Source organism: Limanda limanda, chromosome 19 (genome assembly GCF_963576545.1).
Source record: "Limanda limanda chromosome 19, fLimLim1.1, whole genome shotgun sequence".
Taxonomy (NCBI): Eukaryota; Metazoa; Chordata; class Actinopteri; order Pleuronectiformes; family Pleuronectidae; genus Limanda; species Limanda limanda.
The window spans coordinates 18689704-18761792 of record NC_083654.1 but is presented as its reverse complement, the minus strand read 5'-3'; the positions used below and the strand labels follow the sequence as shown (position 1 = coordinate 18761792).

At 43.4% G+C, this 72089-nt stretch overlaps 3 protein-coding genes across 3 annotated transcripts; 1 reads left to right on the top strand and 2 right to left on the bottom strand.

Annotated features, from left to right (window-relative positions):
* The first annotated feature begins 18663 nt into the window (after positions 1-18663).
* Positions 18664-48716, top strand: nedd9 (neural precursor cell expressed, developmentally down-regulated 9). The gene is made up of 7 exons (XM_061092952.1): positions 18664-18875; positions 32597-33004; positions 42446-42544; positions 42822-42959; positions 45679-46851; positions 47315-47404; positions 47696-48716. Exons 1-7 carry the CDS (start codon positions 18864-18866, stop codon positions 48254-48256), a joined length of 2481 nt encoding a protein of 826 aa, XP_060948935.1. The 5' UTR covers positions 18664-18863; the 3' UTR covers positions 48257-48716.
* Positions 48717-55099: 6383 nt separating this feature from the next.
* Positions 55100-58439, bottom strand: smim13 (small integral membrane protein 13). The gene is made up of 2 exons (XM_061093018.1): positions 57970-58439; positions 55100-56361 (listed from the first exon to the last, which is right to left on the bottom strand). The coding sequence occupies exons 1-2, from the start codon at positions 58043-58045 to the stop codon at positions 56171-56173; spliced, it is 267 nt and encodes an 88-aa protein (XP_060949001.1). The 5' UTR covers positions 58046-58439; the 3' UTR covers positions 55100-56170.
* Positions 58440-62992: 4553 nt separating this feature from the next.
* Positions 62993-69718, bottom strand: zc3h12ab (zinc finger CCCH-type containing 12Ab). Its single transcript, XM_061092960.1, has 5 exons — positions 69207-69718; positions 65516-65655; positions 64322-64556; positions 64095-64195; positions 62993-63972 (listed from the first exon to the last, which is right to left on the bottom strand). The coding sequence occupies exons 1-5, from the start codon at positions 69716-69718 to the stop codon at positions 62993-62995; spliced, it is 1968 nt and encodes a 655-aa protein (XP_060948943.1).
* Positions 69719-72089: the final 2371 nt, after the last annotated feature.

The following is a 72089-nucleotide window of genomic DNA, read 5'->3' as shown; positions in this document are numbered from 1 at the left end:
AGTCTGACTCTGCCGTCCACTTCTCAGCCTGCGATCGAGTGACAGGCTGGTGTTGGATTTAACTTCCTGTTCTGTCTAGTCTTGCGTGTTGGATGCCAAATATTTTTGTGAGAGTCGAGGCATGTCTGAATGAATCCGTGAGGAACTTTAAAAGTTAAAACGACACAAACTTTAACAGCTGCTGGAAAGCAAAGCCAGAGAGAAAGACATTCATCAACAGCAGATAATGTCAAACTAATGAGCCATTGGTTCACTTTTCAATATCCTACTCAGTCCTACCAAAGAAATAAAATCCCCCAAAAACTTCAAATAGTTCCAGCAAAAATTCCCATCATGAGATTTTAATCCAGTGCCTCATGCTTGTTTTAATTTGTTCAAATCCATAAAACACACACACCTGTGTGGATCAAACCAAACTCCTGCTGACGTCCGATGACAACATTTAACAAAACTTCATGTAACGACAGAAAACACGTCTCCTACAGTTCGAGTTAACCTCAAACATCCTGCTTTCTTTAGTCTCCCACAGAGGAGAAAATGAGTAGCTTTTTAAATAGAAACACAAACAGCCATGTGAGGTTTTAGACCAACACACACACACACACACACACACAATTACTGAGTGTATGAGAAAACGTTGTGTTTGTGGGCTCTCTGGCTGACAGTGGATTGAAAAGAGCAGAAGTTTTCCCATGTGTCTCAATGCATGTCATCTGTAGGAGGCGTGTTCGCTTCCAAAGAAAGAAACGACTCGAGCACAAGAGAAACCTCATCTGGCAGCTCGCGGATTCCCTGACGGACCGAAATACACACAAAGGAAACAGAGACGTGTTCTGTCGTCTCATCAACTCAGCTTCGGGTTAAAGGGAAAGTCAGAGGTTCGATTAAATGAGAGTTTTAAGTGATTTTCTAATTTGTGATCCCCCCACTTTTATTTCATTCCTTACAATAGAAAATTGGACAAATTCTGTCTAGACAATGGTGTAATTCAAAAAAGTCTTACAATTACACTTCAGCTGAGCAAACACACATTTTAGAAATGTTGTTAAACCCACACTGTTCGAGTAAATGTTTTCTTTCCAAGTGACGCATCCTGTCCTCAGGTCCTGGTTTCACTTTCACTGTGTTTTGCCATTTCCTCAGAATTGATTCCTACTTATGCATCAGATGTGGCCCCCCCCAAACTTTATGACTTATCAGAAATGCATCTGATCGCTGGTTGCCGCCCCCTGTACGACAAACAATAAAGCTGAAGTGTGGTTAGATTATAAAAAGAGTAAAAACAACATTTCTATTCCATTTATGACAACATTGGACATTTTGACCAGATCCAGGATTAAAACCACGACACGTAGACTCGTCCGATCCGAACTCTATAACCAGGGAGGATGTAAAACACATTTTTATCCACCAAACCTGCAAATGAGTCGCTAACTTCAGCTCACGTCCTCCCTCCCTCCCCCCATTTCTTTGGGATCCACTTAAACGTTCAGGCATTGACGTGTCGCAGGGTAATAAAAGAGCTCAAGTTGCCCGTGTGTGTTTTCACCGGAGACGCAGTGTGTTCAACAAACAAGGCGAGCGAAAGGCTAACCCTGTTGTTTAGAGCCAACTACATCCTGTACAGTGTAATCCCTAAACGGAGCTCTTTTGTTGTGCAGGCCCGAGCTAACTGCAGGGTGTGGTGGTGTTACTGTACCATACCTCACCAGAGCTGTCAGCTGGAAACAGAGCTGCCCTCGGCTCACACACACACCCAGAGAAAGAGGAGAAGGGAGGTTCCACACACAAACCAAACCAGAAGCGAGACAGTGAAATGAAAAGGACATTTTTTTATTATTTTTTTTAAGCGCTGTTGTTTTGTTTGAGACAAACACCACATGGATTACGGTTCAGACAAAAGAAGGCCCTGCGGTGGACGAGCTTAAATCATATTCATGGCCTCTGAACAAAATCAGGTCATTTCATTATGTCGTTTCCCGAGCGACGGAGGAATCCAGCCTCGGTTGTGACAGTGAGACACAGTCAACACTCCTGCAGGCGGGGGGGCAGGCGAGAGGACGGGGGGACACGTGAGGGGACGCATCACAGGACCTGTGATTACAACAGGACGCCGCCATTTGTGGCTCCGCTCGCCGCACATACAGCTGCATCATATGTGAATAGGAAATTCTACTGATAAACTCGCCATTGTTCCGCAGTGCCAGCAAAATAAACACAACATGGGTTTGTCCAAACAAACGCGGCCTCGGGGGATGGATGTTGGAAGGTGCTGTGAACGCCAGTATAGTGTGTGTGTGTTTCTTTGCACATTTAAAACGCACAAGAAATATCAGACTTAAGTGATTTCAGTCAAAATGAAAAGGCCCAACAGTCCCCTCATAAAACCACATTCAAATTCACGAGCTTAGAATCAGAATCAGAATCAGAATTATTTTATTTGCTGAGTATGTTTGCACATACAAGAATTTTTTCATTGGTGCACTGAACATAAAACAACAATATAAATACAACAATATAGAACAAAATAGAACACAATATATACAGTAACAGAGTTATGGGCATGTTTTATTTATTCAAGATCCATGAATTATTCTCTAAGAAATCAACTAAAATGTAAAAAATAACGAACTCACAGAGAAACAAATCAAACAAAAGCAGACGGAAATAGATAATAGAGGTAAAAATGAACATTTACACCAATAGTTATACTTAAGATTTGGAGGAAAACGATTTGATGATTGATTGTTACTGATCAGCTGGAAGTCAAACATGTGAAGAGTGATCATCTCTCCTCCCTCTGGTGAAGTGAAACCTTTACAGACGGTCCAGATTCTTCAGGGCTCGTGTCAAACCACGTTTCATCTCCTGTCACTGGCCGGACATGGTCGCCCGAATCAAAGTCAAGTCGCTAATTCTTGCCTACAGAATGACGTGAGTGTCTGCATCGTCTCCTCGGCCGCTGGGTTTCTCCAAATAACATCATCTGGCTTCTCCGCCCTGAACAAGGGGACAACACACTCCTGGCTCTTCTTGTTTGTGGTTCTCTTCTGAGATCACCTTCTCTCCTCAAACCTTCTCTCCTCACACCTCTAGAAACCAACATCCCTGACTCCTACCTCTGAAGAGAAAGGTGTAGTTGTGTATTTGTCTGTTGAGTAAATATATCAACTTCCATTTCTCCAGAATCTCTTTCCTCCAAAGGCATATTGATAAATAAAATGCACTCGTTATGGCTGTGTAGAGGCTGCAGGCTCTCCTCTCATTATCCAGAAAAACACTTTATTATTAGAAAGATATCATTTCGCCCAAAATCCCACAGAAAATGGAGATCCTAGCCTTTTAGATCTAAACATCTGACGACCCTCGAGAGGATTGGTGAGCGTGCCCTCAGGACTCGTTCTCTCTCACAAACAAACTTTTCCCCCTCGTTTAAACCCCACCCGGGCCTCCTCGCAGTATTTGTGTGTATAACGAGATGAAACTAGGTCTCGGTAAGTGGGTGAAGTTCGGTTTAGAAACGGGCGGCTGTGGGAATCCTCCGGGGAGCCCGACGCCTGCAGGTTATATCAGGTCATGATCGAAGCTTGATACCCTGCAGCGGCCGGCGGGATCGGTGTCCCGGCCTGTTTTCATTACAGCCAAGCACTCCGGGACCGGCTCTGGTGGAATTGGTTTGGCCCCGGGAAGCGGTGGATGAGGAATCCATATTTGCTGCAGAAAATGGAAATGTGCACGCCTGTACGGTGCAATAACCTCATGGGCTGCGGCTCAGACACAAACGGTTGTGTGTTTGCATTGTTTTTGTGCATCTATTTACAAGAAATAGCGTTTTTCTGATCAAAACACACGATTGTTATTGATACGTTTTAGTGTTGTTGAGCTAAAAAGAACAAACGGGTCATGATAGGAATTTGTGAACGCTGTATTTCACGCACGCATTCCAACTAAATAGAAAGTCACCATTTCCCTGGATCACAGCACAGCGCTGACTGAAGCTCCAGCAGCTCCAACCACGACTTGGAATACGGAATGATTTACAGCGAGGCACATTTTTCACCCGCATTAAAACTCCGAGCTGCTCCCCACGAGCCAGAGGAATACAAATATAAACATCATTTAAAGCTCCTGCGCCCAGATGAGCTCAATGGCAAAAACAAATGGCTGCTTGAGTCGGGCACTGAGCCCCGTGCACATTCTTCCACTGATGGATTTCTCATCTGTCGTCGAGGTTCCGTCTCCTCTTCAGCATCTGTTGCTTGGAAATTTGAACACGGCATCAATCTGAGGTGGTAAAAAAATCATAATTCTGGAACTGCTTCCGTCGTGTGAAGGTGCAGAAACCTGAGCAGCGTCGGTTCTGTAAATAGGGAGTTTGGAATATCACACAGGGAAAAGCAATGAGGGGAAAATGTGCTTGTGGTTTATGTGACATTTATTTATCATTCTGTTAATGCGTAAAAAAATTCACGTGCACAAAGGGTATGTATAAAAACAAGGCTACTGTTGATCATTTGAAAAGTATTCCTGGAAATATGGTGGTGAACTCATGCATAGTTTCAGCATTAAGTTTGTATTGAAAAAGCAATATTTCTGTCACGGACCGTGGTCAGGGCCTCAACCTCCAAATATGACACAAAATAACATCTTTATAAGAGGAGTCAGAGGGAAGAACGTACAGTTTGTAAAAGTTCAGGGAGTGAACAGCTCGATAATGATATGAACAAACTTTATGTGCTTCTCTGCCGGTCAGAGGATCTTGACCTTTGCTGATTGCTTCACGGCAACTTGTCCCATTTGGTGGGTTCCTCCAAACACAGCCAACAAATGTGTCCTTCCATTCCTGAGTGACATGCGGATCCTTCTACTACCACGGGATTTATTGCACAACATAACAAAGCTAATGAGCGTAGTTAACAATGCAACTGTCAATTGACCAGACTGTCTCTTATTAGTTTCACCCGACCTCTGACCTCTGAAAGATACGTATGGACACAGCTCTAGTTGTCTAGTTGCAGCAGGACTGCGTGACATATAGTAAATGACATATAGAAAAATGTTTACCCTCATCGATGCTGCTAAAAACTTTAATCCTGATGATGTTTTCCTACACTTGACATCTATTGCACTTCTGTCCGTCCTAGGAGACAGATCCTCACATGTGTCTCTCTGAGGTTTCTATGTATTTTTAACTGTTAAAAGGGTTTTTAGTAGTTTTTCCTTACTCTTGCTGAGGGTTAAGGACAGAGGATGTCACACCATGTTAAAGCCCTATGAGACGAATTGTGATTTGTGAATATGGGCTATACGAATAAAATTTGATTGATTGATTGATTGATTGATTGATTGATTGATTGATTGATTGATTGATTGATTGATTGATTGATTGATTGATTGATACTACTGTATGGGAACCTGCCGCCGTGGGACCAGTTGTTAGGTAACTTTTGAAAAACAAGCCACAAACGGTGTCCATGTCATCGGTGCATAAACAAAACCCTCTGGATTCAATGTTTCTCTTAAGGGAAGAGAAAACTTACATTAAACCCAAAACGCTTAGAAACCCCAGTGGAGTTCAGATGCACATTGTTGGCAGACAGTGGCCATGTCAAATAAATATAATGATTACAGTTCACCAGTTAAATTCATGTTGAAGAAAAGAGAATTAACTTCTTTATTGACAAACTGTACGTCTTATATCAACTGCTTTACATAAATAAGAGCGAATAAAGGTAAAAGTTAAAAACATCTCTGTTAAAAAGGTTTTTCTGGATCAGTACCATTGCTCAACTCCACTATAACTATGCATATTAAATCTGAAGGCCTGTATTTGTGTGGCTGCTTCTGCTCAGATTGAGTCTGACTGCATGGGGGGGGGGTTGGGGGGGGGGGACATAGCATTGAGACTCAAACCACTCCGGATGGCGGTGAGCAGAAACTGGATCAAGCTGCTGACCACAGGTTTGCCTGCGTCGGTGCATGTGTGTCACAGAGAGAAAGACAGGAGTTATTTTTAAGTATTTTATGTGATGGAGCTGGAGGTCCTCTGTGTTTCTAAATATAAAAAACTCAGCCATCTTGAAAACACTTGAAATGTGTCGGTGCAGTTGACGACGCTGAGGTTTGATCGGTGGATTGATTATTGTGTGCTAACGATCGCTGCCATGTTGTGAACATCTGGTTTTTTTAATGCTAGCCTAATGTGGCCAGTGGTTGAATGTTTTCATCGCAGCGATAAAGCTTCAACCGAAAAGGAACATTCATTAAAAAAACATCAGTTAAACCCAGTGAGTCCAACAAACACAAATACATGAGTTTGTTTACAGGCTTTAAAAAGGCAAATCAGAGGTAGAGGCAGCAACATGAATGAATATGAATATTTCTTTACTCTTTTTATCGTTTTTTAATGTTCAGCCATTTGTAACCGATCCGTTCAGTTCACCAACAAAAATACGAGCAATGACCGGCGCTCTTTAAACGCATTCATGCCCAACACTGCATCAGTTAACTTTCTCTTTCCATTGTTGTTGTTCAGCAGATTGTCGGTTTGTGCGACCTCCTGCTGGGTGGTGCCCGGTGTGGATTCAAATCCTGCGTGACCCCGTTGATGTAATCGCTTTGTTTCCACTGCATGTTCGATACCAGAAGAAGAAGTCCAGCGTGTCTCTTCACGTCTCCTCCACCCGCTTGCCTTCCCCAAATCCAGATCCAAGCCAACAGCTCGCTTTCCTTCTCGGCCGCAGATCCCGGGCAGAGCTCTGTGTCCTGACAACAGCAACCAGAAGCAATCAGAGCGTTCTCGAGGGCCACAATTAGATTTGTAGAGGGGTTTTTCTTTTCGCTCCAGACTTGGTGTTGAGCAATCAGCCGACCCAGACTACACCCTGCTATGAGTTCATTAAGAAACTACCCACACTGCACCCATTCATCTCAGGCAGCAGGGGTATGCAGGAAACCAGAATCCCAATTCCAATACACCGCCAGTCAAACTACGGGCACTCGCACACAAAGACCTCAACATGGCCGGGACGCTGCTTCCTGCGAGTTCACATGTTTGCTCAATTCCCTTTTCTTTGACTGTGCTTTCTTTGGGAGGAATTTTAAGGATTAGCTTGAGAAAACATTAGCATGCAGGTACGACCGCAGGGGATCAAAGCCTCCGGCGAACACGAGAAGTGCCGGCTAAATAAAGCAGGAGGGAGGAAAGGTTAACTTGTACAGTGCAGGCAGGAGGAGCTGAAAGTAGGTCAGCTGGCAGGGAGCCGTTCGCCTCACAACCGGTGAGTAACGGGACCGTAGGTGGAGGCAGAGGTCAGGAATCCCTCTTTGTTTTTCCTGTGTGCACATCTAAAAGTGTGTGTTTGTGTGTGTGTGTGTGTGTGTGTGTGTGTGTGTGTTGCACTCTGGAGCATCGCCTGTTGAAAGCCAGAGGCACCGGTGGTCCTCCCCAAACCCCAACGTGTTTGGAGTTGGGGGTTGTTGCCTCGTTTTGGATCCTTCACTTCCCAGAATCCATCCCTCCCTCCCTCCTCTGCCCGCAGCGGCACAAAAGGATGGATGGATCCTCTCCATAAATAACCCCGGCAAAGCAAAAGAAGCCAAAACCACGATGTTTTTTCTCTCCATGCTTTGTTTCAAAAGGCCCCGGACAGCTCGCTCTCTCCAGAAAGTGTCTCCTGTCCAAATGTGCTGGATTCATCAGCCTGGGCAGATTAATCTCTGGCACACATTTCAATGAAGGGAAAAAACACACAAGCATTGGAATTTGATAAATACAGAGGGGGAGAGCCGTGATGTGAGATTGAGTTTGATCAGATCAGACTCACTTGTCTGCGCACAAGATTATAAATACAGAATAATGTCACAATGTGTTGATGGAATAGACAGTGAAGTGAAATGAGTGACTGACAGTTTTGACTCTGGATTAACGGTTGTAGGCGATTCATCAAAGCAAGGATGTCAAACACGGACTTGTTTCAGCTTCTCAAACTTTTCCACTGTTTTATATTGTTTGATCTTGCGATTAACTGATTACTTTCGGAGGATTTAAGTGTGCGTCAGTCAGACAAAACAAGAAATCCAATCTGTCACGTTGGGCTTTGGGAAGTGTTCGGTCTTAAATAAGACAAAACTGAGTCCCGGTGAAATGAATAAAAACAGACAAAATAATGAGCTCATTCAGACCATAACAGAAACTGGCTCCGCTCCGTGTGTCCAACAAAGACGAGTTAAAACAGGCGTATAATAATCCTGAGGAAAAATGGTATTGGGAAATTGTTGAGATATTTATGTTTGTTCTTTATCTTGTGACTATATTTTATTATATTTGACCTACATTTATATCCTGTGAATAAATATTAGCTGTTTAGTCTATAGAATCAATAATACTACAACTCTTTCTTTTAAATGGAACAATGTATATCTTTTTGATTCAGATGCAGGGTCAGACACAGAGCAAAACCACAGAAAGTGCAACGAGACAGGAATCCAACATAGAATTAATACAATGAAGTAATTCATGAAATATTGTGAGAAAAAGGTATGAAAACCACCTCTAAGTCTAATCATCTGTGTCTCTCCACTGTGAGAGACTCCCTGTTTGATAAGGGCACAGTGGTGGGACACCTGGTGGATTGGACTCTCTCTCACAAGTGATATGCTTGCAAAAAACTGCACTTTGAGGAGACAGTATTTTAAATAAACACGACTGCAATGAAGGGAACCTGTTCTGCAGCAAACTGTAGTTGCAAGGAATCAGTGGGAAATACGATCTCATTACAATGAGCTTTAATGAGCTTTCTACACGATTATGTTACGGTTTAATTAGATATTTTATATGAGTGTATTACCACAATCCTTTAATGCACAGAAACATCAGTTAAACGATTAGTATTTTACTCTCTCCTCATCGGTTAATCAGATAAATAAACGACCAATTAATTGGACAAGCTCTCGTTAATGACGCCGAGAGACTTTTGACACATATGTGTAAAAAACCATCCTCATCATCTCGAGCTCGACTCTTCTCCTTCCACCCCCCCGACGCCGCTGCAGCTCCACAGCACCCGGGGATTAGTGGCCTGATCAAAGCTTTGTGTGCTACTCACACTTCGCTGCAACACACATCACACATACAGTAAACACACGTGCTCACAGACACACACAGTCACAGACACAACTCTCCAATCAGACAGAGACCATGGGAGTGGGGGGGGGGTCAATACGATCAGTCTGTCACCTTGCCAACCGGAGCTCTTATCACACTTCCCGCCAGGCGGAGAATCTCACAGCAATCACACAGCCCGTCGCCGCCGCTTCAACATCAGGACAGACACACACTACAGGTCTGGTTTCCTTTAGCTGGGTTGTGTTACCCTGCACAGCATGTCCTCCCTTCTCACTCGGACCTGCTCACTTTACACGTCGACACTAATAACACGTCATACACACTAATCAGAGGTTAGTAGGACGTGAAGAGTAATGGAGTTCAACCGCTGCCACACGTGAGACGAGATGTGACGAGTACAGACAGAACATCAGGGTCAAAGGAACTGGAAGGATGTGACTTTGTATAAATATTAGAAAAAGTGAGTAAATAATAAGTAAAAAATGAGTAAATACTAGGGCTGGGCAAGTTAACTCGTTTTAATCGAGTTAACTCAAGTGATGAGTTAACTCGATTAATTATTTTATCTCGCATTAACTCAGGTTTGATTATTTATTGTTTTATTGTGAAAGTCAGGCTTTTATTTTGTGAAAGTCTGTTGCTGACTGCTGCGGAACAAGAAAAAAGAAAATAATTGGCGGATAAACAACCATGGATAAGGGTACGGAGCTTTTACATGGCCATTTTCATTTTAAAGTCCTTCCAGATGGCGGAGTCGACAGAACCAAAGTTATTTGTAGCCACTGCCGAGGTGAATTTTCTTATCACCGGAGTACTTCCAGTCTAAAATATCACCTGAATGCAAAACACACAGTTGATATCAGCAAATCACTCAACGAAACAGCGAGTGGAGTGAAGCTTCGGCAGACTACGTTAGACGCAGGGAGGAGTATATATTTTTCATAACGAAGAGGATAACATTAATGCCCTGGCAGTGGCATTGAGCTTTAATTTTGTATTTGCTTTGATAACATTGTTAAGTTGAGATTTACACTGAATATTTTATTTAACTGCTACTGTATTAAATGCTGATGTTAAAAGTGTTTGCACAACAAATGTTATGGCACTTTCGTTCATATGGCAGAACATTGAAAATAAAATTGCGCTATACACTACTTTTTAATTCATTATTGGATTTTGCGTATACAAATGCGATTAATCGTGATTAATCAGGGAAATCATGCGATTAATCGCGATTAAAACTTTTAATCGTTGCCCAGCCCTAGTAAATATATATTGTTTTTATTGTTTTTCTTATGTGTGGTGTATTTATTGTGTTTCTATGTTTCTATGTTCATTGTATGCACCAATAACCAGAGCAAATTCCAGGTAGGTGTAAACCTACTTGGCAATAAATATCTTCTGATTCTGATTCTGATTCATCGTCATGGACCCACACACTCCTGCAGAGAGGAGAGAAGCTCTTTTATGATGCAACTCAGTGTTTTAACTTCATTGTTGCGATGACTCGTTTATCCAGGAACACAAATATGAATTCAGTCGGTTTCTATAAAGATCAGTTGTACATGTGAGTCTCTTGTTGTCCTGCGTTGTGTAACGCACCTCAATGCAGTGCTGCTGCCAAGACTGCTAAATAGAATCCTGGGGGAAACACTTGAATGGGAATGTCAACACATTATCAGGCATCATCACACTCGAGTCACAGCGCAGACTCGAAAACCCTCCGTCAGTGTGCACGACCTTTTCTGTCTGACACACTCCCACTGGTTCTACTACACCGATACTTCAGATGTTGATTTAAACAGATTTAAACGTGTTGTTGAACCGAGTAAATTACATAAAACGTATCATAACAAAAATGTTTTTATACGATTGAACTGTCAGTGTTTAGCTTTTTAGTTATGCTTGCATTTGACACTAAACTGCTTTCATTCAAACGTGATTACTTTCATTTCAGGGTTTTTTGTTTCAGCCTTTTCCCGTTTATCACTTGCCTTTAGCTATAGGCTTTATTCTATAGGCTATGTATGACAGCTGGAGAACACACTGAGTTATACGTGATACCACAGGGATAACAACGCTCATGATAGAGGAAGAGAGGTTCACGAGGATCAGATCCGACAAAGCTGTTTGCTGACTTATATCTGAAAAGTCTGCTGCAGTCTGTTGGACTGAGGGAAACACTGTACACGGCTCATTGTTCACTGGAGGGGATGATTGGGTTCCAGACCTGAGCCCATAGGTGTCAATATCAAGTGTACGACCTCGGTGTCCTTGCATTGCCGAGTGTAAACCGGGCTTTTGCACCTCTCTTGTTTCCATTAACACAGCTCTGTTGTATGCAGGGAAACCTGTATGTCGACTGAATTTTAAAAAACTGCTCTTGACACTGAAGCATTATCCTGCAGCGGCTGGTGACAGAATGATGAACAGTTGGCTCTGCAGCAGAATACAAGACCAATCCAGAGGCAAATTACTCACTGGGGAAGGTGTGCCCGGGCAATGTACAATGAATGAACAAGTGAGAGGGATGGAAAAAACAGAGTGAACATTGAACTCCGGGTTTTAAAAAGACGGCCTTGGCGCCCGGTTAAGAGTAATTCACGCTCACGTTGAGCATTAACGTGTGCAGCACAATCTAAGTCTAATACAGAGTTTTATGGCCTTGTTTTCCAGCGGCCGTGGATCATTTATATCACTGCCAAGTTGAAGGCCAAATAAAGCAAAGCCTCTAGCCGCGTACAAGGAGCCATTCAGGCCCTTGAAATACAACTGTGACAATCAGAGGTAAATGAAAACCCCTCATGCGAGTGAGGTCGGTCAAGCTGGAGCCTCGGAGCGGTTGCTAGAGGTTACGGTGCTATAGAGCCGCGACTGTTCCCCCTCTGATCTGTGGTGGATTCAGCAAATGATGCAGAAGGGAATTAATCAACTGTAATGTTTGAGGAGAGCGACTGAGAACTTCCACCGCAGCACGGAGCGACTGTCAGAGCCCGCGTGAGACGACGACTCGAGAAGACTCGATGTCAGGTCGGGTTCGTTGTTTCGAATCATCCGAAACTCACTCTGCAAATGGAAAAACAACTAAGATTTTGTGTGTGTGCGAATGTGAACGCAGCTCCGAGGAGGATATCAGAGGATATTTAGGCTTAAAACATGATGTGAATGACGTTGTTTCCACTACATATTCTTATATATTTATATATGTATATATTTTTGTTGTTTTATATATATTTTATTGTACTTTCCACTCCAGCAGCACAAGAACACTTCCCTACTGGACACTGACACAATCACATCATTGCATTCCATTCCTGTATCTGTAAATATGTTCTCCGTATGTGATTTAAGTATGTATGTCAGTGAGGTGTGTAGCCTCTTAAAAAGCGGGTGAGATTCGCCTCAAACGCCTGTCTGAGGAATACCGAAAGTAAATTGAAAGCTGTTCTTGAACCATTTGGAGAACATGCATGATCTACAATCATTTGCAAGGTAACATTCTGAACTTTCCCCCCCCAACAGTCAGAATCAGTCTAAGTGCTACTGACAGTGAAGTAGAAGGTTTTTATTTCCGCCTGAATATTTTTTGTTAAACAGATGCCTGCAGATGACTCTAGCTGGGACTTATGAGCTGGAAAACACACTGGGACCCTAGCATGAAGCCTTGACTAGCCGTGGTTCAAATTTGATAACAATACCACAGAAAATGAATATTTCACAGATTTTTTCCCTGAGGGCATGTCTAGGCGTTTTCCACAAAGGGCATTTGGAGAACATGGTAACCAACTAGGCTAAAAAGGCTACTTTTACACTTAAAATCATACTTTTATATAAAGGAGGCAAAACCGGGCATATGGTTTAAAATGTATACAAATAAACATCTTTCATGTTGTTTACATCTCGATGCTGGCTGCGCTGAGATTACACAACAGCTGACTGTGGCTATTCTTTGATGTAATAGTGTGTTTTGGACTGATTATGTTACTGGATTGGATCGTCTGGACCTTTGTACCAAGACTGTTTTCGTTGGAATGTTATCGATCTGTGGATTAATATGATGCTTCTTAGGTGAGTGACGTCGACTTTGTGATTGTTTTTTTTGTGTTAGTCTCTTGACTGAGACGTTTATTGTACCGGCTGTGGTAATCGGATCTTGAAATGGTTACATCAGACGAATCAGAAGAATCTTAGCTTTCTAACGATAACGATGTTGCATCAGTACCTAGCCGTACGAGGCAGTTCTGAAAATAACAATGTTTGAGGCTTATTGGTAAAACACTGATGCTGCTCAACGGGTTTTAAGTGTTTAAGTGTATAAGCTACTGGATGATCTAAATTTCCCTCTGGATTAATAAAGTATCCATCTATCTATCTATCTATCTATCTATCTATCTATCTATCTATCTATCTATCTATCTATCTATCTATCTATCTATCTATCTATCTATCTATCTATCTATCTATCTATCTATCTATCTATCTATCTATCTATCTATCTATCTATCTATCTATCTATCTATCTATCTATCTATCTATCTATCTATCTATCTATCTATCTATCTATCTATCTATCTATCTATCTATCTATCTATCTATCTATCTATCTATCTATCTATCTATCTATCTATCTATCTATCTATCTATCTATCTATCTATCTATCTATCTATCTATCTATCTATCTATCTATCTATCTATCTATCTATCTATCTGTGTCTGGACTTGCAGACACTTGGATGACACCACACGAGCAGTAAGGAGGCGTGTTGTGGTTTTTTCTTACGCTTGAAAACAGTTCCTTCAGTTGTTCGGCTGCAACGCTGGAGATTCCCAAAGTGCTTTGTGGACTCAAACACTTTACCCCCCCACCCTCAGTAGATCATGAGTGAATTTACATTTTTCGGCGAACTACCCCATCCATTCAACGTTTAGGGTACAAATGGCAGAAAAACATCGAGACCCCGAACTGTGTGTCAGACTCACATTTTGTCGCTTCTCGCTGTCTCTTGTGTGTTTTGTGCATTCCTCTCTGCGGCTGCTCGGCCACGAGGCTGCACCAGGTCACAGGGCACAGAGAGGGAGACACTGAGGACGAGTGGGGGGGCCTGGCCTCTCTGAGAGCAGACTGTGGAGTTGGGTGGTGGTGCGGGGGGGGGGGGTCCCATAAATCTGTCTGAGCTGGTTTTGCGAGAGTTGGAGGGGCCGACTTTCACAGGGAGCAGCAAGAGGCCACCGCTGCCCGGGCGGCACAGAGGAGCTGTTGTCAGGCCTTTTCCTCCTCCTTCACCTCCTCCTCCTCCTCCTTCACCTCCTCCACCTCCTCCTCCTCTTTCACCTCCTCCTCCTCCTCCTGCTTCTGTCCATCCAAACTGAAATCTGCAGTGATGATCTCCGCTCCAGGCAGCAGATCCCTGTGATCTCCACTTATGGAAGATGTATGGCTGTCCTGGCCTGCGTTAAACCCGGGGTCAGATCTGGGGGGGGGCACTTATGTAACCCCCCCACACATCACAGGCACCTGGCAGAGATGAAAGACGGGCGGCTCGTTTTTTACTACGCTTTTCACTTCCACGCGGAAATGTGCCATAACAACACCTACAGGCCTCTTCTGCTCGTGTACAGTCGGGATAAGACCACAAAATACCGTGGTCATGGTGGCAGTTGTCATGGCGACCGGTACTCACTAGTCTTTCCCTGGCTGCTGAGATTCAAAGTGACGGTTTTGAGCCTCAACTTTAACTTATTTGGATGATTTTTGCAAAAGTGGCTCTTGTTTAACGATCTAGGCTCATGTTCTAAAGCACATGGGCCAAAAAAAAAAATCAAAAGATTCCTATTTTGCTTTGCAGGTAGTAGTGGACGTGTTTCGGGCGTGACAGGCAATAAATCAATCAGGGTGGCAACTCCCATCCTCTTTAAAAGCCAAAGAAGGATTGAGATTTAAATGGCGGAGAGATAGTAAGAGAGAAAACCGTCTCTGTGGTTAACATGCTGAGGATTTGCATGTTCTGCACCCGTCTATGTATTTATTTTGTTCTTGATAATATGACCTTTTTATAACAGGGAAATACTGATTTCAGATCAGGTTTATACTTGCTCAAAAGTTCACTTCTCCTTTAACCTTTCTCTGCAAAACATCTACAATACATCTGATCACACTTTGTTTTGAGACCAACTCACCCACGGGTGTTCAGATAGGGGGAAGTGCATTTTCCATTCAAACAACTCGAGCAGTTCCCGTTCTAAATGACCACACATGCATCCAAACCTACACAGAGACACTCGCGTCCCCCCCCCGGCTCTGCTTTGCACACGGTGCACGATCTGATCTGTCACTTCCACCACCTCCGAGCTGATAACACATGTCAGTCTTCAGATGGAACCAGCTGAAATTACAGAAACGACACAGGAGAACTGAAACTAATAGACTCATTCAGTCCAGCCAGATGTTGTGGTACAAACAACCTTATTCCAGGGCTGTTATCTTCCACAGCGCCGATACAAACAAACGGGTAAAATGGGTCGCGCTTGTCAGAGGAAACAGGTGCTCACATGCACATAATCACACGGCACACACCGAGAAGAATGGACCCCCGTACCCACTTGTGGCCCAGAGAATGGGCTCCAGCTGGCCGTGGTGCACATTACACAAACGAGTGTTTTGAGTGCTGCTCCGAGAGGCATTCATCTGAGGATATGACTGTTCGGGGGGGGACAATGAGAGCCGAGAGGGTCCCTGTGATTGTGATAAATGAGCTGATGCAAATTAGAGCATAAGGAAACACGTGAGAATCTGGCTAATTACAGGAGATGTTTGCCACTTTAAAGAAGTCAGGGGCACAGAGAACAGTCAGAAACAAACACATATGACCCAAGGACAGATTCAGAGGAGTGGGCACAAACAGAAAAACAACCCTACTGCCCTTTTATATACATATATATACTGTATATACAGAAAGGACATGGTTGTGTTGTATTAAGTCTGTCTATCTCTTTATTGTTGTCTTTGAAGATAGAAAATACCTATATATATATGTTTTTATCTGTAAGAAGTGTCAAAGATCAAGGTCATGGTTATCTTATTTCACTTCACTGTATAACCGTAATACACATACCGTGTTATACCTGCACTTCTTTTCTTAGACTGTCGCACCGTTTGTATTTTGTATTGTTTGTGTGACTGTTCGTATTGTACTGTTTTGTTTTGTGATGTGTATTCTGTGTAAGCACACTGAGAGCCACTTTACCGAGTCAAATTCCCTGTTTGTGCAAACTTACTTGGCCAATAAACCTGATTCTGAGTTTGATTCTGAGTTTTTCTGAAGTTACTAAAAGATAAACTATTATTTAATTATGATTACAACTATTTTTAAAACTTTCCCCTTAGTAGTGCAGGATGTTTTCTGCGAATGGGGTTGAGGAAACAGAGATAGTGTAGTGTGAACCCCCCCCCTGTTGCCAGTTAGTCATTTAATTATGAAAAAGAACCTGATCTGATATAAGACAGCAGGTGTAACATGCACAGCGATCCCATGACTTTCAAAGTTGTGTAGTGTAACATGCACAGCGACCCTTTGACTTTTAAAGTTGTGTAGTCTGAACTCAGCATTAAACAGAGGCTCTGACTGATGAGAGTATGATAAATAACTACTGTACAGAAACAAGGGCTGTGCATCCAAGACGTGAGCGCGGTGATGCAGAGCGAAAGAGGATTTCCTGTCAGAGATCAGCCTGGGTGTCTCTCGTCACCTCTTCACATGCTGAACTGGGCGAATGGAAGCAACACCTCGGCTTCCTTAAACATCACTACGCTAACAAATCCTCCTATTGCTAAAGTAAGTAGAAACATCTCTAACTGCCTTTATAAGATCATATAGACAAACTTCTTTTGATTTATAGCCCTTTATTTGGACTTGGTGGTTGATTTCTTTGAATTAATATAATATTTATTTGTAAAACATGCACCACATACACATACATTTACAGTATATGTATAACACATGTGATATCACTGTATATACTTGTGCCAGTTTTCGTGTTATATTTTAGAATTAAGAGTTTTTTCTCACATCCAGCTCTGTGTAACATCTGAAGTATCAACCAACAAGATTTGGAAACAAACTTTTAAAGCAGGATTTGTCATAATGGTTGATTAAGATCTCTAGTTTTTACAATATAATAATCTGTGTAGCACATATAGTCTTTTAAAAGACAGTGTTGCCATGGGAAACGAGGCAGGCAGAATCCAATACTACCTGCATCCTTTCACCTAAACCACTACAGACCAATTCCTTCTGGATAAAGTGCTGCAAACTGAAGTGGAAGTTATTGGTTCGTAAGTTCATGTTTGTGTCACCCGGCTTCACCTCTGAGAAAAGAGATATATATATTTTATGTATTTATTTATTCAAAGAGGAACAGGATGAAGGTGTAAAAAGTTAGGAGGTGTTGCAGTTTGCAGCTGAACCAACAGAAACATTGTCGCACAGAAGAAAAATGCAACACTTCCTTTCACTCTCGGGGGTTAAAGTACTTCTTAGAAAGACTCTTTTCTTTCTCTGTAACACATAAAACCACAAGAACTCCCGGACGTGTGTTCACAGAAACTGTTTTCAAACAAGATGAGGTCACAACCTGGTTGAGACAAGTGGGTGAAACTGTTCTAGACAATTGGAATCGGAAACAAAAAAAAGGAGCTAATTGTTATAATAAGGTAATTAGCATATTCGTGATGTCATTTTTTTTGGCCTATTTATTTTTCATGGTGTGTCTCTTTGTGGTGGTTGAAATATGTTGTGGTCATTTTGTATCTGCTCCTCGTGATTTTGTATCTTGTTGAGGTCATTTTGTCTCTCTCTTTTTCTTCTCTTTTATTGTGTATCTTGTTATAGTCATTTTGTGGCTAGTTATGATCATTTCCTGTCTCTTTGTGGTCATTTCCTGTCTCTTTGTTGTCATTTTGTGTCTCACTCTGGTCGTTTGTGTCTCTTTCCAGTTATTTGTGTCTTTTCCAGTGACCCTTCTCTCACGTGTGTCTGATATTCCCTCTCACTATTTCATCAACTTAAGACAAGGAACAGTTCAAAATCCATAAATCGTTATATCCCCTGTTTTCATTATCTCTTAAACAAAGAAAAAACAGAATCAATCTATTAGAACGTGTCTATTTCAGCAGAATAACAAATACACACACACACACAACTTCATCCACTGTGGTAGGGTGGCAATGACGTCAGTTTTCAACAGAGGAGGCGTGGTTTGTGTGTTTTAGGGGGGGGGCGGGGACAGACCTGCCTGTGGACCAATCAGCGGCTGTGCATGTAGACGGGCTAGAGAGAGAGAGAGAGAGAGAGAGAGAGAGAGAGAGAGAGAGAGAGAGAGAGAGAGAGAGAGAGAGAGAGAGAGAGAGAGAGAGAGAGAGAGAGAGAGAGAGAGAGAGAAATAGAGAGAGAGAGAGAGAGGGAGAGAGGGGGCAGAGAGAGAGAGGGAGGGAGAGAGAGAGAGAGAGAGAGAGAGAGAGAGAGAGGATCTGGTTTGAGCAGCAGAAAGTCGCAGCTTCTCCTCTGTGTGTGTTCGTGTGTCTGTGAGCGTGAAGCCCGGATGGCTGCCTGACTCATCCTGCCGCGATAGAAACACAAACGGATATTTCCTCTACTTTTTTGTGGTTTTTGTTTTTGTGTTGTTTTTGTTGGTTGTGTTGTCTTTTGACCGCGGGAGTCGCAGAGAGAAGAGCTGAAGATGAAATATAAAGTAAGTGTCGCTCGGATCCACTTTGTGTCTCCTGAGGTCAAAGTGTGTTGAGTTGTGTTTCTTTTCTGATCGTTATTATACAACTTCCTTAAGTAGGTGCCCTCGGGTTAGGTTTCTTAAAATAAGGATGGTGTTGTGTATTTTCTGGTTAGAACTGCCTGGTGGACGCATAAATGAATGTGTGTGTATGAGTGTGTGTGAATGTGTGTTTGAGTGTGTGAGTGTGTGTTTGAGTGTGTGGACGTGTGCTTGAGTGTGTGTATTTGTGCTTGAGTGTGTGAATGTGTGCTTGAGTGTGTGTATTAGTGCTTGAGTGTGTGAATTTGTGTTTGATTGTGTGGTTCATCTTTGCATAACAGTAAATGCCACCACAGGGGCGCAAATAGATTAAATATGGAACCGAATCCGGGCCCCTATGGACCCCCCACCCCCCTGACCAAAAGTAGAAATTGGGTAAACATAGATAAACACATATGTTGTTTCTAATTTTCCCTTTTGATTTTTTGTATTGTTATTTACACCAAACTAATTGTGGTAAAGTAAAATCTGTTAAATGTCTTGTTTTGCCCAAACAACAGCCCAGAATCAAAAGATAATTCACTTCACTGTCGCTTATGACAAAGTTATACATTATGCAATTTGGAGAAACTTGAACCTGCAAATATTTGTCGCTTTCTCTTTCAGATTTGCCAATGCAATATTTGTTTTGTTGGATTTTGTAGCCGAGGTTCCAGCTTTATACTGTAACGCATTGATTCAACATTATTTAGACCAAACCAGCTAAAAATAGATAGTTTCCACTGCATAAAACCTTAAATGTACATTTCTAGCACATAATCTGCATTAAAATATTATCCACTTGTCGCAGGGATCAGGTGACAGTGTCTCTAATCAATGATTCAGCTTGTTGATGCTGTGGATCTCTCACCTCATCACGCAGCCAACCACTGACTCTGTTATTGTCTGTCAGGTTCATTTTCTGATGCGCAGCCTTTTCTACATGTCACAGCTCTATGCTCTTTTCCTTCTGTGGAACCTGGTTTAGCTTCTCAGCTCTCAGCAGCTTCTCAGGGAAACATTCAGATTGTTTGTGACACTTTATCAAATTGTCATCTGCTCCGTCTGTTTCAGTGTGAATTCCTTTTCACCATAAAAGGGAAGCAGACATTGTTCCATCTCTCTCTCTCTCTCTCTGTGTGTGTGCTGCAGGAGTGTGAAGATGATTCAGGCGCTCGGAGAAAAGCGGCTTCACTTTCTAACCGACTGTTTCCCTGAGTGTGAAGCTGCTGTTTTGACTCCAGACCTGACATAGCTCCGGCTGTAATGTGTGTAATTTGGGTGTTTTTATCCCTCAGCGCCTGCCGGGCCCGGTGTCAGGGCTGGGTTGTGATAGGAGGGCGTGCTCACTGTGCATCTGCGTCATGGTCCTCACTGACTCATTGTCCTGTTGAGTACACACAGCTAGCAGGGCCCGGGGGGGAAGTCGAGGGTGATGGTGAAAGTGTGGGCGACCTGCCAGTGAGCGTAGAGAGAGGGAGTAACTCCGACCTGATCTCTGTCGTCATTCTTCATCCATAAGAGACGAAGGGTTCATGTGGATGAACGTGACTCAAACGTTTGAGGCCCTCTAACTCCTGGTCTGTGTTTGCCTTGAACATTCAGACTTGATAAGGAAGTGCGTAGAAACCCTGCAGTCGCCTCTTTGCTCACGATAAACATATCTGCATTATGTAACACAGCCAGAGGAGAAGAGGGCGGCTGAGAGAGAGAGAGAGAGAGAGAGAGAGAGAGAGAGAGAGAGAGAGAGAGAAGCGAGGTGGGAAATCAGGCCTTGTCACGGTCACATGACACAGTTTGTGACAGAGCTGTGTTCAGCGACTCTCAGATCCATAATAAGAGCTGTTAAAGTTTACAGTGTCACAGTTTACGACACCCCCCACCCCTCTGCTTTTGCTCTTGATCCCAGCCGTGATTAATTATTCACAGCTATATCAAGCGCTCCTTTTTCACGAGGAGTGCTAATGTTTAAACAGGAGCCTAACGAGGTCGACCACCCGGCCCGGCGGCGTCCGCCTCGGTCACGTGTCAGACGGCCGCCTCTCACCTCCTCGCTGACATCAGAGGTGGTTTGCAGACAGGTGTTCAGGTGTGAAGGCAAAGCTTTTTGTTCCATAGGTCACCTAATGCGTATAATCCCCGAGATGGGTTCCGGGAAACAGGCGGATCTCTTACAGTGCAGAGTGGGGCCCGAAGTGGGAGAGTGGGAGATAAAGAAAGAAAGAAAGAGAAGATGCCCGAGGTGGTTTGAAGGAATAGTTTGACGTGATGGAAAAACCGAGTGGTAGAGAGTTAGATGAGAGGGGTCATGTTGGGTAGTTGTCATGTTGTCCATCTTTTTTGATACTGTCCATGTTGTTTATCATTGAGTGTTAGAAGCATAGATATATATATATAAGGCTAGATGTCTCGGCCAACGGAGTCGAACGTCCGCACATGGCGGTTTGGTTTGTTATGAACGTCAGAGATGTAGTTATGACACTGCATACTTATGAATAATTATGTTATTTTCTAAAAAATGGAATAATTAATGCAGTGTCATAACTACATCTCTAACGTTTATAACTGTTTAAAAATCGGTTGAAAATTGAGCAAGTTATGGTTATTTAAAAAGTACGTACCACTACAACACAATGTTATGGGTTGGCGAGCCGCCTGTAGCAAGATGGCCGCCATGTGCGGACGTTCGACTCCGTTGGCCGGCAACACGGACGAGACATCTAGCCTTCTATATATATATCTATGGTTAGAAGTGCGTCTTTACAACAGAGCTAAGCTAGCTATGTTTCTGTCTTTACACTATGCTCAGCTAAGCAGCTACTTCATATTTAAGGTTCAGACACAAGCATTGTATGAAAACTCGTCTCATTCTCCATCTGGAATCAACTGAGCTTGACTGATGCTGGAGTTTCGAGGCGGATATTGTTTACGATATATTGGCCGATAGTAGTTACATATTCAAAACCTCAACAACAATGTAGAAAGTGATCCCTGAGATTTGTGGACAAAAATACTGCGTAAAAGTCTTATTGTGAAATGTTGACAAACTGAAATACCTTAAACCCAATTTGACATTCCTCTTCGGCGACTACTCGTCACTTACGAGGTCAAATACCGATGTGTCTGCTACAAGCTAACATCGGGCCTCAGTCTGTCTCAAACTTCCCAGAAAGTCAAACTGTTTCTTTAAAGTGTGAGACGACTGTACCGAGGAGAAATGACCGAGAGACTTCCACAACCGTTCAACTCATTCCTTCGTGTCTGACGTAACTGTTGCAGAAATAGCTTCACAACCGCAGTGAGGAGTGATTAGGTGAACCCATACCTCGGCCAATATCTGTCTTTTCCTCAGCGTTTCAGTTTTTTTTTTCTTTTTTCAAGTGCTCAGGTTCCAGGCACTGGTCCAAAAAGCAAAGGGAGCTGGAGGAGAGCAGACATTGTTCTGGGAGGAGGAGGGAGGAGGAGGAGGAGGAGGATCTGTGATTCTGAAAAGGGTCGGGGCTGCAGAAAATGAAAGAGAGAGGAAGTTGTGTGGGGTGGGGGGGCTAGGGGACAAGAGGGCAAACAGAGTTGGGTGTATTGTCGGGGGGGATGGGAGTTTGGGAGGTCTGGAGCGGGGGGGGGGGGGTCCCCGTGAGAATGAGAGCAACCCAGGCGTTGGTGCATGGGAAGGCTGCTCAGAAGATGCACATGATTGTTTCAAGGTGCCTCTAACGAGTCCGGCTGCAGGAAACTCCAGGTTCAGCTCTTTTCTGTGTGTGTGTGTGTGTGTGTGTGTGTGTGTGTGCACGTTGGTGTGTGCACGTTGGCTCATGCACGTTGGCTCATGCACGTTGGCTCGTGCACAAGAAAAGAGACATTTGTTTTAAAACAGAATAAGATTTTAAACCCAAGAAAACCCCCAGATTGTTTCCTTGTAGAGAAACTTCTGCAACTTTTACACCCTGAAGCACTTGAACAGCTTCTGACCCTTTTTCTATTTGTATCACTACACAAAGTTGTGTTGTTATCAGGCTGGGTGAAGTTGTGTTGTTTTTTTCTGTCCCTTTGCCGCAACGTTGATCTTGTGCAGTATTTGTTTCCAGCGAGAGCGTGAAGAGCTTCCCCCCCAGCGAGCATGAATAGCAGTCGCTCCAGCACCCCCACCTCACCCTCCACCCCCCCACCCACCACCCCCCCCTCGCTGTGCCCTCTCACCGTGAACCAGCCATTAACATTTTTTAAAACAGTCAGCAGGAGAGAGACTCTGCTGTGTGTTACTTTCATCCAGAGGCGGAGGGAGAGAGAGAGAGAGAGAGAGAGAGAGAGAGAGAGAGAGAGAGAGAGAGAGAGAGAGAGAGAGAGAGAGAGAGATTACCCAACATCAGCAACAACGCAGATAATCATTTTCATGTTTGACCTTTAGCGGAAATAATTCTCGCCAACCCACCCCCCCCCCTCAGATACTTTGCCTTGAGGAATGTCGACTATGTCTCAGGGTCGTCTCTCAAGTCGCAGTGAGCCGCCTGGTTTGACCCTTTTCTAAATGTGTATGGGGGGGGAAGGGAAGGGGGGGGGATCATCAGCCAATGAACCAAGAGGAAGATTGAGACGCTGGAGCTGTTTGGCAAAGTGAGACAGGATCTGACACCAGAGCATATTGGTAATTTTAAAATGTCTGAAACTATTAACACTTGGTTAAGATTATCAAGATTCAAAGTGTGTGTCCAAGAGGAATTCCCCTTTGGACAAATAAAGTAATCTTGAAACTTGATCGTGAACTTTTTAATCATCGTTTTAAGTCATTTTAAAAGCAGAAAATCCAAATATTCTCAGGTTTCAGCTCCTTACATGTGAGAATTAGCTTCTCTTCTTTGTCATGTATGAAAATGAACAAAGTATTAGCTCATGTGCAAACTCTGGCTCCAAATGTGCAAGATGGCCGTGATCGTATCCGGGATAAATTCATAATTTCAGTAAATATTATAGCAAAAATGTAAGATTCTCTATAGTTCCAGCTTCTAGAATGTCAATAATGTTTTTAATCTCTTTTTTACGTCACTAGCATTTAAATATCTTTGGATTTCAGACTTTATGTCGTCACCTTTGATTGTGGGAGACGTTCAAAACAATTCTGATATTTTCTAGAGCTAATTAAAAGAGCCATGATTAAAACAAACCTCGTCTGAGCAAATGACACGAAAATATTCATTAGCTGCAGCCTCAAATTAAATCTCGCTCATAAAAGTTGCAAGAGGCTAGAGGCATCATCAGTTAATTTTAATATTTAAAAGTCTCTGAGTCTTTCCCTCTTGTTTAAAACACAAAGGAGCCTCTTCTCATGTCAAGCAGCCTTCATGTTTCCAAGGGAGAAGATGGCAGCCGCTGTTGTTTGTCTATAGAGATCAGTGCGGAGCGTGAAATCAGGGGGACACTCCGGGTGAATCTCCATCTCATTGGCTATTCCTATATGTAAAGCCATTCAATGTGGGCCCGCGGAGATACCATGAGACATATTTCACATCTCCGCTCATGCCCCCCCCCCGGAGGGATTAGCTCCCATCTCTGGGGGTAACCACCCTCATGTACCAGTGCCAGGCTTGGAAATCATCCACGTCGTCTCTGTGCTCCACCGAGCCTGAGCGCTCGTTGGCCGCGAGCCCTGGAGTACAATCCGACTTCTTGTGTTCCTGATGTTCTCTCGACCCCTGTTGTTGCATTAAATTGTATTTTTTGTCAAGCCAAAGGTCGGCGTGAGCGACGGAGACAAAAGCCTCTCGCGTAGGGATTCAACAGCATGGACGCTTTAAACAGGCCCAGGATGAGTTGGCAGAACACGAGAGGCAACGTTGCACAATGTTATTTCCCCAGCAGCGCTTCCAGTTCACAGAATCCAATTCTTTTTTTTTCTTGTGAGAGAGTGTGTATCTCCAGTGTGGCTTTCACGTCTAATTATAGGGTCGCTCATGGCGCTCGGCACCGGAGCACGGGAGTCCGAGATGTGACAGACGATTGGACGAGGTCGGCCCTGGTAGCCTGGATCTCTCTCCGGGTTCGGCAGGAGACAGGAAGTGCTTCAGGCTGAGGAGGAGGGCGTCATGTCAAGTTACCTGGTTGTTTATGTGACAGTAAAACGCCAGTGATGAATAGGCAGAGTGAGGAAGAGCTGCAGGAGGAGGACAGGCATCTCGCCGAGTTATTCAAATCACTTCCTGTGAGCTGAGTTAAAGGAGCATGACGCCGATTCGGTCACGTTCAGCTCGTGTTCTGTTTCATCTTGTTTCTTTACTTCTCTGTTTTGGTTGATATGCGTCCGTGAGTCATTCAACACAAACCCAGCCCACAGAGTGATGGAAACTTTCTGACAGGAATGAAAGGAACTGGGTTAAAAATAATGGGTTTTAGAGAATGTTTTTAATACCAATACAATACTGAAATTTACCACCACAGTAACAAAATAGTAATTTCCTTAAACCTCTGAAAACAGACGTCCTGCAGGCGGCCCCTTACTAACTCGCCAGGGGAGAGACTGTTATTTGCGCAATCCTCTTAATATCAGATCTTTTAAAAAAACGCACTATTGCTATTCTCACTTTGAGGAACAAGCAGGATACAAAGTCCCTTTTTAATTTTGACCAAAGAAGCCAGACTTCTCAAATGCGAGAAACTGACTGTGATGATTCTGAAATCGTAAAACGTAAAAAGCTGTTAAAGCTCTGGAGCATCTTTTGTTGACGGTTTCTAAGCAACGGCGCATTTATTGCCACAGAGACGATAGTAAAGTTAAAGTCAGACTGAATAGTTCAATGTGTGAATCACGTCTGTGTGCTCTGAGTCATGACTCATCGTTTTTTTTTACACAAATTGCTGCAGTGGGGCGTCCAGTGTTTTTCAGTAGCCGGCCTTAATGAGATCTGTCCCATGCTGCTGTTGATCAATTGGGCCAAACTACAATAACCACTTCCTGTGTAGCTGTAAATCACTTCTTTCCCTCTGCAACTCCGTTAGCAATATAAAACCAATGTGTATCTTCCAAAAATTATACAATTCTCAACTAAGAATATTAAATAGCAAGGACACAAGTCCAAATAAACAGGAAGAAGCATTGAAAAGATGAATACTTGTAAAATACTGCATAGTCTTGCACTTGTGTGCGTCAACATTAAAAAAAGTTAAATCTATAAAAGTGTGAAACGAGCTGAGGTTTGATAAAATCTGCTTCAATTCACATTCCTGTCTTTATTTAGTTTTCAGGGAAACTCCATGATTATGACACAGTTTTAGTTACACACACACACACACACACACACACACACACACACACACAGACACACACCCACTGACTAAACAAGAATCTAATCGCTCAGATGGTTCGAGCCTCTGTGGTTTGTCACAACTCGCCGTGCGTGTGTGTTCGATGCTACATGTTACACATCCTGTCGAGGAGACAGTTGCTATGCTGCCGCTGTAAAGAGCTTTAGTTTTTTTCTCGCAGCTTGTGATTCACAAACGAGCCAGGGGAAGGTGGGGGGTGTCATATTTACCCTGCGGATACAATAGTCTTTTTATCCCTGCGTTACAGAATGAATGGAGCCTTTTCTCTATCGGTTTGGAGGAGCTCGCTCGGCCGCGTCCTGACATTTGGTGTCCGATGAAAAACACAATCCGAGTAATTATACGACAATTTGTCACAAAAACAAGAAGAAACAAAGTGTTGTGATGATGTGATCAGTGTCTGTGTGATGATGAGAGAACTGATCAATGGACCACACGGCTAAAAAGAGCTGTTTATTGATCAGCTAGTTACAACTCTAAGTATTGATCTGGAGTTGCTTACGTAAGTTATTTGATTGGTGTGATGCATGTGTCGGATCAATAGAATGTATTCAATGAGAGTGAAACCAAATCTACTGCATCGCCCCCTGGTGGCTGGCTGCAGTATAGCGGCATAGCAGTATGCACTCAGCGGCTGCAGGTCTGTTTCCACCATTTCTCTCTTACACTGTCCAATCAATCAAGGAAAAAGTCCCAAAATATATCTTTTAAAAATGGAGCGAGACATTAAGATTGACAGGTGAGGTCTCGTGATTGGTTGAAAGTGTGAGTCAGCGGGAGCTGGATACCGCAGCTCCACACCAAATGACGTCAAGCGCTCAATGTTGGCCCCATATCCGCCATATTTTGGCTTCTTTTTGGTACAGTGGCAGGAAGTGGAGACGCGTCTTCCATCTTTATATACACTCTCTGGTCGGATCATGTTGTGCTCTAAACTTGTGACATGGACGTTTTCTTTTCCACGGTTCTCTTTCAGAAACGGACGGGGTAAAATTTCACTGAGCCTGCTGTGTAATTATGTTAATACATGGCCACTGGCAGGGCTTATAAAGAGGCTGTAATCAGAGGGTCAACCTTCCCCGAGAACTGTCCAAATGAAGAAATTACCATGTACTCTGAGCTCTGAACCACTTCCCATGAGCCTTTCCTACCCAGAACCCTTCACACGGCCCATTTACTTGAACTGGCTCTCACCCGCAGCAGGCCGCACTCTAAGGAAAGACTTGTAAAAGTCATCAGGTCCTCATTATCGTCATTACTATAATTATTTTCTATATTTACCCATGTGAAATGAGGCCAAATGAGCGTATTTGAACCACCCCGGGACACGTGTTACAGTGGTACGGCCCTAATGTTCACACCGGCCCCCCGCTGCAGAGGCACCGCACCGTGGTCTCTGCAGTTGGAACGTACCACTTCTTTTCGGGAGCAGGCTGAGTTTGTTTGGGTTAAAAACATCCTCGTCTCTTTGAAAGCAGGACGGCTCCCGTTGCTGTGGAGACGCGGGTTCCTGCTATGCAATGTGGTGGTGTTCTTTGGCTGCAGCAGCAGGGGAATTTGAGTATTTGTGAGGTTGTTTAGCCAAAGCCACCTTCATTATTATTACATTGATGCGAACACCAGAGAGTCGGAGCCAAAACCACCCAGAGAGCACTTACTGTGAGCGAAGGTGGGGCAGCAGGCGGTGAAGTTACGTAAGGGAGTTTTTCTGGGGACTGGTCAGCATCGGGCCCTCGCTACAAATACACATGAGAGGAGGTTTCTACTGTTTGTGTTCAGGCGAGACACTGGTGGAAAAAAAACAGGCCCCTGTTAATGTAGAGAGGTGTGAGTCATGAGAGGGATTCAGCGTCGGGGGGGTGAGGGCTCAGACAGCTGGGACCTCGGGCTGGAGATCGAGCTCCAGGTGCGAATGTGGACGGCTCAGCTTTACACGATTCTTCGCTTCCTAACGACAAAAACAGACGAAGCTGCGAGAGATTCTCTAAGCCAGATGTCGTCAAAAGGTTGAGCGAGACCCGAGAGACCCGAGGGAATAGATCCTGTCAGGTTTTCAGTTCAAAAACATCTTCAGAACGGAAATGATAGAGAGATTATTTCAAGTAGTCAATCAACAGATATATTTTGATAATCAATTAATGGCAAAAACTTCGAAATAATGTTTCCAGACTCTCAAATATGGGGATTGTATATCAGAATAAAGTGAATATCTTTAAAAAACAAGAGATTTGTAGATCACCTAAGAAATCTCAATTAATTTGGCATTTCAGAGGCTGAATGTTGATGATCCTAGAAAAAATCTGTGCAAATGTTACAGGCAAATAGAGTCTTATAGAGTTTATATCTGAAAAGAGTTGCAAAGTAAAAACAAAATAAACTTAATGATAAAAATATATTTAAAGAGGAAATATAAAGGACACTGAATTAGTCAGTTCCGCATCCTGCCAGCTAACTTTATGCTGTCCTCAGTTATTCAATGTTTTTGTAGTTTTGAACCAGCAAAGAAAACTGTAACTCATGAAGTGATATTTCTACCGTCTAAGCCAAGAGACGATTGGAATTCAGGACCCGAAACCAAACACACTGACATTGGGATTCAGCAGAACGTCTCCCGCCTCACTGACTCTTTACAGAAAACTTCCTGGAAGCTTGAACTCATCTGTGGGTGAAGCAGCCTCCTCCCTCCTTCCCTCCCTCCCTCCCTCCCTCCCTCCCTGACAAATGACAAACACATGTGTTTATAGGAGGATCAATGGCAAGTGATGGAGTCACTGTGTTGTGAGTAACCGGTGTTTATGCCAGAGAAGTGACGCCCGCTTTAATAGTCAGTTTCACCTGCTACGATTACAGCGGCGCGGGCGACTGAAACAAACAAAACCAGGACGACAGGAGCTGGAACCCCCCCCCCCTCCCGACTGCATCACTTCAAAGGGACGTGTGTGTGTGTAGTTGTGGGTCAATTACAGCAAACAACCTGTTGGTTCAGTGTGATTAAAGCATGACGTTTCGTGTTTCACCTGACCCTTCAGTCACCGTGTTCGGAATCGACACCGGTTCATGATTTAATCACTACGCTATAAATTTATATATCGCTGTGTGTTCACCAAACCACGAGCTCGGCCCGGATAAAAACTGAAACCGCAGTGAGAACAAGGTATAAATGTGTGAAAATGTGTCTCTGTGGTCACCAGAGTCACCACAACACATGATACTGTGTGTGTTCGTGTTTGGTGGAGAATTATTCTCACAAACTCAAACTCAATTTCTGCACAAAACCAGATGTAGAGTCGTTTGCTTAATGGTTGATGGCAGCAATGGTTAGAAACCGAATCATACCCCATGTGGACTGTAAATAAAGGTGGACGCATCTCCACCTCCACCCGTTTAGAAGCTAAAAGTAATACAATGATAAGAGAGGCATTGTACTAGATTCAGCAAGTAGACAATGTAGAAATTAGGAAGTCAACAGGGTGATAAATATGCTTGTGAGGGTTTTTAAATTGTGTAAATGCAAACACCTGGACACGTTGATCTTCCAGCTCACGTCTGCAAAGTGCAGCCGGCCTGAAACAACCGAGTCTTGTGGAACACGAGTGGTTTTCACTACCTTTTTTCCTGCGTGCAGCCGTGCACGTGCTGGTTTGTGACAGCGTGCACGTGCGGTTGGTGAAAATGACACTGGAGGCAGCAGCTGGCGGCAGGCGATCACTGTAATTAGCGGAGACAGAGGAGGAGAGCGAGGAGCATGAAAGGTGCTGCTCCTGTGTCTGTGAGGTGATTTCGATTCTCCCGAGCATCAAACTCACACAGCAGGTCAAACACACGTTGGAACCACATCGGACGATTTAAGAGCAGTGGTGACAATCATCCAGGTTCTTAGAATTGTCTTTTAGTTGTAACCTTCGAGTGCAATCTGCCCTTCTCTACCAAACGTTTTTATTATGAAGCATCTCAGAGGGTCGATGTAATACAACCCCCATCGGGCAATCCCAAGTATTTTCATCTACCCATTGTCGTGCATTTATCTGAGATTGGGTTGAGGAGAAGAATATCCCAGACATCCCCCTCCTCCCCATCCATTGTTTTCCCTGATTCAAACAATTAACGGATTATGAAAAGCGATTAGTTCTCTGTAGATGCAGTAATCCTAGCGACTTAACATGTTTGCTCATATTTTCAAACTTCAGTATTCAACGCTCGGAGCCCGTCAGCTATCATCTGTCAAGGAATTAGCCTCCGGGGCAACAGCCAATATCTCGGGGCTCCCGGTGAAGCCGGTGGAGCCAAATCTCAGTCTCCAGTCAAATGTTTCACCACAAAACACAGAGAGTTTGGTAGAATCTGTTCATTCAGATTACCTCATCGATGTCCCCTGAACAAATAAACATCCATTTGATGGCGTAGATCTCCGCGGTCACAGTCGGGCTTCCAGCAGCTTCTTGGCTGATGGGCGGCGGTTCGAGGGGTTGATAGTGCGATGGGTGTGACCGGCTAATGGCCCTCACACGGTACAGTCAGACAATAGCCAGGGAAGCCAGGCGCGCAGAGGGAGATAACGGTGCCTCGAGCAAAGAGTTTCACATGGGAACTGTCTGAATCCGGCCGGGTTCAAAAGAGGAAGGCCAAGCAAGGTTCAAGAAAGCCTCAAACCAAAGTGGGCTTCCTGATTCCAACACCGAGCGACAAAAGGGTTGAGGTGGTTATAACATGGGGTTTTGATATAAAAAGCTTCAGATGTACTTTTCCTATGAAAATCCTCATGAAAGCAGTTTCTTGTTTACATGTTTGTGGTAATCCTCAGTCTGCAGAAAATATTTCCTTCTGATCCAAATGTCTGTGTAGTGTGTTTCCTTCAGCTCCTTTCATCGGATACGAGTGAGTTTAATCCGGCTCTCTACGCTGAGAGATAACAGCGTATGAGGATTTAAAGCGAGCAGCAGTGAAGCTTAAATCCCGCTGTCTGTTTAAAAGTTTATCTAGAATAAGGGAGAAGCTAGAAGATGAGTGACACCATATCATAAATTCCTTTTACTGACAGTCAGGAGAAATATTCAGTGGTAATTGGAAAAGCTGACCTGAATTAAGATAGGAAAGGGTCAGGAATGTTTGCAAATACAAGAGAAAAACCACAAGTAATAATAATCATAAGTAAAGTAATTATTCATATTGAAGTTAAGCTGTCAAATGTAAAATAACTACATATTTTTTAAATTATATAAATATGAAAATATATTAAGATAAGGTGCTGAAAGCTTGCTCGAACATTTCTTCTTCAAGGTTTCCAAAATTAGAAATAAATGAATAACAACAGATGGGAGAGATTTAGGAAATTGAACCCCACAGTCCCTCTGTCTTCTATTATGGGATATTTTAGTAGTTTTATTGCAAAACCAGAAGCAGCGAGAGTCGGTCGTTAGTCTCTGACTCAGTGTTCCTGGGTGCTGCAAAAAATAAGTGCTGCAAGGAACAAAGACAAGAAGGGGAAACAGAAGTTAAGATGTGGTCAAGAAAAGTGGAGAGAATTCAACAACAGTCCTTCCTGGCAGCCCATGCCTTTGAGCAAGGTGCTTAATCCCCAATTGTATTTATAAAGAGCAGATTGCTGAAAGTATTGGAGTGCTGATGTGCCAGGTAGCTCCCAGAAGTTAAAGTTGTGTGAGTACCAAGCTGCTGAAAAGGAGTATTCATGCTCAGTTAACTCCTTCCCTGGATGAATGAAGGCTAAAGGAAAGAGACTGAAGCATTTACCGAGGCAATTAGCCTTAAATGCTTCTCTCAGACACAGAAGTGGCACACTCTGGGGCTTTTCCTATCTCCTAAATCTGTGGTTTTCAGCCATTATCCCTCAGCCATCACTGCCCCCTTTAGATAAATCTGCCCTGGAGCACGGGGCTGAGAAAATCCCATCGAGTTTAGATTCGGTTCGAGAGACATCTGGTGTGGCGCTGCAGGCTAATGGCAATCCTGCATGGTGATTAGAAGAGCAGGAACAAGTTCACCAGCGTGTCGATCACCAAACCTGCCACAGAGGTGTGGGTAGGGGGCGTTAGACTCTCGTTCTCGGAAGGAACATGATGTCCCTTTATTGTAGAGGACTGGATAATATTGATACCACTTTCAAGGTTGTAGAGCAAATATAAAGATGCAGTTAGCAGCCAGTTAGCTTAGTGTAGGATAGATCGGAAGACTGGAAACAGGGAGATACTCCAAGCCTAGCTCGGATGTCAATTGAACAAGTTTTACTCAAACCTAACAAACAGTATATGACAAAGGGTCAAAGTTGTTGTTACGACTTGCTTCTTCACTTACAAAACAACGTACCTAACAGCATCTTCTGTCTCTTCCTGCAGAACCTAATGGCCAAAGCGTTGTACGACAATGTGCCGGAGTCCCCCGAGGAGCTGGCCTTCCGCAAAGGGGACATCCTGACCGTCATCGAGCAGAACACCGGAGGCCTGGAGGGCTGGTGGCTTTGCTCCCTGCACGGCCGCCAAGGCATCGCCCCTGGCAACCGCCTGAAGCTGCTGATCGGACCGATGTTCGGCGCTCAGTCGCCATCGGGCGCCGCTTCTGCCACTGCCCAGTCTCCTCAGGGCTATCAGCAGAAGGCCGGCTCTGGATCTCAGGGGATCTACCAGGTGCCCCCATCCCTCCAGAGTCCACAACAGCAGAGCCAGCAGGGCATCTACCAGGTTCCTCCTGGACAGGACGTCTACCAGGTCCCACCGAGGAATCCGCTAGCTGCTGACAACAGCAAGGTGAGAAACAGAATAATTGACTTCCCCATGAATAGGAGGCATTCAGTATGCAATCTAATTCAATATGAGCATCTTACAGGAGAAGGAAAGACATTTAAAAAGTGTAAATGTTCTAGCAGAAGCGTCCAAGTACCAGTTTATCAATGATCTACATACAATTAGTATTCTACAGCGATAAAGAAAAGAAAGGGAATGGAGTGGGTTTACAGAAAGACAGAAAACTGATCCTGGATCATTCCCTGACCTCTGGAAAAGGTTCTTGAGGATCAGAGAGGATATTCAAACATACCATCCACTCTGATGGGTGTGTCCTGCTCCAGTGAGTACGGGTATTACATGTGATAGGACACGGCAGATACACATTTACACTTTGACCTGTCGTCCTGCAGTCTGCCGCGGCTCTCGTCAGTGTGATTGCACACACACACACAGAAAGTAGAAAGGCCGGACAGATTGTGGGTCTGCGATGTGAAAGGAGAACAGGGTGTGCCCGGCCTGGCCTTCACCACAGAGCAGGGTAGTGTTTTTGTGCAGGGCTCCCATATTACTTGTATATTGGCACATTGTGTGTAGCACAGCCAGTCTAAGCCACAGAAGGGCAGCGAATGTGGGAACAACTCGTGGAAAAGCAAACAGCACAGAGCTGTTTTCTGGATTTTGGTGGAGCCCAGCTGCCTGAATATAGTTTTTTTTCTGTTTTTAAAATGCTGTACATGGTCACTGAGTAACCCATTGCACTCGGGTTGGTCATTTGCAGTGTTGCTTTGTGCAGTGTGTCCAATATGTTTGTTGTTTTATTGGCTATAGTCACGCTAGATCAGCAGATATGTCAGACTATGAATAAAGCCTGTAATTCCGAAGAAGGATGACCAGATTTCTAGCGAGGCTCATTTCCCATGTGATTCACATGCAGAGGAAGTATCTGCATCAATATTGTACATTGAACACTAGTTAACTGCTTAAGGTGTCAAATATTAGCTTCAGCAACTATAAGCAACTGGATCGTAATGGCTACTGACGCTCACTATAATTTTAGCTGAAGATAACAGACACAAGGCAACTTAAGCAAAGATAAGTGACTGGATCTTAGTTAACAGCTTTAACTAGCTACTATAAATACCACATTTCTAGACTGTGGTCTTTACTGTTCCCTATTAATCCAGTTATTGTTATTTTCAGCAAATGTCCTCCTTTGAATTCACCATTTAAACAAGAGCGAGAGGAGGGATCCTTCATTAAATGGCCATCGCCAGGTGTGTGCTGACACAAAAGGGGGAATTTTTCCTGCTCACTCGACTGTTTAACTAGTTCCTGCACCTCGGCCAGATCATCCCTCCAGGAGACGCAGAGTAATTATATGCTGGATGAGGTTTTGATACCCCGAGGGTGTTTTTTTTAGACAAATCAGCTCCAGTCATCACAGGAATGAGCCAAGGTGAGCAGTCGTAGGTAAACAGGCAGCGGGCGCCGGGAGCTTAGAGGACTTTGTTTGGTTCGCTGCGCGGCGTAAGTGTGATAAAGGCAGTCAGAGCCAGGGGCTGAGAGGGGGGGGGGGGGGGCTTGTCAATCAACCTGAACACTCGCCCACATATGCACATGTGCACACGGCAGACCTGTCAACCAACACCTCTCTTTTCCACTAACAGGCCTCGAGGCTTAACTGAGAAATGGTATTAAAAGGGACTTTGGTGATAACACGGAAAATGAAATGTTCCTCTAACGAGACTCGGTTTTGAGCTGTAATCATGTTATTGAGGAGATTAAATGAAGTCTTGGACGGTTTAGTTTCCCTCCAATCTGTGGTTATCAAAGTGCTGCCATTTGCAGCATTTGTTCCTGTCTATTAAATAGAAAGGTTTTCACTGTGTGTTACACTTCACGTCTGCGAGTGTGCACGTAGGAGGCCAGACAAGGCTCGGCTTGTTTCCCGGTGACGTCTGAGTGTTGGACCGAGGCACCATCAGTCTCTGTGGTCGGAGATTTAAAAGCCCAACAGCAGTATCTGTAGTAAAACTGCAAAAGAACGAGATGAGGAGAAATATTGTTGCTAGTGGACATTAATCATGTCTTACTTCCCTCAAGGCATTGTCTGTCTCATAAAAATTCATCTTAACGAATGGCTAATTTTAGTATTTCAACACCTCTCCTTTCTAAAACACAACATACGCAAATCTCTTCCATCTTTTGACAACTACGAATTGCACAATTTTAATAAATCAAGCCACTTTTGAGTCGTGGTAAATGGGAATTAATTGCCCTTTTATCTGACCAAAATTCCAGACAAAACCAGACTTGACAAGGCTGAATCATCCGGACGCCTGTTGCTCAGTTGAGGATATTATTAATAGTAATACCTGAATGAACCAGCAGCTCCCTCCCCTCAGAGTCACAGTATCCTGTGTCGGTGGTATTTATAGAGAAAGAAATGTTGTTGACGTGAAATCCAAACCCTAACCTTTGCTCCTGTAAACACCAAACTTGTTTACTACTGCTCCTCTTGGAAACCGTATTGATGATTGGCCGGGAGCTTTGACTCACGCTGTGTGCAAATCTATCGACCCACTTTCTTCGTCACGTACAAGTGTTCATGCACACACACAAACGCACACGTACACAGGCTTTCCAAATGATTGTGGCGTCTGATGCGTCTAATGATAATCTAAAATGACTTTTAAAAGATTTAATTTCCTGTGTGTCCATCACGCACGCATGCTCGCTCTCCTGTGTGCTGCACGGATCCTGCAGAATGCATCCTCGGGCTCTCAGGCCAGCTCTGCAGTGCAGAACCAGGTTGGCGACCGGTTCTTCTCCCTTCATGTGGTCGGGGGGGGTTCTGGTCTATAAAGGCACACTGAGGTCTGGAGCTCTCCTCCTCTGTGGCTGCTTGCTTTGATGCCGTGGCCTTGTCCTTGTGTGACCCTCCTGGGAGCCACACACACAGCTGCACCCCCCCCCCTACCCGACCCCCACACTCCCTTTAAGACCTGGGAGCTGGGACCATGTGGGGCAGATGCCTGGAACCCCCCCCCCCCCAAGCAGACAATGAGTCTCCTCACATTGAAGGGGGCCGGTGGAAGCCCTCGTTACCATCTTTAAGCATTCCGCTCTTTCTCTATCTCCCGTTGCTGCACTTCATTCCCTCTTTCTTCGGCTGCTCTGAAAGGCGTGTCTGTTTCCCCCCCCCCCCCCCGCCAGAGTCTCCTCAGTGTTCCCGTTTCCTCTGTGCCCCCCCCTCCTGAGGTCACCACGTTCAAAACCGGGCCCGGGTTCAGAGTTCAAAAGATCTCTGCCGAGCGTCTTATCTACTCCCACCACACGGCCTTTTCATTCCTCACTTCCTGCTCTCGGGGAGGTCTGCTCCATGTATGGGCATTTCCTCTGTTCACTGTGTCATACCCACAGATCCAATCTGCTCATTGGTGCCATTAAGAGGTAAAGGGTGCAACAAAAGGATTAATACGCTCCAACGCAACTCCAGGAAGTGTTCTGATAACTGTTTATGGGCTGCGAGGGTGTGCCATCCCACCTTGATAAAGCTCCGGGCTGAGAGAAGCCAGGTTTTGTGTAATGAATGGCTTGTTTGTTTGCCTCTGCCATATTTTCTCTGCCTAATCATGCACACAGTGATCTCAGCACCAGATAAGTGACTTATTTCTTCCTGGAGCAGGCCGGCTCCTTCAGATGCTTGTCTGCGCTCCATTGTCGCAGTTGTGATGAATCACTGGCCCGTGATATTTGACCAAGAGGGCAAGGTCATAAATCAGCTGCACCTAGAGCGGTCTTCTCTCCGTGGTGAGCATACTGAGGGGACTTTCCCCCCCCCCTTGAAATGAAAAATTGAAGCAGAGATTATGATAAAATAAAAGTTCAAGGAGGAGAGAAGCTGCTTAAAACCCGAGGAGATTCAGTTTCATAGTACGGAAGACAAAAAACAGGGAAGAATGCAAGTCTCCACCACACGAACAAATGACTTTCCATTCAGCAAATGTTGGTATGATAACATCGCAAGTAAAGATCTTGAATACATAGACTAGAGAAGCTTTTTCAATCTTTATATACAGTCTATGGGTGTACATAGGAAATCATGTTTCCATGCTAGTGTTAGCATTTAGCTCAAAGCGCCCCTGACTCACAGAGCTACTGTAGAATCTCAGTCTTAATCCCTGTCAAGAGTTATGCTGAAGGGTCATTCAACCCATTTCCCGTTCCACATTATCCTCCGTCTTTTCTCTTAGAGGATTATATCATGACATTGTTATTTTTGCCAAAATGTCAAACGCATCTTTTAACATTACGTCTCCTCCTCAGATAATCACGCTGCCAAAGTCGGAGGGATGCTTTGATCTGAGAGAATAAGCGATGATCCTTATTACTGCTCGAATCAGTGTGTTCTCTTTCAACGCTCCTCATTAGGCCCGCTGTCTGTTTGGGTTTAGCCACTTGGACGTGTTACGGAGACGGCTGAAGGCCTCGCAGGACTCCAGACTTAATTACTCGCATTAATTAGTTTGCCACTTTAATAAGCTGCTGCAGCTCCGAGCAGGAGAGGGAACAAGCCCCCCCCAACACTACGAGAGACATCTTTTGTGCTGTGATTCAGCAAAGCAGGAGAAAAAGCAGGTTATTACAGTTCAGAAACACACACCCTACATTTAAGGGGTGCAAAATATCACTGTAACCTCACATATGATTGACTGGAGGTTAGATTCTGGCAGCTGGTGGTCCAGATTTAATTTTTCTCCGTGTCCTTGGTTGACCTCTCGTTAGAATACGAATCGATGGTGCCGTGCTGACGGAGCGAAAGGTAAAAGGAGGAGGAGGCGTAGAGATAAGGTGCGTGAGTAGAGGAGCGGTGATGAGGAGGTGCGAAAGAGGAGACGCACGGATGAAATTCTATAGAGAGCATTCGCTACATCGCCGGCAGCGTCACTGTCACCACCTCTTATAACCCGATCTCTGGTGAAAAGCCTGGTTACGCTTGTTGATTTGTGTCAACAGGTCATTAGCACGGGGGGGAAGTGTGTGTGCGTGTGTGTGTGTGTGTTTGTGTTTGTGTGTGTAACCAATGAACAGGTGTGAAATGATGATTTCTTTTGAAATCGTGCACGCAGGTGTCATTATACACCCACTGGAAATCATGTAGGAATGAGCCGTGCAAGGGTTAGGCAAAGTGTTTTTGTAAATTTAATAATAAAGAAGAAACACTTTATGGAGTCTTTATTTACAGCTTTCAATTGACTTAGATCCTCCGCGTCTGTGAGACTCGACCGGAGGAATTAAACACTGTCTTTACAAGAGATATTCCCTCATGTGTTGTTTCGATGACGCCTGTGGAGAAACTATAACCTCCCACTGGTCTTTAGTTATGATGTGTTGACTGCAAAGGGCCAAAACATATGATTCACATAATTTTCCCTTTTTCAAACCATCCATCCGGTGAAAGAATCAGTGTTTGTTGCTGCATGTTTCTCGACTTATTTATTGAGGTTTTCTCCTTTGGCTTGTCATCTATGGCGCACATCACAATATGCAGATGTTCTATAACGAATGCAAATTGATGTTCAGAGCAATTAACTGTGTTCCACTTTCGTTCAGAACTGCAGCCGGTGATTATTTTCATCATTAATTTAAATAATTGTTTGTGTGTGTGGTAAACTTTTAGAAAACAAAGTCCTATCACAATTTCCCAGAGTCCAAGTTGTTGTTTTCATGCAGCTTTTTAGATTCAGTCACATGAATAAAACTAAAAATGTTAACTTTTGAGAAGATAAACAAGCAGCCATATGGCACTTTCCTTAAAATCATAATTAGTCAATTTAAAATAGTTGTATTTTAGTTGTCAGTTTATTAGGTACATCAAGATAACACTGACGTAGTAGCAGCTATAAATCCTCCTTCCATGGAAGTTACAAAGTCCAGTTTCTATTTAGCTGTGTTAGGGAGGTGTTTATTACTTTATAACTTTGGAGGATGCAGGTTTTGGTGCTATTGAAACTTACTGTAAGATACAGAGAGTTGTTGCTGTTATTTAGCCATTTGTGTAAAAAGGAAAAAGGAAAAACAAAACAGAAACACAACATGTCCTCATATGTGGGAAAATCCATCTTGTGTCTTAGATTTCAATTACAATTTGCCCACAATAATATTTGTACAGCCACAATAACATCACCAGATCAGTCATAATATGATTCTGTGGACAGATTCATCTCCCGGACCCACAGTCGAGCTGCCCATCAATACAAACACAACAAACCCATGAGGTAGTTGTTGACATTATGACGACACCTCTCAAATTACTCTGAAGTGAAGCTGAAAAGTCGGACCTGCCAAAACCCGAGCCCGCCAGGATGCTAAGTAAACACCGTGTTGCTGAGCGAGCCATGAGTCACTCATCGTGGCGTGTAGCAGCGCTAACGAGGATTCTATCAGGCTCCTCGGGGCGCCGGTTCAAACCTGATCCCTCTTCAGTCTTTGCTCTGCCTCCCCCGTGAAGGAATCTTAAGAGCCTATCACCTGAGCAGGGACAAATGTTTACTCAGTCGCCCCCAGCTCCTCATGATGTCATCGCTCGCTTTAAAGACTGCCATCGCCGCCGTGCAAACGCCAACCCCATCGGAGGAGGTAAATATTTACCCAGCAGCAATTATAGCAGCGCCCGAGCGGCCTCTGAGCAACAAGCCTGCTGGGCAAACAGAGCGCGGAGATGGGAAATAAATGAGCAGTGTGCATCTGGAGCCTGCTGACGGCGAGAGGAGCCGCTCGGAGCGATGCCCTGCACCTGTGGAGAAGGTCACGAGGTCTGTGACGGACACCTCGCCGCCGTGTGCGTGTGGCAGCAGAGTCCAGACGCCGTCTTATCATCAGCACAGAGGCTGGACCCGCAGGGACAGCAGCCGGGCCGAGGTGACCTTTTACCAGGCAGCACTTTGTTGTCACTTAGTGAAAGGCGAGTTCCGTATCGGCTGTGTCTGGTTACGGGCTCGGGGGGGGATTCAACATTTGCAAACAATTAAAACTAAATGTGTAAAAGTCAAGAATTCAGCTGCAGCTGTTGTTTACACCCACACTGTGGTAACAACACGCTAATTAAGGCACTTTTAAAGGCTCTAAAATATGTAGATAAAAGCAGGACAGTAATTATAGGAGCCACAAATCCAATAATACTCAAATTGAATGAATTGAACTGACATTTTCATACTTGTAAAACCACAAATTACTAATATTATAGTATACAATTAATTAATTCCTCCTTTTTTTGTACTATACACTACACAAATGTGATAAACATAGACTGTATATAAAGATAGACAACATGACTGCTCCACAAGAGTGAAGCCAAGGTGTCCTGATCGACCCCTGGTGGCTGGCTGCAGTATAGGTCATAGATTCTGCCTCTTCTGTGTTAGTGGATTGGACATGGACCAATCTAAAAAGTCAAACCCTAACCCTAAATGATTGTTATTGCTATTTATATAGTCTTTATCACACAGATATATTTCCAAGTGCTAGTTGTTCCTGTAGATTTGGTTTTAATTAGTTATTCGATTCTCTAAACAACTATTTTAAAATTCAATTGCTGCTGCCAAGACAAACTCCAATTGGGTAAAATGGGATAATTTGTTTTTATTTCTAGATAGTGGGAGAAAGTAAGAAGGTGTCGTCCATCTTCATATACAGTCCATCGATCAAATGACAACACAATGGTTTCCACTATAAAGTGGATGAAAACCCGTTTGAAGGTTCTACACCCTGAGGTGTAGGAGAGGGGTCTGCGTGAGAAGAGAGGAAAGCAACGAGGCTATTTATTCCTGTGTTGGTTTATTTGGGCGCTCGGCTCGTGGTGTTTAAAGCCCTCGGTGTCGGTTTCAGCTCTGACCCCACAGGCCCTGTTTGGGATGATGTATGCACAGACAGGAATGCCAACAATGAACACCTTAAATCACCACGGCCTTGTTCCGATTAGACTTACGAGAACCATATGCACTACTGTTAGTCAGACTCCGGCTCAGATGAATGGCATTCCTTTCCATACTAGGCGACGTACTCTCATTTTCCGTTCCCTCTCACTTCCCCCTCCGCCTCCTCCTCCTCCACCTCCTCTGTTTTGTTTTTTCTCTTTTTCATAAATCTCTTTTACAAACCAATTCCTCGTCTTCTTCCCCAGAAACATTAATCCCATTCCGAGTTGGCCGAGGTTTCAGCTCCTGCTGCTCACGCTCCGATAAATGTGTCCGCAGTGCGAGAGATGCTATGAGGATATTAACTGTGCTGCTCGCGCCTGGAGACTGGGACTAAAGTCTTAAACCTCCCTCGAGACCCCCACCCCCCCCCCCCCTGCCCCCACCACCACCCTTTGCCAGGAAGCCATGCGTATGGTTCCTATTTTCGAGCCCCGTTAATGAACCCTGCTGGTTCCATAGTGGCGATAGTGGTGCTGAGGGAAGGACATTCCCAGCATTCCTCTGTCTGTCTGACACAGCAAGGAGGTCTGCAGCTCCACTGTTAGGGGGTTACAAGACGACAGGGAAAGGGGGGGGGGTGGGGGGGGTGACAGATTATCACCGACGGGACAAGGAGGGAAAATGTGATGAAATATTAACAGGGGTTAATATCGCAGGCGGAGTGGAGGTGAAGCCAGTGGTGTGAATTATGTTTGTTTTTCCCGGGTAATAATCACACCATTATGTCGAAGCTGCTCTGTACCACAGTGTTAAATATTTTAAAGGTGTGTTAAATCCTGCAGCACCAAATGCCTGGGTTTTTAATAGAGGTGGTCATCTGTAGCGATGATGATTACTTCACCAGGAGTATGAAAAACCTCACAATCCAGCCAGTGCTATGATAAAACTCCAACACGGTTCTAATCATAAAACCAGCTTCCATTCAGATGAAGTCAGCCTGAGCTAAAACGCAAAGGGTTTCAATTTCTTCTATTCCAGAAAGTGCTGCTAAAGTTTGACTTTTGATTATTTGACTGCTTAACCACATTCATTTTATATATTTTAATTCCATTTTCATTAGTGGAACTGAAGTCTACATCTGTCTTTTCTCCGGCGGAGCACTTTGTTGAAAGTCGGCCCGTCACAACAGTCTTTTGCTTCTTCTATAGTCACAGCTTTAATACGCATCCCGCGGTTCAGGTTTCAGGTCTTTAAATCGAGAGTTGTGATGCTTTTAAAAAAGAAGGAAAACAGCCAAATTTCCCTTTTTACATAAAAAACTCTGATTCAGGACAACAGGGATTTGCTGGTTTAGCCCAAGCTAGGAAGAACTGGAAGTTTCTATAGGCTAACGCTAGCTAAGGGTAGCTAAAACTTTCCTTCTCTTGCTGTTAAGGTTTCATATTTTACATAAAATATGGAGCACTGCTGTTCTTCCAGGTGTCGTTATTCAAGCCGCAGCACTGATTGTTTGTCCCTCCCCCCTGCTGTGATTGGACAGGTGGTGACCCCGACCCGAGTGGGACAGTCCTACACTTATAGCCCCGGCCAACACAACCAGCAGGACCTCTATGACGTCCCACCCATGAGACCCCAGGGGGTAGGTGTCTCCTGTTCCACAGCACCTACAGTTCACCAGTGGGACCTGTACTGTCTGTACTGTATTTAAACCATCATATTAAGCAGCTGTTTTATTTTTGCTAACACGTCAACATCACAGGTGATAACATAGCTTTGTTCTCGACTGGTTTTTCCCAACAAAGAAATCAGAAGAATTTTTGGACTGTTCAAATTAGCTCATATTCTAAAAGAACACATTAGTCCTCAGGTATCATTTGAACTCTGGTGTTTATCTCATTTCCCCTCTCATGTTTCAGGTGTACGATATTCCTCCTGGTCAGATGTTCGCCGGTCAGCAAGCCGCTGCCAGGAACCAGGGGGTCTACGACGTCCCCCCCTCTCTGCTCGACCACAGGGCACAAGGCGTTTACGACATACCTTCCTCTTCACAAGGGGTAAGATAGATAGATAGATAGATAGATAGAGTACTTTATTCATCCCCGAAGGGAAATTAAGTTGTCATAGCAGCCGGTATATTTGAATACAACAAAATACAATACAATAGAATAAAATTAAAAATATTGAGGTAGAAAGAATAAAAAAAATAAAAAATAAAATAGAGAGAACCTTTCAGCAGCCAGGCCATCTCCCACAACACTGAGGGTACCCATCGTTTGTTTCAGTCAAATTAAAATGAATTCAGGAAGTAGCAGAGACGCTTATGTCCGGGGAAAATAGTTATTCTACGTTTATTGATACAGTTCCTAGTGTTTCTCTTAATTGTCTGCCATAAATGAATCATACATCAAATGTCTCATTGAAGGACATTCTTGTGGCTGCAGCGAATGAGAGCTCTGCCTGCCAGTGGAGTTTAACCAAAATTCCATTAGTATGGTTCTGTCTGAAATCTCCAACCGTGGATAAAAAGTCAAGGCCATAACTCTTCTCTTTCCAGACCCTCTAAGATTTCACCAGACTTCCAGAGCCGACCAGGCAGAGCGCCACCAGTTTGTTTGTAATAACCTGAAATATGCCGGGACCTGTTATTTGCGTCGTTCCTAATTACAGTTTTGGGGCGAGCCCGTCTAGCTGCTAAGAGCGTTTCAAGGCTGATGGAAATCACTTACTGGCCACCATTTTATTCACCTCGGTGCGCTTCCCAGAATGCTTTGTGTCCTGCACGCATACATACACACACACACTTTGCTCTGTCAAGCCCGTGGGAGGATTAATAGTTGTTTTACTCTGGTGCTGCTGCGTTAGAGAAAGGAATCAAATGCAGAAACTAAAGGGTTTCAAACGTTGTGTCTGCAGGAGCCAGAAGCTGTTTGACTCCCTCACGCTCTGACTGCAGTAATGCTGTACACACAGTATCCAGTTAGAACCCACATCCACTGTATTTGCACAGTAACCAGGTCACAGTCGACTGTTCTGTTCTGTCACGTAAAGCAGGGGTTTTCAACTGGTTTTGTCCCAGGGACCACCATTCTGACTAGAAAGTAATCCGCGGCCCACTGATGTGCCTACGCGCGCACGTGCCTAAGGAAGTTTTAACATTTGGTTTTCCATGTTGGTTTTAGTTAAAAACCTCAAACAAATCTAGATATATCTACTTAAAAACCTCAAACAAATCAAAGGTTGATTTTCAGTGCTTAAGAATTGAAAACAAAATTAAAATGCAGTTTGTAGTTGTACTGCATCTCAGAACCATATGTACATCAATATATAACGTTCATGACTTGAATGTACAGACATGTAGCTGACATGTTGAGAGAACGTTAAAGTTACGGTGATCACTAACAATCAACATAAACTGGGGCTACAACTGAAGAGGGAAGATGACAAAGTAATGCAGAATATGTCACAAATGATAATCATACAATATCACACAAACAATTGAGGCCTACTTAAGTTAAACCTCATGATCACCAGCACCTTTATATTATTTTAGACATATTTGTCTTATTTTAGATATTTTTCACGATATTCAAGAGTAATCTGGAAATGTGTTGAAATATCAAAGCAAATTTTGCGGACCCCCTGCAATGCTGTCGCGGACCACCAGGGAGCCGCGGACCCCCAGTTGAAAACCCCTGACGTAAAGGACAAAAGTGGCTCCTTCAAAACAAGAGACTGCAGCCCAAAAGAACAGAGGCTGAATGAAAGAGTCAATGCATTCGTATCAGATCATTCAGAGAAACTAGAAAGGCTGAGTAGTGGATCCCATATCTCAATAATCACATCGAAGTATCTCAGTACAGCACAACGTCATGTATGGACTGTTAATTGCAAAGAGACTGATTCTAATACTGCGGAAGTCAGAAACAGTGCCACTCTTCAAGACGTGGCTATCAGAACTTACCTCTCTATTACAGATGGAGAAAATCCGATACAGTTTGACAAACAATCTTAAACAATTCTACAAGATCTGGCAGCCGTTCTCAGACCACCTCGCTCAATTGTTGAACGTCGGCCCGTCACAACAGTCTTTTGCTTCTTCTATATTCACAGCTTTAATACGCATCCCGCGGTTCAGGTTTCAGGTCTTTAAATCGAGAGTTGTGATGCTTTTAAAAAGAAGGAAAACAGCCAAATTTCCCTTTACACTCTGATTCAGGACAACAGGGATTCGCTGGTTTAGCCCAAGCTAGGAAGAACTGGAAGCTTCTATAGGCTAACGTTAGCGAAGGGTAGCTAAAACTTTCAAACAATCTTAAACAATTCTACAAGATCTGGCAGCCGTTCTTAGACCACCTTGCTCAATTCGATGGAGATTTAGAACAGACTCACAATAGGCCACTCCCCTCTTTTTTTTGATGTACTTTGTATGCTAGTGATGCATCAATACATTTCATTGTCTTGAGCTGTACGCCCTGTTTGTTTGTTAGTTTTGTTTGTTTGTTTTTTTAGTTTTTTGTTCTGTTTCTATGCCTTTATTTTATTTTATTTCAAATGACCCTTTTTTTCTTTCTTTGTCTTTTCCTTTCATTTTGACATAATTTCTCACTTACTCCTAGTACTTGTCTGTTTGTACTTAATTATCTGAAAAAACCTAATAAACATATTGTAAAAAAAACAAAAACATATCTCAATAACAGCCCAACCAAACTTCACACACTGTTAGATATCAGAAATTGATCTAAAATAAATGAATCTCCTCCTCTTCCTCCTCAGGTCTACTCGGTTCCTCCCTGCAGGACCAACCCTGCCCTCCAGGAGGGAAACTACGACTTCCCTCAGCCTCTCAAACTCAAGCAGGAGGGCATCTACGACGTCCCCCCCCCCGCCCTCACCAAGCCAGCGCACAGCCCACAGTCCCACTACGACTTCCCCCCCAACGTGGAGCCTGCCGCCCACCACCAACACCAGAATGCCAACGGCAACGAGGGCATCTACGACGTGCCTCCGCCCGCCCTTCTGTCAGGAGCCGGGTCTCAGGACATCTACGACATCCCCCGGGGCAAGATGGCGTCCCAGCACAAGACCCCCCCCTCCGACAGAGACGGCAGCAAGGGCATCTACGACATGCCGGCTCAGGAGGTCCGAGCAGTCGGAGACGTGACGGACGGAGTGAACCGTCTGTCCTTCTCCAGCACGGGCAGCACCCGCAGCAGCATGTCCACGTCCTCGTCCTCCACGGGCTCCGGCTCCGAGGGACGCCTCCTGCTGGACGTGGACACGGGGGTGCAGAGGTTGTACCGCCTGCAGCAGGCCGTGGAGGCGTCGGTCTGGGCGTTGCACTCAATGGCAGCTTCCCCTCACTGGAGGACGTTTCCCTTCATGGAGCGGCACGCTAACGACGTGCGCACGGTGCTGGACCGGATCCGGGCGGCTCTGGGGGACTTCATCGTGTTCGGTCGGGGGGCCGCGGCCAACGCCACGGCCCTGTCGGACTCCAGCCTGCACAGCAAGCTGAGGCGGCAGCTGGTGCGCCTGGAGGACTCTCAGCAGATCCTCCTGCAGATCTACCAGGTCCTGGAGAACTGCAGCTGGGCCCTGAACGTGCTGGCCTCCTCCGGGAAGCACCACAACAAGAGCGACGACCTGGACCGCTTCGTCATGGTCTCCAGGGCCGTGCCCGACGACGCCAAGCCGCTGGCCTCCACCATCGGCAGCAACGCCGAGCTGCTGTTCAGGCCGTCGCACGCGGACGGGTCCTTCTCTAACGGGAGCACGCCTGACGAGAACCCGCTCCACCCGCTCACCTCTCCCTCCACCGATAACGACAACTATGGGGAGAAGACCAAGCCCTTCCCGGTTCCCTCCAGCCAGGACAAAGACAACATGAACAACAGTGAGAAGTGTGTGAAGAGCTGGATGGAGGACTACGACTACGTGCACCTGCAGGTAAATGCTGCATGAACACATCAAGTTAAAACCCCTCTGTTGATACATGTTAAGCGTGGAAGTTAGACATTTTAAAGTATACTCATATTGGGATAAATTGTCATATTTTTGTGATCACTTTATGTACATTATTTTCCACAGAAGCCTATTAGTGCTGCACCAGAAAAAGACAATAATCTTTTAGGTTATAAAGTGATATTGATCCAATTTTCTATTTATGTCGTGGCAGCAATAAGCTTCTGTACTTCTTTCTGTTTTCCTAAGTTTGTTGATTTGTTTTCAGTTAAGTATTTTGTGCAAACCAGCTTAAGTTCATTAGGGTTTCTAAGCTCATTGCTTTGTGGATTATTTTCCCGATGATATCAAAGCACAGACGTGTGTTTCTGACTCGCGTTTCACGAGTTAAAAGTCAAACCTGGTCGACAGGAGTGAGCTCCTCACACTTCTTGGTTTTCCTCCGCAGGGCAAAGAGGACTTTGAGCGTCAGCAGAAAGAGCTGCTGGAGAAAGAAAACATCATCAAACAGAGTCAAGTGCAGCTGGGACCAGAACAAGTGAGACTTTCTGTTTGTTTTCTCCGTCACAGACGTTGTTACGCTGATGAAGCCGCGAGCTCGAGTCTCGGGGCGAGTTCAGGGCGAGAGATTTCTCTGTTTGAGTTATTTTTGGAACCGGCGAATATGCTTTTGAAAAAATCATGAGTTGATGATCAGAGAGAGAGTTACTGATTCTGAGTTTTGATCTCAGCTTCTCGGAGCTCGTCCTCATCTGACTGTTCCCGTGATGAACCAGAGATGTGATTCATGCCGGCAGGGAAATAATCTGAGTCCTGTCGCCCTTCACAGATCAATCAGTTCAAGAAGCTGGAGCAGGAAGCCATCAAGCCCGTGGAGAACGACATCACCCAGTGGACGCCCCACCAGCACTTGCCTGTTCCCTCCCCCCCAGTGGCGCCCGCCCCAGACTCCTCCCCCTCCACCCTGTCCCCCTCCGCCCACATGTGCGCCCGCGACGGCCAGCTGCTCGGCTTCTACTCGGATCAGTGCGAGCAGCACTTCGTCACGCTGCTCAGCGCCGTCGACGCCTTCTTCGGCTGCGTCAGCGCCGGGCAGCCCCCCCGCATCTTCGTGGCGCACAGCAAGTTCGTCATCCTCAGCGCCCACAAACTGGTCTTCATCGGGGACACGCTGTCCCGACAGGCCTCCGCCCCCGAGGTGGCCAACAGGGTGATGAACTCCAGCAACGTGCTCTGTGACTTGTTAAAGACGGTGGTGACCGCGACCAAAACGGCCGCCTTGAACTACCCCAACACGCTCGCCATCCAGGAGATGGTGGACAGGGTCACCGACCTCTCACACCACTCGCAGCAGTTTAAAGAACAGTTGCTGCAAATGGCTCATTCATGATTTTAAACCATGTTGCTCCTGTACATTTCAAAACAGTCTCCATGTGGACATTAATCTACCATAAATATATATATTTACAGCATGCATATATATATATATATATATATAAACGTACATATATATGTATATATGCTCTTCATCTTCAGCTTGTTTGGATGTTGTAAATAGTCTGTTCTGTACATATTTGCTCTATTTTTGTGTAGATTGTTTTATATTATATATGTAGATGCAGTGTTGGTGTCTCTGTAGGATATGTGGACATTTTTCATAACATTCCCAGTTGCGTATTAAGAAGCACCTTATGAGATGTCCTGTTGTTGTTTTTTGTTTTCACCTGTAAAACGTCGTGGATGTGTGTTACTGCTGAGTGTGACAGTAAAGATCTCCTTGTAAAATCATGTTTAATGTCGATGTGTGTGTGTGGAGATTTACACAAAGTAAAAGATTGTTCTTAACCATGTGACTGTCTTTTCATTTCTGGCATAACTCGTTTGTTATAGTGAGAGGAAAAAGAGCCGAGTAGTTTAATAAGTATAAAGAAAGTGGTTATTATTGTTGTTTTATTTTAGGGAGATATTTTATTTACTCATATCTGCCAGTGATATATCCGATTTATTGGAGTTACATTTATTTTATGGTTAAAAATCACAATACATTTTCATGTTAATCCACTTCATCATTAACATTTAAACCAACAGCGTTATTTTTGCTGTTGCAACGAGCTGTTCCATAAGAACCTTCAATTGTAAAAGATGGAAAAATAACTAAAAAAAGAACATTAGAGTTAGTCTGGCAAAAACAGATTAATCTGGGATTTACTGGTCAGTGCGATGACAAACAATGAAATCAGTGTCACTATCAACAAAATGAAATTATACACTTGTGCCCTCATGTGCACTTGACCCCGGTTTTAACAATCTGTTTGATCCAACTTCCGCCGCCTCTCCCAGGAAACAGTAATTGTCAGTTCTGTGTAATGAGGTATTTTCCCTGCTGCTTTTAAAACATCTGGTAAAACGTCATAAACCTTAAACCCACAGTTTAACAAAGGCACACAGGCCGATTACTGAAGGAGCAGAGATGTGATTCCAAATGACTCACGTATGAGTACACTTATTATATCAAGTGTTATTATTGAATGCATCAGACAAAAGAAAGATAATTACTAGAGTGACTGAGTAGAGCACAAACATCTACCAAGGACCAAACAGTTCTCTTAAATTCAATCAAGCTTCGACAAATTTCAGTCTCCTAAACAAGATTGACATATTATTATTCCCTGAGAAATTTGTGAAAAAGGCCAGAAAACTCAAGATTAACAAATTTATTCAAAAATATTCCTGGTTCTGCCGCTTTAATGGATTCTTTTTTTAGCTTGTGTCTCATCATTCCACCAAATTCGATGTAATCTGTTGAGTAGTTTTTGTGTAACCTGGTTTACAAACAGACAAACCAAACAAAAAACACACGGGGTGAAAACATAACCTCTTTGGCAGAGGTAATAATAGTAAAGAGCTACATTTATAGATAATGAAATATCACTGTCACTGGTTTTAATCCAAAATCTTGTCAAACCCAATCCCCTCCCCCGTGGACCCCTACAGGATATTTCTGATTCAAGTCAGATCTGATCAGTCACTTGTTCCCTCTAGTCGTGAAAGGAGCTGAAAGACGAAGCTGAAAGGATTTCACATGAAGCGGCTGGAATACGGAGGCCGTGCCAAATAATTCCTCACTTTGTTGCAGAACATTAGATATGACACACGGAGAATAATGAGGGGCAAGCAAAGGACGACACGCCGCTATACATGTTCTCTGGACCGTGAGAAACGTGTCTTTCCGAGCGACACTATCAGCTGCAGCACATTCTCTCTGCTTCCAAGTGGAGGGAATTGATAAAATGTCCAGAACGACTGCTCGTCCTCTGCAACAGGGAAACAAACAACCTTTGTGTTTTCTCCTCATCCTCTCCCTCTCTCCCTCTCTCTCTCACTTTAATCTGAGTGAAATATAGTGTGACCCTGTGGAGAGGCGGCTCTGTGGATAGAGAGATGGGCCTGCGTGAGGAAGAGAAGCCCATGACTACTTCCTCCCCCCCCCTTTCAGCTCCCAATCAGAAAATCTCATTAAACATCCTACAAGCTCACACAGGCTGGCACTTACAAGCAATCTAAGTGTTTTTATTATTCACTGCATTCCTCCCAGGGCTCTCCGGGGAGATAAGTACGAAAGGAATTTGCAGTGGAAAGACTTCTTTAAAAAAAGAAGACAGACGGTAAATCAGGAGACGTCAGATCCACCTTAAAGGTCCGTCTCTGTTAATCTGGCCGACAAAGGCAGGAAGCAGCAGCAGCAGCAGCAGCAGTGCACTTTAAAAGAGAATAAAAGGCATTGAAAGTTTTCAGGCTCACTTGCAAACAGACAGTCAGGTAACAGAGCTGTCGTCTCACAGCTGAAGAATCTCATTAGCTCTGCAGGGACTCGGTCATAAACTTTGACTGGTGGGAGGAGCAGCTTCATAGCAACCTGATGATTGTTGGATTGAATGATCGCGTTGACTCGTTTCACTCGATAAGAAAAAAGACTTTAAACCTCCATAGAGAAAAGGCAGGGATTGGGATTCATCCTCAGGAGACTATGAAACTGGATAAGTTCAACTTTTCCATGCTAGTAGCACTACATCCTATGGGCATAGGGTTGCAAAATTCCGGGAATATTCAAAGTTGGAAACTTTCCATGGGAATTAACGGGAATTAACGGGAATATACGGGAATATACGGGAATAAACGGGAAATGTTGTGGGTAATTTATACTAACTGTATTTACCTTGTCATATACAGACATAAATATAAACATTTTGTTTTGTTATAAGTTGATATGAGCCCTGAGGAAACTTTGGGCACTTGACTATATGCTTCTGCATCGTTGTGTCATTCTTAACATAGGTCTTTGCACAGTATTTGCAAATGTACACAGCCTTTCCTTCTACATTGGATGGGGTGAAATGTCTCATTGTTCTGTAGAATAAGATGAGAAAAAAGTTTGTAAAAAAACACTAATGCAATGCCAGAGATATAAATAGTTAGCCAAACAATTGCAATCGTCTGTAAACATATTTTACAATTGATGGATAAATGAATGGAAATAGGCTAGATGAACAGATGAACAATCCTCAATAAGCATGCTAATACATTTTCACCAGTAATATCATGGAAACTTACCTGACTAGTCCTGCACTCTACAGCAGGCCTCAATAGCCCTGCTGTAGAGTGAAGGATGCTGGGAGTTATCTGTGCATGTGATGGAAGAATGCACAGTGGAGGGTTGAAATTCAACGTGCAGCGTGTGATGCATTCGATACATCTTTAAAATAGAGTTTTGTATGATGTTTTTATTGCTCAGCGTTTAATTTGCGTATTTATTTTTTTTTCAAAATTCCCGAGCTTAACTTCCCATGGAAAGTTTCCGGAAAGTTTCCGGAAATTTACCGGAAACTTTCCGCCCCTTTGCAACCCTATATGGGCACCATGAATATAACTGCGACCATTCACAGAAGTTTAGAGCTCTTCACAATCATGATTTGATTTGGACGCTCCCTCCTTAAGTAATCTGGAATAATTGTATTAACGAGAGACTTTTCAGTTCCAACAAAGGGCTTTAGGCATTACATTTAGTTTCACCTTTAGCTGCCGTAACACTTACTCTCAGTTTGTTCTGCCTTTGCAGGGCAGTAATAATGTCAGGACATCTCGTGGCTCTAAACCAGTGAGAAGAATTGCTTTTGGCTGAAGTAAATGCCGGAGACCTGGGGAGAGATTGATGAATCAAGGAGTTATTTTAACTCTGGCAGCTTTAATAGATCCACCAGGGCCAGAACACACAGTCCTGGACCCAAACAGCTGCAGAAGCTTCGGTGTGTATCCCGTCACCGGGGGCATCGTGCCCAACATCTCATTAACGACTGTCTTTGGTTGACCACAATTCCATAACTACGCAAGGTGCTGCACAGCCAAGCAGCATTTTGCTCAATCCCCTGGAGAGGTTTGTCTCCGAGCTGCCCGATGAGATACTGTCTAGTCAAGCAGAGAAACTGCAAACAGGTACTGGACTGCTGAGATGGAAATTTGCAGTGAAAGCACCTGTAATCAAAACCTCAGCTGTTCACCTGTCTGTCGAGTGAGCAAACACGGGAGAAGGTCATCAGAGCGATAACGTTCTTCACCTACAAGCCAGAAACTAGGCTCTCGTTATAAACACATATATAAAGTAAGAGTTGGAGGAGAGCTGGCGAGTCTATGTCATTTCCTTGGCTTACCACAATCATTTCCTGTAAAGTATTTGCAGGCTCTGAAATTACAGCTTGGTAGCTCAGTGGGGCCTCGAGAAGGCCCCAGCTGCAGGCAGAGCTGAAGCCAGCCGGATCGGGGGGGGGGAGCGGTGGCATCTTCAGTATGAATCAAACTTGAGGCGAAGGTTTGCCTCATGAAGGCAGTTTACTGTAAGGGTGGTTTCTTAATTGTCTGCATCTGTTCCCACTGAGTGACGGACGCAGGAGCTTCTGGACGAGTGGATTCTCAACATTCGAGTCATACCACAGTGAAGTGTCTCCGTTGCTGCACTCGGAATAACCCCGATCTATTCCTTATTTACATTTGATTGGGTAGAAGCAGCAATACCACAGTGGAGACAAATAAATTGATCACCAGACACGAAGTCGAGGGGTAAAGGGGTGAAGGGTCTGTTGGGAAACAGAGTCTGTACAAAGAGATCTGAATCTGTAATGAGTGGAATTCCTCGACAAGGGATCAATAAAGTGTTATCTATTCTTTTCTTAGCTTAGCTTATAGGATAGGCCTACTAAACCACCTGACTTAGGTGTGTTAGCACAGGCTAGCTCCAGTTAGCATGCTAAAACAAGTGCTTATTCCTTTTCCGGCTGTTGTACGTTTAACACAAGTTATTAGTGAATTAATCCGTTTGAATTTTAAACCATTTTAAAATGGTTTTACTGCTTATTTAGTGAGTCTAAGCTGCTCACTCACCTGAGAACAATAACAGGAAGTTACGGTCTTTAACGCGTCAGGTGTTCTGGTGATTTCGCGCCATCCTGACATCGTAGTAAACATAATTCATTCAGTGTCAGGAGAGTTCCTGAACATTAACTTTATGAACTTCAATTCAAAAGGTGAGGTTATTCAAATAAATACATAAATAAATGCATATTGTTTGACTATGTTTTTACAGACCGGTACAAAAACAACTAAAAAGAGACACAAAATCACTAGAAAGAGACACAAAATCACTTCTAATAAATCAAAATCAACAAGAAAGAGACACAAATGGTAAACAGAAACACAAATTACTACAAGGAGACACAAAATCCCAACTAATAGTTAGACAACAACTGAAAAGATCAACAAAATGTCCACAAAGAGAAAGGTCTCAGTATATTTGAGTTCTGGGAGTGACAGGCCGACTGTCAATTTTCTATAATTCCTCCATGTTTAGAAATACATACTTACAAGTTAAAGGTCCTGCATTTAAGATTTTATGAGACCAGAAAAAGTATATAATCATCCCCGTCAAAATATATTTTAAGTTTCAAACCCCAGATTCTCGCCGTGTTCTTTGCTGCTCAAAATGCAAACTGCTGCAGAGAGAGGAAAAGTTGTGTCGCAGTCGTGAGAGAAATTCTCATTTGAGTTTCAAAAGAGCTGACTGACCCAGAAAAAGGTTTCAAAACCACAAGCTGCAGTGAAATTCAAATCAGTTGAACTTTAAAAAGAGTCAACCTCTTACTCTACCCCCACGAATACTAAGCGTTTTAGAATAATCTGCAACTCGAGAAAACATAGTCTTTATTACAACGGGGGGGGGGGGGTACCGTTAGCTTTCCGATTTCTGCAGCATGTTTGCAGCCACAATCGTTGCGTTAGGTACGAGCAGTTTAGGAATAAGCTAATGACCCTCGGGGGTGAAATGCATTAAGCCTTGTCAGAGAATAAAATGGTCTTTTAAAGCTCGGCAGACTCGGTATAGATTATACACACAGAAGATTAATTCTCTGCTCCGAGGTCTGGAACAGTAATTTATGGCAGCTATTAGAAATCAGACAGCAGAGAGAGATTTCACTGGAGTCGGTGCTTATTTCTTTTATCGTTTAGTTTTTTACTTTGGTAACTTTTAGAGTCTGTTTTTGTCTATAAATTCCCCTTAAAATTAAAACAGCTGCCCTGTTTGAAAAAAACATGTCATTAACTTTACTCTGATCAAAACATGTGGGCAACATAAAACTAATTTAATATACTTTTTATTATCTCTAATGGTTAATTGGAATCAGATCTGTGGAACAAAATGAGAAAGTCTTTAGGCAATGGACAGTGGGGTAAACAGCTCAATATAAACCTATTGGAAATATATAAATATTAATTATTATAAGAGTACAAGTACCTCAAAACTGTATTTAAGTACAGAACATTTACTTGGAGAAAGGTAATAAGTTGCTTCCCCCCTAGTTCTCACAAATACTCACCTTCAGGCTCAGGTGCGTTTGAATGTTGTTTTCTATTAGTGCGATACTGCCCCCCTGTGGTCAAACTGTAGAAGGACGTGAGGGAGCAGAGGCTTCTAAAGCAAATTAGGTTTAAAAAGTTGTTGTTCCACGTCATCAGTCGGTACCAGCTACAAACTATATTATTTATGGAAATCTCAGGTGAAGGTCAATCGACTCATCATTCCAGTTGTAATAATTCATTTTTTTAATGAACTTACATGTGTATACACAGAATGATTGTGTCTCTATCTGCATGACTCTTGTATTAAAGAAAACAGGACAGGCCTCAGTATATTCATGGCGGTTTTTATTTGAAGCTACAGCTCCTCTGAAGAAAAACAATTATAATCATCGCTGATAAGAAGGTGCAAGAGTAACGTTGTACCTGGAGGGAATATGGAGCAGGCGCTGGTCAGCTTGGACTCGCCATGTAATGAGCACTAAGTGACTGCTGGAGGCCGGGGGACAAACAGTGGATGCCAATCGAGACAGGCACTGGTACAGGCCGAGGCACAGGGAGCGGGAGGAGGGTTCAGACTCTCTTCTCCGAGACGTCAGCTAACTATGATCGTAGCAGCTTCTAAAACACCGACTGTCTCTTCCTTGAAACGTTCTCCTGACTCTTCGAGTATAAACGTGTAAAAAGGGGGCGAAGGAGAAGTTGCAAGGAACAGGTCACATTTCACATTTTTACTGAAACGAAACCAGGTCATTTGTCGGCTTTGGGCATCGTCTGCTGCACGAGACAGTTTCCACCATAACAACAGCGTGTGTGAACATTCCTGTCATTGCTCTCTCTCTGTTGTAAATAAAGTTGTCAGTTGTACATATAACAATTTCAGTTTAAACCTTCAGTTTGTTCTCGTTGAAATGATGCGGACGAACTCAGCGTTGACAGTTTTTTTCTGCCAACATCTGCTAAAAATACACGATTTACAACATGTACGCAGGAGAATGAATCCATCTCTCTTTGTGTGTGTGTGTGTGTTGGAGCAGCTTCACCCCCCCCAGAGGCAGGAAGCAGCGTGGGAGCTGGTGAACGCCGGCCGGCTCTACCCCAGGATGACAGTGGGACAGAGTGGAACCCCCGGTGTCACTGCTCAGTACACAAACATACCAACAGGGGACATACAGAGATGGACAGCAATGTACATTAATGGCTTTTCCCTTTGAAACCAGAAGTTCTTCCTGGTTGGTTTAAAGTGTCCTGGTGAGGTGGGGCGGGGGGGGGAGTAGTGTAGAGTGCAGGGTTGTCGGGCGGGAGGGGGGGAGGATCTTTGATGATCCCACGGTGGCGTCTGTAGCATCAGGGTGAGAGCGGGTTCTGGTGCAGAGACATGGCGCCCGTCACGGGGGTGGATCTACGAAGTGCTTTCTGGAGCGGCGACTCTTTGGCGTGACGTCCGGGGTCGGTTTCGAGCCGTGGCGCTCGCCGGGCGCTCGCTCTTGGGTTCGGACGGTTGGGTTTCGGCCGGCGGGGTGCTAGCGTCGCCGACAAGCTCACGCAGGAACTTGAACTTGGATAAGAAGAGCTGCCAGACTACATACCAACCTGGGGGGAGGGAGAGAGAGAGAGAGAGAGAGAGAGAGAGAGAGAGATTTTAGAGGAGAGAAAAGCTGAAAGTGTTGTGTTACCCAAAGCATTGTGTGTTTTCCATCTCTCCCGTGTTCTTACTCGAACTGATTTCCTGAATCAAACCCAGACAGGAGGGAGAGAATGGAAACTACAGAGTGCTCTTTGTTTTACACTGAAAACATGTTTTTTAAATTCACGTCATTTCCAAGAAAACCTACGGCACAGTGCGGTGAAAACGCTGACGTCATTTGTGTTCACCGACACCAAATTATGGGGTTTTTGCCAAATGTGAGTTAAAAAGATGTGTCATAGATTAAGTGTCTCCACATTCTCCCGATATTTAGAAATAAAAACAAAAACATCCTGGATAAATAACGCCTTTGAATTATCCGCAGTAGGGATGGAGGTCTCAACTTTCAATCATGATGTTCATCCCATCTTATACTCTCTCATACTCTCTGTATATTCTTTGTATATATAAGTCTAGACATATTTATTCATGTTATTATTATTATTATTATATTTATTATTATTATTATATATATGTTGCTGCCATTATTACTATATACTGCTATTATATTGGTTTAATTACTATCATTTATAAATATATATTATGTTATATTATATACTATATATACTGTACTATTTTTATATACTGTCTAACAATAACATTACCATCATATCATCAGTACTATTACCATCATCTTGCCACTGCACCTTATCTACCTATTTATCTTGTGTTTCTGTTTTTATTCTTTCTACCACAATATTTTTATTTTATTCTTTTGTATTGTATTTTATTGTTTTCAAATATACCGGCTGCTATGACGACTTAATTTCCCTTCGGGGATGAATAAAGTAATCTATCTATCTATCTATCTATCTATTTAGAAATAAAAACCAAAACATCCTGGATTAAAATGCAGCCATCTCCGCAGTAGGGATGGAGGTCTCAACTGTCAATCATGATGTTTCACCCCATCTTTATAGAAACTAATTAAAACCAAACTTTGAGAAACATGTATTTGACTTAGTTTTGTCCAGATCTAAAGTGCAGCCAGCCACCGGGGAGCGATCCAGATGTTTTTGCTTCACTTTTTGGGGAGTGGTCCTGTCGTCCATCTTTGTAAAACAGTGTCAACACTTGTGGACGGACGTTAAAACCAGGTCATAAAGAAACATCTTCAGCTGCAAGAAGAAACAGGAACTGACGTCAACTGACTAACAAAAATACCACAAATGATATTATCTCCCCAGTCTGGAACTGGCTCATGTCTTCTTCTAGTTTGTGATGAGGAAGAAGAGGAAGAGTGAAAGAGATGGTGAAGGAGCAACCTCCTGACTCCTGCTGGGCACACGATATAAATAGAAACCTGTCCAAGACACTTAATACACCGATCTGTCATGAGGCCACAGGAAAAGGAGCAGTTCCACATTTTTGTTTTTTGGAAAACTGTTTGTATTTCATTAAATTCACAGCAGCTGTTTCAGTTTAAAGTCACGCAAATCACACGTGTTGACTCCACCACACAACACTCGTTAAAGGTCATGTGTGTGTGTGTTGTGTGTCATGTTTAAACTCACCGATAAACATGAAGAGCAGCCCACAGACCAGTGTGGCCACTATGACCAGCAGCGTGAGCCCGACACTTTGCCACATCTTAGCCGGACTCCTGACATCAAACTCCGGGGACGGTGGCGTGTGTGTGTTGATATCAGCTCCAACAAAACAACAACAACAACAGCACCGCCTGGCAGCTAAGCTAATAGGCTAGCTAACCGAAACAAACCGCAGCGCATCGCTAACCTCACACACCAGCGGGTTAGCTAGCGTGTAGCTAGCGAGTTAGCTAGCCGGGCTGGGCGAACTGAGCCCCCCGGTGAAGCGACCTCAAACCCGGATAAGACTGTTAGCTTGTGTTAGCATGTGTTAGCATGAGCTAGCTAACGTTAGCCGCTGTCATCAGGTGCAAGTGGCTCTTCTGTGAACTACATCACTGCAGCCTGCTTGTTAGCTAGCATTAGCCACACGCAGCTAAACAGGCGTCATGAAGTCAGACTGCGGCTGCGCAAGGCCCAGTTGACTTCTGGGTAATGTAGTCCGTCGCAGTTTATGCTCCTCCTCCTTCTGCTACTTATTATAATAACAACAATACTAATAATATATCATGTTTATATACAAAGTGCACAAAAGTAATTTTTTTAATTATTATATTAAAACCAGATTGTTATTATATTATTATTACTAATTATTATAAAGAAGCACCATACATTGATAATAACAATTGATAATAATAAATTAACCTAAATCCTCGGTAATCCAATTGAAGTGATTAGTGTACTAGTGACTACTGTATCTGAAGAAGTATTAGATAAATACAAATACATAAATCGAAAGAAGCAAATACTTTTGTTTTATAAAAACTATTAAATTAAATGGAATGGATCAAATAAAGTGATTTTAATTAGAGTGGTTGCCAAACTAATCGCTACTAAAGGAGCAAAAGGTCCATTTCACCTTTTTCTGTAACACTCAAAAATCTGTGATTTTTGATTCTGTAATAATTGAAATAAATAAACACTGACTTGACTCTTCTTTACATTTAGGTTCTTTGCTGTAACTTTGCATTAAAGGCAAAAGCTATTTTGCATCAGTCCAGCAGGAAGCGCCATCATAAAACATGTGTATTCTTGGTTTACATCTATCTGAGAAAGTTGTGTTACTTTACATGTGTGCGATTAACTACACATTTTCCTGCCCTTAAATGAATCATATTAAATTCTCTTTTTACATGAGAAAGTTACACAGGAAACTTCCACCTTGTGCTTTTCTCACTGCTGCATTAAAACAGTGAATGAGAAGTGGTTGATGTTGATGAATATTTGATCCTGAATGACTAGTTTATATAAAGTAGGTCAGTAGTGTGACCTTTGCTGCTGCATACTTACTATTCATCGTAACAAAAAAATGTTGTATCATTAAACGAAGGGAGGAGATACTGTGAACACAATGTCCACCTGTTCCACTCTCTCTGGCTTTAAGTGAATCTGTAGGAACAAGTTGCCAAGTCTCGACTTGTGAACACTCCTATGCTAAGTGTGTCCTCGTGCACACTCCAGCCTCTGTATTTGCATATAAGACAGAATGAGTCATGCTTCACGATGGCTTTTTAAACATGTGTGAGGTGAAGAGTCTCTGTGTGTGTGTGTGTGTGTGTGTGTGAGTTCAGTCCTCAGGAAACTTCTCTGTTATATAAGCGTTTGTCACCTTTACAATGATTAAAGGTAAGGTTTTGATTATCACATTCAAACTTTAATTTAATCAGATGTTTTGCAGAATTACAATTTATTTAGGATTTTGTTAAAATGTGAAATAGGTCGCTTGTGGTGACAAACTGAATCAGCAGGTCCGATAAAAAGCTTAAGAAGTTACTTGTTAATGTGTTTTACACATAAAACATATCAATAAATTTAACTTTAAAAAGTAAAAAGTACAATATTTGGCTCAGAAATCTAGTGGTTAGAAGTCAAGTACAAATACTAAAAAACTGTACTTAGCACAAATTAATATTTTAATAAATGTTCGTAGTCCATAGATCTTTACCTCCATAAAAGCAAAAGCTATTTTATCCAAATTATATTTGATATTATACTAAAATGCATTTATACATTTTAAGCATGTTAAAAGTATATGTTGATGGTCCTGCTTTACTATACATTTGATTAATACTTCCTTTTTTTCATTTTTATTTTAAGTGCTTATTTGTCCCATTGATAACAAGTGTAGTCTATTCTTGTTTCATCTAATTGTGCTGAGATAAGAAAACAATTTTTCTTGTTCCAAAACTTGACTCACACACACGGCGGCCAACCACTTGTGTACCTGTCATTTGCAAATGTCTAATTTGCATATTGTCTAAATATCTTGTTTTTGTAACCTTTGCCAAGAATGTTAAGTTGCTCTTTGTGTTTGCAGGTTTATGCAAAACCATGAAACCTGGAGGAGGGGCCGGGTCTGACCAAAGAAGAACCAATTACATTTTTGCTTTGATCTGGATCAGGCCGCACATCCAGAATTTTAATGTTTTCACTTTCTTGAACATCCTGGGACATTTTTCAGCATTTTCATTGATTTCTCCGAGAATAATTCCTGGATCTTGATAAAAAAAAACAGGCATGTTTATAGGACTTGTATTCATGAGTCTGACGTTTGATAAAAATCTGGATCAAGTGGATTTAAAAGTGGTTTCATACCGAGTGCTTCTTTTCAGGCCAATATCAGATTGCACTGTACGGAGGGAAAGAGCACGGAAAGAAAACGGTTCCTGGGGATGAGTAATGAGTCTTTGGAGCAAATGTCACAGGTTTCCAGTTGCTTGTTCCTTTGTTTGTTTCATGTGCTCAGTGGAAAAAAAACACATGAAGCCAACGTAGAGAAATGAAAACCATTAAATCAAATTTGCAAAGCTTGCCTCAGCTTTCCACGACTCTTCATCCCCTCTGCACATGTTGATACCTGATACAGACAGAACCGATCATTATCTAATGTTATCACAACCTCTCATTTGACCTTATTTAATCAGAGCAACCAGCACTGACTCGGCTTCTCCTCTGTCCCAGTGTAGATGTGCGTGGATGATTCTAAAATACAGTTGAGCTTCGATACATCGAACTCTAAGTTCTGCTGCAGAAATATGTTTCAGTGCCGGAGAACAAGTTGTGACAGTTCATGGCGGCTCACAAGGTTTATTTTAACCTGCTCCACCAGTCTGCATAGAAGAGATGTTTTACTTTACGTTACATTTCATTTAGCTGATGCTTTTATCCAAAGCGACTTTCAATAAGTGTATTCAACCATGAGGGTACAAACCCTGACCAGCAAGAATCAATGCAATTTGCTCCCAGAAAAGCCAAACTACAAAGTGCTACATGTAAGGGCCATAAGTGATTTTAATGTTTAACAGTCTCCACATGATCCACTTTGTATTTCCAGGGCAGGACTTTGACTTGTAGTGGAGAATGTTTATATTGCAGTATAAAACAAAATTGTATACCATATGAACACAAACACACATTTAATGAGAATATTGACACAACTATACAAACTTAGGACATCCTATAACACAGACAACACTTAATGACAGTTAATAATTATATTTAACTGTCGACCAATTTATTTCGACAGTTCAATCTAGAGTTGCATTAATTAGTCAATTGATCTGATTGTGTGACTTTTAGAATTATTAATTTACGGCATTTTTCAAGGAAGAATTTTAAAGGTTTTCATATTTCTCTTAAGAGTTCCTGTTTTGGATTTTTGATAGATGGACAAAATGTCAAGTTTGGCTTGCGGTAATTGTGACTCATGTTTTAAACGTTTTATAAAACATTAAAGTGACAAGGAAATGATTAATTGACGGTTTAATTAACCGAGCAAACCTCTGGAATGAACACGTGTGACTGCATGCAAGAGATTTGACCAGGTGTGATGGGAACTATGTACCTGTGGAAACAAGACACACACACACACACACACACACACACACACACACACACACACACACACACACACACACACACACACACACACACACACACACACACACACACACACACACACACACACACACACACACACACACACACACACACACTAGAATATTGTCAAAAATGAAGGATGGACCCACTGAGACATGTCATTATTTATCATTATCTTTATTTCATAACCGTGAAATTCATCATTGTCATTGAAATTAAAGCCATCCATGTTTGTCATTTTCAATAACCATTAAGTCAATTTGTGGCTTATTATTGTGACTATAAATAACCCACAGGCACTGTGTGTCTGTGTCTAACTGACAAGCAACGGACAAACTGTTATGAAACATCTACATTCTCATGATCTATGTCACAGAAAATTATAAAATCTGCACCGTGTCGACACTCGAGTATCTACAGCAAGTTCAGACTGTGGCAGACACACACTGAGCAGAGAATAGGAAGCATTAAAAAAGCAGATTTAAATCTCATCTTCTGTGATATTTAATAATAATAATTGTGCATCACAGTAACAGGACATTTTTATTATTTCACCATAACACATTAACTGAGGGGTTGGTAAAGTTGAATTGTTGCCCAACCGGCTGTGAGAGCGTAAATGTTGAACGGTGCCAATATGACACAAACACATCTTTACATTCATCTCATCCAGGCCACTCAATACACTCAGTGGCCAGTTTAATAGGTACACTGTGATAGACCAATACAATGGTTCTAAGCAAGTTCGACTGTACTTTTATCATTGAAGTCATAGATGGAGCAGGCGTTGAACTGGATGGACTCGACTGTACAGGTGTACCTAATAAAGTGGACATTGAGTGTGAGTATCAGGGTGTTACCCCCTGTTAACCCCAACAAGTTGCCATGAAATCCACTTTTCTTTGTACATTTTAATTAAAGATACAATTTGTATCAACTGCATACTGCAAAAAACTATTTATAACAAGGTGGATACCACAATACAAAAATACAGAAACTCATGTTTATCACAATTTCTGCAGCTGTTTAAGTCTTTGCACTGAAAGACGTGTGTTCAGGCGGCACCGGCTCATCTCGGTGGCCGGTTCTGACTCTGCAGCCGGAGGATCTCGGCGACGAGCATCTGTGGATCCATGGACTGAGGGAACATCTCCATGGCCGTGTCCACCAGGTGGCCGCTGAAGATGGCGAGGAGCTTCTTGCGAACGACCTCTCGCTCCTCTCTGCCGGGCTGGGTCGCCTGAGGCTGCTCCCACTGCGAGCGCTCCCCCTGCAGGCGGTGGGCCGCCGGAGTGTGACCCCCAAATGGATCGGACCAGTACGTCTGCTGCTGCTGCCGGTGGTGGTGGACTCTGCTGTGCTGGTAATCCGCCGGCTGACTGTATGCAGCAGGCGCGCTGACCGGGTACGCACTGTAGCCGTGGTAATGAGGTTGGCCGTACGGGGGTGTGTCAGAGCCGTGGCTGCTGACGGGCCCGAGGCTGTGATGGTGGCTGTGGTGCTGGAAAGCTGGTGCGCCCCCCCGAGAGGGAGGGCCGTGTGAGCAGCAGCTGCATGGAGCTGGAGGGCAGCACTGCTGTCGGACACTGTGGACGTGCTGGATGCTCCTGTACGACGCCCCGTACTGGTAATCATTAATCCAGGGCGCCTCCATGGGCTGACTGTCGATGGATCCTAAACCAGAGTCCAGCGGCTCGGGAGATTCCCGCACTGAGCCGTGGTCGGAGGACGAGTGGAAGCTGCTCTTCTCCTTCCTGCACGTCGCCTTCTTGCCGGAGCGGTGACTCGTCTTCACCTGAGCTCCGTGTTCGTTTTTGTGATCTTTCTTCACGGAGACGCTCTCGTGTCCCAGACTCAGTTTCCTGGCCATGTCCTCCACCAGCAACAGGCTCTGTCCAGGGACCGGACTGGAACAAGCCGAGGACTGCTTCTGAGCGGCTGAAGGGAGCTTGGCGTTTTCCCGAATCTCATCGGCAACCAAGCGGTTGGACTGTTTGGCTCGCTCAGGATGGTGGAATTTACATTTGATTCCATAAGTGCATTTCTTTCCTGAAAGAGAAACCAAAAGTTTAGCGCAGATGATCATTTACAGACAAAAGAAACAAGTCTGGTGCAGCTGAAAACATCAAACAGAAGTCAGCATCTGTTTCACATCAGAGACGTGCTCTCACCATAAGGGCACAGGAGTTTTTTCTGCGTCTTAGGAAACTTTCTCAGGAAGTTCTCCAGAGTTGGTCCATAGCGGCCTAGAGGATCATCAGGTGGCATAAACCTGCATCAGAGGGAAATTTAAAAACATTAGTCTCCAAGTAGAACTTCACAGCTTCTCTCCCCCTCTTCCTCATTATTCATTTATCTGTATCAAGGTCCAGTCGGGAAGCAGCGAGGGAAGACGTACTTGTTATTAACGAAGGAGTACATGAGCAGCCTGTCCTCGATGAAGCGCTTCCACTCGGGTTTGTCCCCCTGAAGGTCCCGGTACATGTCGTTGGACACGATGATGCCGTCGGACTCGTAGCCCAGCTTCACGATGAAGCAGTCGTCGTTACAGACCACTCGCTTGCCTGCGACGCGCCGCGACGGCGTGAACACCAGGATCTTCCTCCTCTCCAGGTCCAGCAGGATGTGCTGATCTGTTAAAAACCAGACGTAAGGATGCATGAGGCGATGATTGAGGACACGCGTTGGATTTAGAGTCATGGAAAACAAGCAGGCAGAGAACGTGAACTCGGTGACCTGCTCTGTCTGTTTCTGTATCTCCAGCTATAAAACAACAGTTGATTAGTGTGTGGTCGTCAATCAATAAGTCTCAATTACAACTTGTCAGCTTCACAGAGCAGATAGATTTACCCTGAGCACATATTAACTTAAGGCCCAGAACATACATCCTGCCGCTGTATATCAGAAACTGCTCATCTACATAAAGCAAACACTCTTCTCACAGAGTCAGAAGCCGACTTCCAAATGTTGCCCACATCAGGATGTTCAAATAACTGATGGTTATCTTTCAGTTTCACAAACAGTCAGAAACCTCCCCCCCACACACACACACACACACACACACACTGTTTTCATCTTTCGAGTTGAAGCTATATAGGCCACAGATCAAGATTAACCTACATTGGGTCTCCCCCGTTCGGAGAAATGCAGCTGAGTGTGAGAATCAGCAGCTGCATCGGAGGAAATCATGTCTTTTAGAATCAGCCTTTTAAAATCCAAACCAAAAAGCCCATAGAGGAAGACTGCAGGGGTATTTCCAACATGAATGCAGTCTATATGAGAGCATTACAGTGGGATTCCTGCAAACACCCTTGTTTTATTTGTATAAAATGTGAAAAAACTGTGAAAATGTATTTAAAAAACCCCCAGAACACAAGTTTTGATGTTCAAATACTTCAAAATCCAAACATATTTAGCTCATAAGGACATAAGACTGGGGAGGAAATATAAATTTAACACATTTGAGCGACTGAAACCTGTAATTTTATTTCCGTTTTTGCGTTAACCGTTCTAAAAGTACATCTGATACAACAAATGATTTGATCTGTGTGCAGGAGAGTGATTAAAGACGGAGGTAGACAGCTCATGTTACCTGTGATGGGAACATCAGGCCGCGGCTGCTCTTTCCTCCACAAGGGAACGAACACGGTGACGTTGGTGTGACCTCGGTCCAGGAAGAAGTTCACAGACAACTGGATTCCCAGACACGAGAAGACTTCCTTGTTCCCATGGCTTTGAGAAAGAATAGAAACCAGGAGAAACCAGTGAGATAAAAGGAAACATTTGCACTTTAACAGCTGAAAAACAAAAGCCATTAGGAAGGAAAGAGATGCTGTCCAGTTCAGACAGAAGCTTTATATACTCAGTCTTTGAGGATCACAGCTCTTATCAGTGCACCTGATCACACAGGATCACAACAGGAAGAGGCCAGGCGTCTTCAACAGGTTCGAGCTTCATGATTGTGTCACGGTAACTAAGGCCATGAAGTCTTGATGAAGTATTTCTAACTGATCTAGGAACAGGACTTGCCTCAGGCTCATAAAGAGGTTTGACATCTGCTTTTACTAACTGAGTCCCAGGCAGCGCCGTCGCTCCCATAACGTGAACTACGCGCTGTGCGTAGGGCACCAAGTCCTGAGGGGGCACCAGAAAATAGGCAACTGAAAAATCATCATAGTTATAATAATTATGTAGCCGAGCGTTTGGTTGTATCATAGGTCCGGCCTCAGCCGACAAAGGACACGAGAGCAGGTCATGCGCTCGGGACAGCACACCAGTTTATTCTCCGCTCACTTTGCAACTTCACTCATCACAGAACCCACTTCCTTTAAAACCCCCGTTCAAAATAAGAGTCACTACCAACAACCCGCTAAGAACAGGAAATACAAGTCAACCCTCAACAATAACGTCAAATAAACAAAACGTTAAATAAAATAGCTTACAATTATAATGCCGATATTATTTCAGTATAGCAATATTAGGCAGCTTTTGGGCATATATATCACAAAACAGGCAGAACAAGAGATATATTTAATTGCTCAAAAAAAAAGTTACATGACAAGTCCTGTCATTGAGAGTCCATCAGCAGGTGACAATGTGGAGACTGATCGTACTCTTTGGCCGCCACAAGCTTTAGACGCGGATCGTGTTGAAATAGTACGAAGAGGTCCATTTAAAATCCCATCAGATTTTAATTTTCCAAGGGGACTAGATGGCAGGGCGTCATCATAAAGGAGTTATGCTTAGGGCACCGGCACTGGTCCCAGGTCAATGACAACTGAGGATGTATTACTTACACTGATTACAATCATTAGAGATCATTATTTTCTAAATTGATCAATTCAATATTTAATAGATAACATGTGGGTAAAATAAAAGTCTATCACCAAGTTCTCAAGGCACAAAGATTGTATTAAATTTACTATGTTTGAAAAGGAAATATATTCAAATCTGAGAAGCTTATAAGAGAATTTCAGGCAAAAAATGGGAGACAATTATTTTCAATTTGTACAATTGTGTAAAAAAAAGAAAATACATTACTCATCATAGCACAAATAAACTATACTGGTTGCTTTGCTTTACAAAGTTCAATTATCATCCACTTAGTATCTACAAATCACAATCTGCAGCACAAAGTAACACCAGGGATCGGCTGTGAATCCAAGTACAATGTACACTTAACTTATACAATTACTTAAACATCGCTAAACTGTGAACACACAGCACTGATATGTGCTCTGGGGCCTCGAGGGCTTTTTGCATGTGTCACATTTAAAGACAGAGGACGAGGGGAAGACGTCAGCCTATAGGAGCTTGACAGGGTGGACTGGTGTATCGGTTGACATGGGTTTTTTTTTTCTTTGCAAGCATTACAGCTCCTCAAGGAAACAACAGTGTGAGTGCTTTTAATTTGCATACTAGAGCAGCTAGTTTAACACATGCCTGAACGGGCGCGCCTGGCTGGGAGAGGCAGAAGGGCAGAGAGGTGTGCATACTCTGCGCACACACACACACACACACACTAACTTACACACACTAACACACACACACACACGTTTAAAGACTGGGCTATGTTTTCCTCGTTCTCACGTCCATTTCCTGAACCATTTAGCTTCCAACTGTGTGTGTACGTGTGTGCGTTCACCAGGGGCAATAGGAAGAACGAGGGGAAAGGTTGAGCGCACACACACAGACACACACAGACACACACAGACAGAGTTCCAGTAATGACTGGTCATGAATCGGTGCTAGAGGTGCAGAAAACAGCACTTCCGGCTTCTCCATGGCAACCTCCAACACAGGAGAAACCATCGGGAACACGCTGCCCTTTCTGCCGACCACATAACCGACGGCGGCTGGGTGCAGCTGTAATTGTGTGTACAGAAGTGTATTGTGCTCCGAGTTAAATGACAGTCATTGGTGTTGATTAATTATGTGTAATCGTGAACACACAGGTACCGCCAGATCAGTGCTGTGGGAACCTCGAACCTGTTCACCGCAATAATTTGTCATTTAGTTTGAGTCAAATTTATTTTAATTGGTCCTTCTGCCTCCAGCCGTCCATGTGTGTTGTTTTTTTTGTTGGCAGGATTATGCAAATAGTGCTGAATTGATTTGCACTGTATTTGGTGGAGAGTTTGGAATGTGGTCCGTTGGACATACACGTACGACCACAGGACGAATTGCAATTAATTTGATAATCCCACATAATGACTCGTCTCAAAGTCTTAGGTTTTGTAAAACCACAGCGACATGTGACATGGATCATGCTCTTCCTCTGCTGTGATGCTTTGTCGAAAAACTTCTGCTGTGGCAATGTTCTTTTACCTTAACATTTAAATGACATTTACCTTCTAGTTCTCTGAAAGATACAGTAAAAGCTTAAATTAGCATGTTAGCAGAAATTAGCACGTAATTAGACGTAGCGCATCGGGCTGTACGTTCGTAATTTTGTTTAAATAGGCTACGACGTACACAACACAAGATCTGATACACTCAAAAAGTACCACATTGGTTTGTTAGCATTGGCTCTGTTAGAACATGCACTGCACAACACAACATATGATGCAAGAGTGAAAGATTTGCATGTTAGAATGCTGACATTTGCATTTAGCTCTAAGCGCTAGTTTGACAAGCTCAGCAGTCGCTAATCCTTTAAATATTACAATTATTAGATAATGTTGATTTCGTCTCCGCTGAGAACATGAGGCTTAATTACACGTTTGAGTAAAAATTATGCTTTAATTAGGTTAAATTAACTAAATTGAGTGTTCATTGTGCTGATAACGCTAATGGGAGGGGGGGGGCAGTGTCACTTTAAGAAAATTCTATGTAAAAGTTTATAAAACTCCCTGTATCATCCCACACTGGGACCAAAATATCATCAGATCAAACAATACATACAGAGCAAAGTGTCAGAGTTAAAGAAAGTTCTTACAAAGGGGTAAGAGTATTTATATTTATAGATTAATCTGCATTCATGTTTCTGAAAGTCCAATCAAATCAGGACAGCATTTATTTTTCAATCTCAAATATAACTATATGTTTTTTCTCATTTAAATCATCTGACAAAAGGGACAATAAAATAACAAAATACAGCTCAAGGTGACATATGCCAACTTGATCACCAGCATAGTTGCCAATTGATCAACTAATTGATTGGTTGAGATAAAGCAGAGTTATATAATGATTTTAATAATATAAGAAAGAAGAAACAAGTGAAAACCTGTGAATTTGGGGTAAATTTCCCCTGAAAAAACACATGAAGCTAGTTATTTTCTCACCTCATGGCCACGTTGCTGCCGTCGATCACGATGGGTCTCAGGGCGTCTTCGTCCTCGCTGCTCTCCTCTCGGGTCGGAGGAGTCGACACAGTGACGGGCAGCTGCAGCGTGGGACCCCCGGCCTGGGGGTCCTCCCTGGGCAGCACCACCGACATCATGGTCAGCGGCACCTGCTTGGCCTCCTGACTGACACCCATCTTCATCAGCTCGCCCAGAACCTTATCTGTGTCTATGTTGGGGCCAAACTTCTGCTGAACGGACCGAACCTGAGCCGTGGAGTATCCCAGCTTGAGGAAGAAGTCCATCTGGGCCTCGGGCTGCTCGGGGTCCAGGGACGGGTCGGGTTCAGCAGAGTGCATTTTCTCACTGGTCGGACGGGTGGAGATCTGCACAGGGAGGAGTGAAGGGAAGATCCATGCAGGAGCGGCAGAGTCTATGGGGTTCAGACGGGTCGCGGCAGGGAATTTACTCCACGGGTCCACAGATGGATAAACAGCGACTTTAGTGTTCATCCCTCCTTCCTCGGAGCAAATCATTCATGCCCTAAAAGTGATAACTGTTCCAGGGTCAGGTCTGAAAAGCCAGAAAGACAGCGACATGTGATAACCAGTGGTTACAGCTACAGCTATTAGAAAAGAACCAATTAGTCGACTTAAACCTGTCGTGGATTATTAACATGAGTAAAAGTAGCTTGAAACCTCCCTCCCGCATTATGAGCTAAATGTATTTAAAGTCTCATCTTGGGTGGTTTCATGTGTTGTTTAAAAATTTTGTACTATTTTACCTTAAAGTCATTTAATATTTCCAAGTTCTTCTAAATGCTGTTAAATACATGCAGCAAAAAGAAGAATTTATCTGTTACAGAGTAGGAGGCCAAGGAATCTAATATTTAAATAAAGCAGTTTATGATTGTATTTAAGTTCAATACCTTATAGTTTCTTGATTGTTTGAGTCGGGTTTTTAAGCAGGAATACTACAAACTCACTTCGATTCTGCTTTTCTTAGATGATTAGAACTGTAAATTTAATAACTTTGGGTGAACAGATGGTTGAAGCAATATGAAGACAGCACATTGGACTCTGGGAAACTGAGGTTAACATTGACACAGTACCATTATCACACATTTTATAGACAGACAAACAAAACAGATCATAAAACTAAGTGATAATAATATATAGTGATGAGCGGTTGCCGCCCTAGAGTTCCTTTAGTGTTACACCTACTTTGCCGCTTTGTTTTTGGATGTTCTCATCATCAATAAACATACAGATCGTTTTCCTGACCGACTTTCAGATCAATAAGATGGAGACAAACTATTTTACAGTCTCATAAAACTGAGAAAAGCAGCAACCACCCCCTCCCTTCCTCTAACTGATGGAGAAAGTCAGTGATCACTGTCTTCACTCCAAACATTTCTCATTAAACTTAATCCACAGAACCTTGTGATACAGTGAAGATGATTTATACATTTAAATCAAATTTTCAACGGGGAGGAGCCAGTATCTGCCTGGTTCTAAACAACCAAACTGTGAAACTCCACGGTTTCTCCTTCAGCTCCATGTCAATGGAAACACAGGGCAGGAGTGTTACGTGTGTAAAAAGTCGCTCCTGCTGTTTCCGCCTCACCTGAAACTTCACAAAAACCAAAGAGACAAACGTACCTGTGCGTCAGACGCGTCTTTCTATAAGAAACCCACAGGGGATTTGAAAAGTGTGCGTTCGCTCCGGGTTGCATGTGAACACTGACTCTGCAGATCACTGACGAGAAGCCTCCCTCCCTCTCTCTCTCTCTCTCTTTCTCTAACAGCCGGTACAAGGAAGTTGGGGTTTTTCCCTGTTGTTGACATCAGCAGCCGAGCATTGGGCGAACCAACCAGGAGGTGTGAGCCGGTCACATGCTGGGATTCCGGTCGAAGACGCAATCTGGCACCATGAGTGTGCGTCCGTGGCACCGCTGTGTCCATTACGCACGGACACATGAGCAGAATGGCACAAAGAAATCCGCAACATTGTTGTACCTGGCTTCCACTCACGAATACAAACGATTCAAAGTTTATTATTCAATATATTTAAACCTGGTATTGTCATAAAACAGCCTTATATAACTTTAAAGGCAAATAATTGATGTTTTCTTCTCATAAAAACTCCTCTAAAATAGGTTTAACAATAAGTAATTATACGTCTTTGTTATATTACGGTAAAGATGAGGAGTAACGCCTCCCAGCTTTTAAAAAAAAGGAAAGAATGATTATTATATGTATCTGAAGCTGAAGCAGCAGGGCCGTATGGAGCCACAAGAGGGCCCCAGGGCAAAAACTCCACATTTCTGTTGCGTTTGTACTTGTACTAAGTTTGCACAGTTCGTCCTGACACACACAATTATAACGTTAAAAATACACTGTGACAGGCCAAACAAATATTCACAGAATAATAAAGGCTTTTCATTTCGTTTTTATAAATGATAAACAACCACTTATGCAGTTAATTATGGAAGGAGATAAGAAATTCAGATAAAATGAAATTAGGGAAAATCACTTTAAATCCTGAGATTTGTGTCTGTATTGTTTTAATTTTCGCAAATTATCGACATCAATAGTATCATGTGAATATGAAAAAGAGAAAAAGAAAATTAGATGGCAAAATAAATTTAAATAATGATTTTAATTGAGTTATTCTTCACCATTTCACAGGATTCCTTTCTTAACCTCTATGACAATTACGCTGTCTCCACTGTGGTTTTGGTTTACGCTGCTCAGGTAAAGGGAGATTAGGAAGAACAGCTGGATGGGACTCTGGCACATGTGGATCATGCTCTGCTGACTCAGGATCATGTAAGTGTTTCTCTTTATTTGTTGTGTGGGACTCAGGTGATGGCTCTGAAAC

Excerpts from the sequence above, each read along its gene's own strand:
- nedd9 (XM_061092952.1), top strand. Across the intron at positions 33,005-42,445 it reads TAGCTGCTGACAACAGCAAG|GTGGTGACCCCGACCCGAGT; the intron begins GTGAGAAACAGA and ends GTGATTGGACAG. Across the intron at positions 47,405-47,695 it reads TGCAGCTGGGACCAGAACAA|ATCAATCAGTTCAAGAAGCT; the intron begins GTGAGACTTTCT and ends CGCCCTTCACAG.
- smim13 (XM_061093018.1), bottom strand. The coding sequence starts at position 58,045 with ATGTGGCAAAGTGTCGGGCTCACGCTGCTGGTCATAGTGGCCACACTG. Across the intron at positions 56,362-57,969 it reads GCTGCTCTTCATGTTTATCG|GTTGGTATGTAGTCTGGCAG; the intron begins GTGAGTTTAAAC and ends CCCTCCCCCCAG.
- zc3h12ab (XM_061092960.1), bottom strand. The coding sequence starts at position 69,718 with ATGAACACTAAAGTCGCTGTTTATCCATCTGTGGACCCGTGGAGTAAA. Across the intron at positions 65,656-69,206 it reads GGCAGCAACGTGGCCATGAG|CCATGGGAACAAGGAAGTCT; the intron begins GTGAGAAAATAA and ends TCTTTCTCAAAG. Across the intron at positions 64,557-65,515 it reads GCCTGATGTTCCCATCACAG|ATCAGCACATCCTGCTGGAC; the intron begins GTAACATGAGCT and ends GGTTTTTAACAG.